At 37.4% G+C, this 67551-nt stretch overlaps 1 protein-coding gene across 3 annotated transcripts; it reads right to left on the reverse strand.

Annotated features, from left to right (window-relative positions):
• Positions 1 to 49656: 49656 nt before the first annotated feature.
• On the reverse strand, positions 49657 to 54556 carry LOC105178808 (putative beta-glucosidase 9). Of its 3 annotated transcripts, XR_002288444.2 has the most exons (8): positions 54522 to 54556; positions 54093 to 54162; positions 53845 to 53903; positions 53563 to 53637; positions 52753 to 52829; positions 52513 to 52600; positions 50090 to 50208; positions 49657 to 49890 (listed from the first exon to the last, which is right to left on the reverse strand). XR_002288444.2 is itself a non-coding variant. In XM_088877237.1 (6 exons), coding segments are annotated over exons 1-6 (285 nt in total). In that variant the 5' UTR covers positions 54525 to 54556; the 3' UTR covers positions 52411 to 52599. The 3 variants fall into 3 exon arrangements, 1 of the variants encoding a protein (XP_088733363.1); XR_016063750.1 differs by lacking the exons at positions 49657 to 49890; positions 50090 to 50208 and adding an exon at positions 50986 to 51127; XM_088877237.1 differs by lacking the exons at positions 49657 to 49890; positions 50090 to 50208 and having other exon boundaries at positions 52411 to 52600.
• Positions 54557 to 67551: the final 12995 nt, after the last annotated feature.

Below are 67551 nucleotides of genomic sequence, written 5' to 3' on the forward strand. Positions count from 1 at the left end.
ACATACATATATGTATATAATTTTGATGCTTCTCACAACAAATTCATATTTCCGGGTGCATCAAGCTTGCAACAATCAATTTTGAGTAGACTGAAAGATGTTTCATCTTCCAAACAAAAAGAACTCTATTTATATGTCATTTTTCATATTTTAACTATACCATTGTTGGAATAGGTGACTGGCAAGTCAATGTTGTTAGAATAAATGACAAGAAAGCCAATTAGACTGGGTTTTTGTAATCTATTTTCGGCAATTTTGATGTAATGTAATATTTATATTTTCAATAGAGTAATATTCAATCGACGGCATGATTCTTTGTTGTGTTTACTTTAATATGTTAATTCTTTCTTAACTTCACAGGAAAGACAAACCAAATGTTAAGTCCAGAAAGTCGGGTTGCGCATTAGTTGGTAGCCATCTTACTAACTTCTATAGATTGGTCTGAAACGTTACAAGTCGAGGACCTCGAGACAAGCATCAAGTGTCTTATAGAGTCTTGCATTAAGTGTTGCACCTGTGTTTCGTCGATAGGAGATGTAGGTCGTCTAAGCAGTACTTAGTGAGTTGGTTGATAAGGTAGTCAACTGATTGAGTTGATTCATGGGAATCGCCATATGAAAGTTTCTTAAGGCTTGGTCAGTATAACTGGAATTTCCGACTAGATAGTTCGAGAGTAGTCCCTGGACTTGAGGAACCATAGCAGTCACATAGACATGATAGTTGTAGCTTAGATCTGGTGACCAATGTCAATGTCAAAAGATACAATCATTAAAAGCATTAACTAATGTAGCTGAAGTGTGTAGTCAGAATAGTGCATTACACGATAGAATTCGTACCCTATTAGTATTATGACAGTACCATCTCCTATATGCTCTGAAATCCATTTTTCGTATAATAGGTGGCCACAGTGACTAAATCAATGGGATAGGTTTCTCTATGATAATTTAGTGGAGTAAACGAGAGCTCTCGAGTTACTAATATACATACCTAGTCCAGGATGGGACCTGCCCCTAAATCCATGCCTTAGACTAAGGTTTGGAGATGATAGATAGAAGGACCATACTCATATGAATTCAGTTGCCTAAATGTTCATCATTATTCACCTCATCTCTAGTGCTATGAAATATTGCTAGATAGGCTATTTCTAATTATGAGATAATAAAAAATAATTAATTTAATTTAATTTAATTAATCGTGTTGGGAACACACTTAAGTCTAGCAGAATGTGAATCTAAAGTGTTGCACCCATATCATTGCACCATGATAGAATTAATTTAGAATTAATTCCGAAAGGTAGAGATTAATTTAATTGGACTAAATTATGTTCTTAAATAGAATAAATGATTGAATAATTTATATAAAATCCATAGGTTGGAATTTCCCAAATTGGATTTAATTTAGATCCATTGAACATGGGGCTTGATTTATTGGAGCCTAGTGTACTTTAGACCAAGCCCATGACCTAGTTTGACCTTATCTAGGTCAAATAACATGTTGGTTGAGTTTAGGAGAGGGGGTGCACGAAATTTAGACTTTGGAACGCTGAAATTTTCGTCTAGGGTTTGTGAGAAGAGAGGTTGGATAGGCTAGGTCTTATCTCTCACCCACACTTTACTCACGAATTTGAACCCTCAATCTCTCTCCATACTTGTTCCTTTGGTTCATCAAAATAAAGAAGAACCGAAGATAAATCGAGGCCATTAACTTAAAACGCGTTCTCAGTTTTTTTTCCTTCCCTTTCCCAATCTTCCTAGCAATTGATAGGAAAGACTCCCTGGTGATTATAGTGCATGAATTAGAGGGTTTTAAGGTTGAAACCTCATGGAGAAAGGTATGGTTGAAAAGGGAACAACACTTGTAGTTGGTTCAAAAAAACAACAAAGGTAAAGTTCTCATTATGGTTTTGTGCCTCTCGTCTTCCTTGCTTTGATTTGGCCTATTTTTTTTGTTTATAGGACACCAAGAACGTCCGGGAATGATCAAGGGTACATCTCTTGATTTGGTATTAATATATTATATTCAATAATTTCCTAGTTCTCGCGATTTTCGGGCCGATTATCTTCCTTCAAGTGGGTTGTCCCTTATCATCAATGGTACATGACAATCTTTTTCAAAATATTGTCTATATAATGAATAAAGTAAAATTCATTTTTCCATTCTTGGCCATGCTTACTTATGGCTTTGTATGCGTGTCACGGACCAAGCCCACAATCTATCAAAAGCAATAAAGTGCATATGACAATAACCATGAAAGCAACTTTCGAGTCTCCATTTGAAATATTCCCAGTTGACAACCCAGTGACTAGGCATTGAGGGTTCTATTTAGATTTATACTAAGTAATTATTTATCTGATGGGTGTATTGGTTCATTAATCACAGATGTCTGACTTCTATACATTACTAGTGGGTGATTGACAAAAGGTTTTCAAGATGACTGAACTAACTTGCAACCAGTTGTTCTATGGAAACCTGTATGATCCGATCGGTATAACTTGAACTCTTCAGCTCTAATAGTACAATATTTACTCCTCGAACTTGAGGATCTACAACAGCATCATGCATTGGCTACTGTGTCTTGATCTTGGAAAATGGTGATTGTGTTTTGATGCGGTCACTATGAGCCACGTATTAGTGCAGTCAAAACACGTATAGAGGCTAGTGAGTCAAAATATAGAATCTATAGTCTACAATGATATAATAGCGATCTTCTATATTTTCTAAGGTGTGTTCAACTTCGGAATGTCCGTGGCCATGGTTGACGATCAAATAGGAAAAAAGTTACCTATGTTTATCAAGGGAGAAGCATAATTGGATTTGATATATAGATGTTTAGTCCATGATGGGATTGGATATTCAAATTTCATGCCTTAGACTAAAATTAAAAAATGGCGAGTGAAGGATCCAACAAGTTAACCCTATATTCACATATTCACTAGTAGCATGAACTGTTGCTAGGCTAATGGACATGAATTAAATTAATGGGATTAATCATATCCAAGCCCAATCCATCCTGAGCTAAGAGCTAGTCCACCAACTGTAACTTGCACATTAGATTGAAGACTAAATATCGAATTTGGATATTGCCTTCAATGCTCAAGTATATGAGGAATATTATTCAAATTACCTATGTGACACATGAATGTGCCATTTAACATTTATTATATCCAACAACAATAGTGTTTTGTGACTATAGTTATCATTACCCACACTACACACTCCCAAAAAAAAGGCATTATTGGGATAGTTTTTTGGATACGGCTAACATTTCTCGCAATTTTCGTTCCAAGTTAGGACGACTCAGGATAAATTCGGACTGGAAAGTCTTGCTCTGGCACCTACTATCAATAATAGATTCATTCCAAATTCCGTCCAAAAATTTGACAAACAAAAGTAATCCTACAGAACCATCCCAAATGTTGTCCCAAAGTTTTGCTGAATAATAGTTTGGAACGAGGTGTATGACAACATGCATACTGTCCCAATTTGGCACGACATTTGGGGCAACTTGAAATTTGCTTTGATAACCAGAAAGAGGTCTATTTTTTTGACAAAATATTTTCCCGAATGTCGTTTCAAATAGACATCCCAAAATTGGTCCTAACCGGGTGCGGATTAAAATTTCAAAAATCAAAAAAACTTGAGACTGTTTCTTGAAGGGTGGTTGGGATGGTTGTTCCTCCGTCATTCCAAATTCCTTTCCAAACATGGCATCCCTTTTAATCTTTTAATAATAGTCCAATTTTTCAAATACGATACATTGATATCCGTAATATGAATTGGCTTGAAACTTCATGTAAAGTAATATAACGTCAATGTGATCATATCTAGCGATCAAACCTAAAATCGGATAATTCCACCGCATGATTTTGTGTAATGATTTTAAGTATGACTATTCATTTATCGTATTCATCCTTCATAAATATATGATATAATATATATATATATATATTACTTTTATTTATTACAATTCAGTTGTAACACTAATGTTAATATTTCATCATACACAATTAGGTGAGCTAGGTGTATTTTTTAAAATATATTTATTTGGAAGAGATATAGTTCTTCTTGTATTGCTAGATAGAACAAAGAACAAGAACAAAAAACAACTCCAAACTAACACTATTGATTAGTGCTGTTCGAGTGTTTTATGTTTTAAATTAAATCCAATTTAATATAGAAGAAAAAGGAGAACAGTTTTGGAGAGAAAAGAGAGCAAAAAATTCGTGGCTTAGGTTGTTGGTTATACATGATATGTTTGTAATTTTGTATGTTACATACAATTGAATTTAAAATTCAATAACTCAAGTTTGCCTCCAAGGCAACCTATGCACACACATGCATATGACCTTCGAACATGATGAAATAACCACTCCATTAACATGATGAAATAACCACTCCATTATCTTCATCATGGTGAGGAGTTTCAACTCCTCACCAGTAAAGTAAGTATTCATTAATGGAAAAAGTGTTTGTTGTATTTACTACTAACGTTGAACAAGGTTTCAACGTCACAATAAATTCCTACAGATAGAATGGATTGGAGTTGGGCTGGGCATAGGTTGAAGGATATGATACTAACTTATGAGGGTTGGTTTAAAATATTTTATGTCGATGACTTCGAGATAAGGCATTGAGAGTCGTATAGAAACTGGTACTAAGTATTGTAGTGTCGTGTTTCATCTGCAGGAGACATAAGTTGTCTATGCAATTTTAGTGGGTTAATTGGCTAGGTAGCGACTAATTTGTGAGAATCTTTATATGAACACCTTGTAGGCTTTGTCAGTAGGACTGCAAGTCTTATTTTCAATTGTACGAGATTACTCATCGGACCATAGGAATAATGACAATCGTGTGCATACAAAGACTATATATTGGATTTGAAAGAAGTGGTTATATCGTCAAATATGGTCATTATAAGTCTTGTCCAGTATAATTGGAGTATCTAGCAAGGATGGTGATTTGAAGAAACAATTTGTTCCTTGTTAGTATGTGACAGCGAGATCTCCAATGCACTATGAGACAGTTTGAACTCTGTAATCTATGGTCATAGCGCTAGATTGAATTGGAAGGAATTTCTTAAGCCGATCAATAGACTAAATACATTTTGAGTATGAAGGATGGATACCAAATCAAAGATGGGAACTGACGGCAATTCCATTCCCTAAACTAAGACTGGAAGATGATTGACAGTAGGACCATACCTTTGTGGAACTTGGAGACTAAACATTTATATCATTATTCACCCAGTCTCTTGTACCATGGATTATTTCTAGATGGCCACCCATGCTAACGGTCATTTCTGGTTATATGATAATAAAAAATAATTAATAAGATTAGATTTAATTAAATGGTGACCAGAAAGCCAATTGGATTGGCAGTTTTGGGGACCATTTAGCGATCCTTATGAACGTGCTATTATCTTGATGAATGTAGTAAGCATTCATTTGTGGCACCATGTATTTGTTGTGCTTACTATTTATGTTGAGCAGTGTTTTATTGTCACAACAAATTCCCACAGACCAATTGAATAACCCATTAAGTTGGGTTGCACATTGGATGACAGCTATGAAACCAAATTTTGAGGGTTGGTTTGAAACGTTCCGAGTCGAGGGCCTCGAGACAGGGCATCAAGAGTCCTATGGAGACATGCACTAAGTATTCCATTCATTGAATGAGTGCCATGTTTCATCGGCGACAGATAGAGATGTCTATGCAATTTTAATGGATGAGTTTACAAGGTTGTTAACTGATTGAACTGACTCCTGGGAATAGTCATATTAAAGCCTTAGAGGCTTGGTAGGTATGACTCGATTTTTCGACTCCGATAGTACAGGATTAGTCCTAAAACTTGAGGAATCATGACAGTCGCATGCGTATGATGGCTATATTTTTGGATCTGGCGAGAGATGACTGTGTCTTCGATGTGGTCATTACAAGTCTTGTCCACTGTAATCGAATTATGTCTTGAGGATGGTGCATTAAAAGATAGAATCCGCCCCTATCAGTATAGGATGGACATATCTCCTATGCGCTTTGAGATGGTTTAGACTCTATAAGTCTATAGGTATAGCGATTTGTCGAATTGGGAATGGTATCCTTTCTCGATCAATAGAGTAAACACATCTCAAGTACTCAACATAGTTGCCTAGTCCACGATGGAAATCAACGCCCAATTTCATGTCTTTGATTAAGGCCAGGAGATGGTCAATGGAAGGACCGTACCTGTACCGAACTCGAGAGCCTAAATATTCACGCCAACATTCACGTAGTCTCTAGTTCCATGGACCATTGCTAGATGGCCACCCGTGAAGACAAGCGTTCCTGATTAATGGTTAATTAAAAATAATTAATTAAATTAGATTTAATTAATTATTTGTGTTGGACATAATGCCCAAGTCTAGATTCGGGTGAACCTAAGAGTCACACACGAATCAACATGGAATTGGTGGAATTAATTTGAGAAGAAAATAAATAATTTAATTTAATTAAATTAATTCAAGGAGAATATATAAATGATAGTATCATTTATTTGATGGATGGCTCTAGAATAACCTAATTGGATCCATTAATTTTAGGCTTAACACCTTTAACTTAATTGAATTAATTTATTTAGTTTGGCTTAATTAATTAATTGGATCAATTAATTAGAGTTTGGGCTTAGATTTATTTGATTGTATTAAATGAATCTTTAGACTTAGTTGGGCTAAAATTAATTTAATTAATTATTGTCGAATACACTTTGGTTGGATTTAATTTAATTTGATTAAATCAAGTCCGGTCCATACTTGAAATCTAAGCCATATTTGAGGGAGGTTGGAGCAAGTTAAGAAGTAGTTGAAACTTCTCACCATGATGAAGATAATGGAGTGGTTACTTCTCTTAGTAATGGTCACCAGAAAGCCAATTGGATTAGCAGTTTTGGGAACCATTTAGCAATCTTTATGAATGTGATATTATGTTTATGAATGTAGTAAGCATTCATCTGTGGCACCATGTGCTTGTTGTGCTTACTATTTACATTAAACAGTGTTTTAGTCTGACAACAAATGCCTACAGACCCATTGAATAACCCATGCAGTTGGGGAGGCGCATTGGAGGATAGCTACGAAACCAACTTCTGAGGGTTGGTCTGAAACATTCTAGTGCGAGGATCTCAAACTGGGCATCGAGAGTCCTATAGAGACTTGAACAGAGTCTTGCATTAATTAGATGAGTGTTTTGTTTTTTTTTGGCAACAGACATGGGATGTCTATGCAATTTTAGTTGATTATTTGACAAGGTTGTTAATTAATTGAACTGAAGGGAATCCTCATATGGAAGCCTTGGATGCTTGGTCGGCATTACTTGAATTCCCGGCTCCGATAGTACAAGATTAGTCCTTGTACTTAAGGAATCATGGAAGTCGCATTCATATGATGGCTATATCTTGGATCTTGCGAGGGATGACTGTGTCTTCAATGTGGTCATTATACGCCGTTTCCAGTGTAGTTGAATTATGTATTGAGGACAGTGGATTTCAAGATAGAATCCATCCCATATCAGTATATAATGGATATATCTCCTATGTGCTTTTACATGGTTTAGACATTCTAAGTCGATGGCCATAGCGATTGGTCGAATAGGAAATGGTTTCTTTTGTCGATCAATAGAGTAAACGCATTTCAAGTATTTAGCATAGTTGTCTGGTCCAGGATAAGAATCGACGCTCAATTTTATGCCCTAGACTAAGACCTAGAGATGGTCAACGGAAGGATCGTTCCTCTCTGGAACTAGAGAGCCTAAACGTTCACGCCAACATTCACCTAGTCTCTAGTGTCATGGACCATTTCTAGATGACCACTCATAGTGACGGGCACTTCTAATTAATGGTTAATCTCGTACTATTGATAATAAGACTTGCAGTCCTACCGACCAAGCATACAAGGTGTTCATATAACGACACTACAATACTTAGTACCAGTCTCTATACGACTCTCGATGCCTTATCTCGAAGTCATCGAGATAAAATGTTTTAAACCAACCCTCATAAGTTAGTCTCATATCCTTCGACCTATGCCCAGCCCAACTCCAATGGTTAAACCATTCTATCTGTAGGAATTTATTGTGACGTTGAAACCTTGTTCAACGTTAGTAGTAAATACAACAAGCACTTTTTCCATTAATGAATACTTACTTTACTGATCATTATATTAGTTTGATGAATATTGAAGAACAATAACAAACCTAATTTGCTTTCTAGTCACTTATTCTGAAATTGGTGTGATATCACCATGTTTTTCCATATCCCTATGCTAGACTTCCACAACTTTTTATATGTGAAATTACTTATGTTGTATTTAGGCACTAATGTGGGTTGACTTTATGGATGTTTCTGTAATTATGTGACTGTCTATCCTGTTACCAGTTACGAATACATTTTTTATTAATTTGATGATAAGTACTTATGAACTTTTGTATATTACTCTAGTTAATGGGCAAGGTTGCTCCTGCCCTTTTCTTTATTTACTGTGAATGTTATTCTCTTTAGTACTTGATGTAACATAATCAAATTATTTGTATGTCATTTAGGATGAGGTCAACTAGGTAAATACTAGTTTTGATTGCTGCATACTAAATTATGCTTGAGATTGTTGTTGCTCTTATCCTTTTTTCTTTATGTAATTCAATATCTCAACTGTAGAAGCACTACTCAAACACGTGTTCATCCTCGGTGATACACACTTGCATCTAGGATTCTTCACCATGTTATGAACTTGCATAGGTTAGTAGCCATTAGTGATCAGTCGTGTCTACGAGACCTAAGTATGGATCGTCATGCTTTGATCTTTGTTTTATCTTTTGGAACATTTCGGTGGGGTGTCGAGGATTAAGCATGTAACCATCTAAAAACAAGTGGTCATATTCGTAACTGTTATTTCCCACCACAAAAATAATTGTGTGGTCAAACACGAGTTCATAAAATCTACCCGAACAATGACCAAGCATTTTCATGATGTGCTCAACAACATTTTAAAAATGCATACCGTTTTTTTGGAAATCCAGCTCCAATCATAGCAGATTTTCCCAACCCCAGCTGGAGATGGTCTAAGGTAACTTTTTGCTTGTTATAATAAATGATTAGTTCTAGCTTGATACATGAAGTTTCCAACCGTTGCATGCTTTTAAAAATGTAATATTATCATTTATGGGAATTGTTGTAGGGTTGTTTAGGTGCTCAGGATGGAACATTCATTGAAGTTAGAGTCCTTGAGGAGGTTATTTACGCACCTGGAACGGTCAAGTAGCCATCAATTTCCTTAAGGTTTGCAATCCAAACACGCAATTTATATATGTTCTCACCAGTTGGGAAAGTAGTGGAAATGATAGCCGTGTTTTACACAATGCGATCCACAAACCCAATGCTCTCTAAGTGCCTTTAGGTATGCTAGATGTACTAGTATAATACAGACACATTACATATTAATCCTGTAGTATAATGAACAATTAACGAAAACTTTTATTTTTTATTATTAATAAGTGACTTCATGCTTATCTAAATGTGTCTTCGTGTTATAACGGGAAACTACTATTTAAGTGATAACGGTTACACAAATGCTGAAGGCATTTTGAAACCATATAGTGGTTTTCACTACAACCTATGAAAATGGGATTCTGGTGCAGGGGGCCTCAAAACCGAGAAGAGCTCTTTAAATTGAAACAGTCATTGCCACCTAATGTCATAGAGAGAGCTTCAGGATTTCTAGAAATGCGATGGGGAATACTACTTAGCCAGTCATTTTAGCCTGGTAAAGTCCAAAAATAGGATAATCCTAGCATGTCGCCTTCTATATAACTTCTTACAAGATGAAATGCTTGATGATCCTTTAGAACTTGAGATGGGATGCAAGTGACGATGGTGAGGAAACTCATCTGAACTGCATGTGGACTATTGAGACCAGTACCGCTGGACTACTTGGTAGATGATCTGGCTAGCACTATGTATAATGAGTGGTTGAACCGGCAGTGGAAAGAAATAAATTAACTGTAAGTGTATTCACAATTACTAAGCTAGAGTTTTCCTGTGATGTCATATGTCTCTACTTTTGTATGTTATGCTATCCATAACGTAGTTTATATGTTTGTTCTTTGTTTTCAATTTTGGTTTTCTTTGTTTGTAACATAACATAAGGGCACACACACTATGACATGTTTTCTACACAATGACATGTTATGTGCATATATAGTGTAATAATATATTTTGGCCATACATGTGTGCTCGTGGTGTTATTCACATAGTAAGTATCCATATTTTGCTATTTAATTAGTTGTGGTAATAAGTGGGGCATATTTGTCAGGTGTGCACAGTAGTATGGATCCCATTTAACACCCACAAATCAACAATATACTATGAATATATGTTTGTTATCATTAATATATCACTGCAAAAAAAGGCATGACTTGGGCGGGTTTTAGAAAGTTATTTTTGTGTTTGGAATGGCTTTTAGGATACAAAACTTATTTGAAACGGATTTTAGAACGATTCAAAATCCATCCTGACAGACAACATTACAAAAATTTAGGAACAATTATGGAAAAATTGTTCTTATTTGGGACGAGAACTGTAACGGTCACTCAAAACCCTTACTAATTTTGAATTTGTCCAGATTATTTTTATTTTTTGAATTGGAATGGTTTGGGGTGGATGTTGCAACGGATGGATTAAATTTGTCAGGGAACTTTTGGAATGGACATTTTAGTACTCGTAGCTAAATTTTGGAACTGTTTTTATTTGTATAGGTGATAAATCTAGGAATGGATTTTGGAACTTCAAACTGTTACGGGTTTAGGAACGATTAGTCTTAATTAGGAACATGTTTGTAGAACTTTTTTAGTAATAGTATTAGGAACAATTTTCTTAGTTTGAAACACATATTAGAAATTGGGAAAGCAATGGTATTTGGAACGGGTTAGCTACTAATTAGGAATGCTTGCTTGAAATGGTTGTAGCAATTGTATTTGAAATGGTCCATCCAGTTTAGAAACACGTTTTAAGAACGATTTTAGAAACAGTATTTGGAATGGTTATGTATTTAAATTTGTAACATTACTGTATATTACTAAACCTATTCCTAATTTTTGAATTTTATAATTTATTAACATATTTAATAAATATATAATTAATTTAATTTAATGAATATTTAAAAAATAATGATAAAGCATCGTATTTACTTACCATCTTACTCTTGTGCATGCTAGCTGAGGAAGACCCCTCCTAGTACACAGTTGAGGACGCCGTGGGGTTCGCTACCCGATTCACCATATTCTTCGATGACTCCTACTGGAAGTCCTCACTGGCCCAATATGTCTGCATACACAGTTGCCCAATGCATGAGGCTATTGTAGACCTTCAAGTTTATGGACTAAATAATGTATTATTGGGGTTGAAGAGTTCAAGTCATACCAATCATGTCATGGGCTTTGATATGACAACTCGTTCCATGTTACCATCCATTAGTAATGTATAGATGCCACACGTCTATCGTTAATGAACCAAAACACCCATCATATGGATGCACTAATTAGTGCAAATCTCAGTAGAACCCTAGATGCCTAGTCACAGGGTTCTCGATTTCGAATGTTCAAGATCATTTCTCGAAAGTTGGTTTTATGGTCACTATCATCTGCGTGACCCAATTTTGTTGGTTTGATGGTTTGTGGGCTTGCTTCGTGATATCCATATAAAGCCATAAGTAAATACGCAGAAGAATGAGCAAATGAATTGCACTATATTCATTATATTATCACTATGCTAAACAAGATTGTCCTCTACCATAGATGACATGGGCTAATTTATTGATTTGTCGATCACATATTCCAAAATTGAGATAGTTTAAAAAAAAAATTCAGAAATAGATAGAGGACTTTTTGTTCTTTGAGAGATGAAACATCTCTCAATCCACTCAATGTCGTTGTTGCAAGCTTGATGCGCTCGAAACCTGTGAACAAGCCAAGTTTACAAAGCAACATTACATACAACATCATAGTAAAACGAAAATAAAATAACTATGCAGCTTGCTTTGAAAATAAATATTGCACAAATGTTCTATTTTCAAAGCTAGGATTTATGCACAGTTTTCGTGCACTGCAAATAGAGGTTGTTTGCGTAGCATAGAGGAAAAGCTATATTTTAATATATCTTAATTTCATTATCTTGGAACAATAATTCCAATCGCTTTATAGTAATTACTTTATTCATTAATTAGTTTTTTAAGCCTTGTTTCCATTAAAGTAATCAACCTTATGTTCATCTTCGTTATAATACTTGTAGATTTATTTAGTTTCAGATATGGATGATATAGAGTAGAACAAGTGTATAATTTCTACACTTTACTAAGTATAATCTGATAGGAAGTAATACTGTGCAAATACAATTATTAGTCACAGAAAATGAACAGTTAAAACAAGTGCGAAGAATCAGAAGAAAATATGCTCTTTATCGGATTATAAGCATATATTACTTTTAGGATAAGACAACTTTACGTGATTAATATTTTGTGCTTTCAGCCTTCAAACAACAAGATGCTCTAGGACCATTTTCTTTTTCGTCAATTAGATCATCCTTTCTTCGATTGTCCCCTATGCTATGAGTTTATATATCATTACATGCAAATTAAAAGAGTTAAAAGTTATTGAAACAAAGCAGTGAACATTAAAAGTGTCCTATATATATGATCCAAAATGAGTATAGTCTTATTTGTTTGACCATGGTAATGAGCTCTAGACCTTGCCTCCATATCTGCGTGAGGATTCCAATTGCTAAAAATTTTCGGATGCTCGATTAAATGATGCTAATACATGTTATCCAAATAACAAGCTAAAGAGACGTGATTAATTGAAGAATATATTGATAGGCGTGCATTGTTAGATAAAAGTGTGGATATTATAAATATTCAATAGACAAAATCATAGTTCTGCACATATTTCCAACTTTTTTACCATATTGTCTAATAACATTTTTACCTGATCAATATTTTACTTTCAAGTAAAAATAGTTTTGACAAATAAAAGAAAACTTACAGTATGAGATAGATAAAATCAGTGACAGATAAATCAACCTCATCCGATACCAACAAAAGAAGGAATCAAAGACATACATGTGACAAGAAACATGGTAATAAAGTCTAAAATATCCCAACTAATACCATTGTTTTATAGCTGATAAAGTTGATTAACAAGATTGGGGCCCACAAACCAAAGAAAAAGTGAACGTGTCCATGCAAACACAAAATCGAGTAATACTTTTTTATGCTTATTATTCAGGTGTTTATTTGTAGAATGAATCAAGTTTATCATGTACAACATGAGTTCTTATTATCGAGGCACACAAATATAGATTGGGGATTTTAAGAAAAACAAACAAAGGTTGAATAAGATATAAAAATTGTAGATTGAAGCTAAACGAAGATGGGAAGTAGAGTAAATTGATGTTGTGACATTGTCTGTTCACTTTCTTTATTAATAAATACAGTTCTTTCATAACAAAATAATATCATTGCAAAAATATAGAATGAAGTCGTTTTTGTAGGAAGTCTTGTTACGAGGTAAAATTCATAGTAAAAAACAGGTTTTGTTATGGATTCTTTTACGCAGCAAAATAGTTGGTAGTAAACAACATATTTTATTTTAGAATGTGTATTATATTATCTCATAATAGCTAGGCGTATGGCCATCATATGATAGTCTCCATGTCAACAACATTACTTTTAAGTACCTAAGACATAAATCAATTGCACTACATCCATTAATTCGGTAACTATGGTCCATAATATGTGAACTATGATGGATTTTTATCCACATATGTGTCTTTTACAAATATCACTATAATTATAAGTTAATATTCAATTATAGGCCACAAGTATGCCACAGTGGTCGGGGACGGTCATGCACGCTATAGACAAGCGCAATATCTGTGACGTTTTGATTGAGCATTGAGTCATTAATATATGATATGGTATTATATGCTACTTAGGACATAATTGCACACGTCAACATGTGTGTGTTCAGACACATGTATATATGACTATGTGATCACTTGTGCCATAGGTCTCCTATGCACTCCTACCATTTTCAACTACATGGACCCACAAGTGCACATGAACATGTCACAATGAACATGCTACATATGCCCGATTATAGAGCAACTATTAACATGTAATGATACATACCCCGGAGTTGTTCAGCACGTAACATGCACAAATATTATACAATGCAATATATGGCGTGTTGCCCCTACACGGTAAATGGGTGCTCTAGCTACAATAACTTGTAGATCATGACTGGTAGCTCTGTCCAGGCTTGTTAGATCCAATGATCTACAAAAGGTTCATAATGGTTGTTGGTCTACCAAAGCAGTGGTTGTATAATGGTGAGCAAGAATGGACATATGACCATGACTATGAAATTCAGGTGGTAGTAAGGATCACCCATCAATGGAGAATCACAACGTTCCAACTTAATTGCAATCATATCACCTGTTTACAATGATTGATTTGTGCCAAATACACCCATCAATAACAATTATGAACATATAGTTTATGTTTTTTACACTCATTTATCGGATCCATAACCCCACAAAGGGCACACATTAAATATATGATGTGGCCATATGGTATGCTTATCACCCTCTTATGTCCATATTAGGGAAATATGGTCCTATTCTCACCTAACAATTTGCATATAAGAAACCTGTGCAATCGTAACTTTCCTTACAATACAAATATGTGTGACACAACTCATCTGCACTTTAGGGATATACATATATTCATAATACTCACAGATTGTCATATATATATATTTGTATAAATCTCCCATAAGGGAACTGTATAATAATGCATTGTAATATTGCATAAATTACTATATAATATATTATAATGGTGACCCTGTAGTAACAGTAAAACTACCATAGTTATTCATTAAAATGTTGGCACTATAGGGTGAATTATATTATATGGATAATCCATAATGCATAGTGGTCACCATCTTGGTGTAATTAGTGCATGTATCTACATTCTTACCAAGTTGATGTGAATTATCCTCACAATTATGGAAGTGAGAATTATATTATAGGTAATAATAACTATATTGGCAAAAAACTAGAGTTCTTAGATATATTAACGTTAAAATGGAATATATTCATGTGTCACATTGATAATTGAAGGCAAGATGGATCGGCCCGGGAACGTGTGACCGAAAGCGCTGGAAAAGATAAAGAGATAAAATGCACATAATTAACCAACCAAGGGTGTAGCCTTGGTGTTCCCGGGTATTCGATGTAGTATTTGGACCAAAGAAAAATAACACAACACATTCAATATACAAGGCTATGAATAAGGAACAAATGAGAGATACGGTATTTAAATGAGGCTTCATCCCTTTCACTTATTGTTTCAACTAGCATTGCATGTACGACCCCTTGCTCACCCTAATCTCCAATGTAGGAGACCTCTAAAGATAATCCATACCATACCATTGCAAGATGACTTTGTTCTCTTTGCTAGAATAAATCGAAGTTGATTGAAAGAAATGAACCAAGAGAACTACACTATTAATTAGTTTGTTCTCTTCTTCAAACAATCTCTACATCTCTACTTGTTGATCCTAGAGCAATGAGAGTTAGATAATTAGAGGGATGAGGAGGAAAGAGAGAGAGAGAGAGAGAGAGAGAGAGAGAGAGAGAAGGCCAAGTGTTATTGCTTGGAGAAGGATGGAGTGCGTGTTCTCTACACTTTTCATTATGTGTTGTCATATGAATAATGATGACGACATACATATATGTGTTTTGTATGGAAGGTGAGAATATGTCTAGATACATTCCACCTACCTACGAGACACCCTCTTCCTACATGGCATGATCAAATCATGCCATATAGAGAAGGGCTACAAATATGGTCAAGTCTGCACTTTCCAAAAATACAATTTAACCAATCCTCATTCCAATAATAGAAGTCAACTCCCTTTGCTAGGAGACCTTAATTTAGTGGATCGGATTTCATTTTAATCAAATTAAAATAAATTCAGAGCCCATTTAATTTAATTAAATCTAATTTAATAAAATTCGAACTAAATTAAGCCCATGTCATTTAATTTAATTTGAGACATAAGCCCAATTCTCTCTAATTAGTAAATTCAATTTATTAATTAAGACAAACTCAATTAAACTAATTCAATTAATTTAAACTTGAACTATTCATCCAATCGATCATCCCACATGTAAACAATCCAATTATTTACATCTTTCAAAATTAATTCCAAATTAATTCATTATCCTTCCACGGTGATTTGTGTGTAACTCTTTAAGTTCACCTTTCAGCTAAATTTGGCTAGTGTCCAACACTACTGATTAATTAAATATACTCTAATTAATCATTCTTGATCAACTATGGATCAATAGAGCCCATTACGATGGTGGTCGTCAAGCAACAGTCCATGACCCTATGGACCAGTTGAATATCCGTGTGAATATTTAGGCTCCCAATTCCATACGGGTACTGTCCTTTCTTTTGTCGTCTCCCAGCCTTTGTCAAGAACATGGGATTTATTATTTGTTCCAATCCTCAACTAGGCATTTATGCTTCAATACTCGAATAGGAAAACAGTCTCCAAGTGCACAGGAGATACCGTTGTTGTTAAGATATATGATCAAAAAGTTAATTAGATTGGCTTGAATGTGTTCTCTTCTGACAAATAACCAATATTATGTAATATTTTTTAAGGGTTTAAAATGAGTATTCTCTTATTTGGCATTTAGTTTTTTATGCTCATTCTGTATGCTTGCATCTGCTTGAATATCACAACAAAGTCAACAGACCAATTGGTAACCGTACAATTAGGCCGCACATTGGATGACAGTCATTGAAGGCAATGTGGACTTATGAATTTAATTAGATTAAATAAACATTGCGCTCAATTGGGTGGACTTTTATTAATATTGAATCTAAATAAAAATTCATTGGGCCTTGTATTTTTAATCATAAAATTCGGCCAACACACCCGAATGGAGCACATTTGAAAATTCTATGGAAGGAAATTATTGGCTAGCAAAATGCAATTTTTGAAAGTTCAATTTTAATCGTCTTCTTGATTTGGAATTAAGAAGACTTACCTTGTACATGAATAAATGTACCTAGAAATATTTATGTACATCTATACAAGGTGTATATATATATAATTGTACATAATATTATTATACAATAACAACACAAAAAAATAATTTCCCACCATAGTCTCTCTCTCTCGGTCGCCCCTCTCTCTCCAATTTCTTGGAGTTCTTTTCACTTACTTTCTTCTACCAAAGGAAACATTGTGTGATGTCTGTAGAATTTTCACGTAATTGGGAGACTAACTGATAATTATTAAAAATTTAAATTTAATTAGTAAACAAATTATAGATTAAATTTGGGATATAATAAAACTTGAACGGGTTAAATTGGAGTTCACTATAATATTTGGGGGCAAATTATATTTGTTTAAGAAAATTAGGAAGGACGTAATAAAAATTATTAAAAAAATTTAAAAAAAAAAAGAAAGAAAAAAAGGGTGGGCAATGGCATGTGCTGCCACCGCCTCACCACTCATTAAATATATATATATATGTGTGTGTGTGCATGTTATATTGAACATATTACACAAACAAAACACACACACTGACGCGCATAATTGCGGAGGAAACAGAGGTACCGATTTTAGATTTTACTCTTTAATAATTTATATAATTATATTATTTAATTAATCCTTTTATTAAATATAGTTTATATTGAGCAATGTACTATTTAATCAGAATATTTTAGGATTTTGGCTATTTAAATTAGTGTCGTATTAAGTATCACATTTGATATAAAAATGATATAGTTGGTTAATTAAATTATTAGATCTGTTATATTTAATTATTACTATTGCTAATTTACACAATTCTATTGGAATGATTAATGAAATATGTAATTCTATGTATTGTTGCTTAATTAAATTGTATAACAACGGTAAATTGACAGAAAATTCATAGAAATACATCGGAAGTTATATTTTGGAAATATTATGTTATTCTTATGAATAAGTGAATTCTTACAAATGAGGGAAAGGAGGTTTCAGTAGTAATATATTTTACGAATGTTATTAAAAATGATAGTTATAAATATATAAGGGGTTTGATTAAGTGAATTCTTATGAATTATTTGATAAATTAAATATATTGATTATATGTATTATAATTTATTATAGGACGTGATGACAAGGTAGAGGGTTGAGCAATCCCTCGTAAAACAGAAGCATTTTGGGATATAAGGTAAGTATAGCTAATTGGTTTTATATATATATATCTATATGTGTAGTATTATATATGTTATACATATTGGTTTCTTGGATGCGATCGTGGACGTGGCTTTATAATATCATACGTGGCTTCCGTATATTGATTAGTTGTGGTTTATTTGTTAGATTACCCTAATATTGGTGGAATTGTTATTATATGTCATATGTGTTTGCAATGGTTGGACGTGAGAGTGGTATGATTACGTGATCGTATAATTGATTGTCGTATGAAATCAAATTGGGAGTTATTATTGAGGAAGTAATTGTTGTAAAGAATAGAAAGATGATTGTGAATTGAAATAAAAGATGATGTTTACCTAGTGGAAGCACAGTCAATGGTTTATGAAAATGTGATTAATAATGATATGATTGATAATATGATATGAGAAATATCTGAATTAAGCTGAGTACCGTAGCGCGTAGGGTTCCGGGGTATTTTGGGGTAGCAGGGAATATCCTGTGCTGTTAGCTACACACTGGGATGGTGTGGGGGTACCATATTTGTTGTGATATCCTGTGCTATATTGCTACATAGCTGGAGTAAAAGAGTGTGGGGATATCACATAACGGGTATCTTATGCTGTATATGATACGATGATGGCCGGGGAAATCATTGACTGATGTACTCCAGCTAGAGTAAGTGGGGCCCTTAACTAATAAAATGATAATGAATGGATATTATGTCATGGATTGATTTACAACTGTGAGTATGTATGTTGCTTATATTTGATGTTGCTGTATGACGAATAACTATTGTCGGTGTGACTGCATGTACGTGAATCTTTGTCTGTGTATATATATATAGACTGATCAGCTATACTTATTGAGTAGGCAGCTCATTCCTTGCCACGTATTTTTTAGGAGATAGGTCACACTAATTAGCCACATTGGACTTTGAGCGGTGCCATCGTCTTTAATAGGTGGGTCAGCCGTGACTTCTGAAGCCAGAGTTTTGATTCTTGAGTTGTTAAATATTTTGGTCTTTTATTGGGATTTGTGTTTTAAGTTGTGGTATGATTTTCCTTGAGGTTATGTACATGAGAACATCTAGTGAAGGTGAATATAAACTTTCAGAGGTATCTATTATCTTTTGTGGTATATATATATTATTAATAAATTAGAATTTATTTTACAAGTTGAAAGAGAATTATTTATAGAATGAGTTCTAATTAAAGAAATGATGAAATAGTAATAATTAGATGTAGCGAGTAAGGTGTGCTACACATTTGGATTCTAGTACTGCCTTTATGTGGAAGTATTAGAGGGTTCCTGCGTTGGAGTATCGCGTGAACGTTTAAAGTAGGTGGATTCCAACAAATGTAAATTTTTTTTCCTTTGATCCCTTTTTTGTTTCTTTATATGATTTTACCTTAATCCCGTTTATGTTATTATTTATTGTTAATTCTGCATCGAATGCTGAGAACTCTGATGGTACACCCCTTGAATTCAACTTTATATTCTTTAATTTTAATTACTGTATGAATTTCAAGCCACCGCTTTAGCTTGCGTGTTCTCGGGCCATACCACAAGATCCTTTAACTAGTACCAGAGCCCGATCGATGTAGAGGCTGATGGTTGTGTGTAATAAGCATGTTGACGTGCTCTTTGTGGCTTTTGAAGCATGTTTTATTACCCTTTTCTTTTTGGTAATTATAAGATGAAAAATGCTCCATTTTTTGTGATTAATTGGATGATTCAAGCAGTTGAAAAATTTAGAATTTTTTTTTGTATAATGCTTGCTTTTTTGTTATAGACAAATAACAAATAAAAGAAAAACTCTAGGAGCACTACCGCTATCGCCGCATAGTGTGGGCGCGGAGGCAGCAAGCTAGCACAAGCATGCGAGCACGACCGGTAGAGTGTGCGCGCTGCAGGCCGAAAGTTGGGCTATTTTCATCGTTTTTCAAGAAATTCGATGTTCTGGACTTTTCTAAATTATTGATTACACTATTTTAAATTTTTTTGGAATAAATTTAGATTCTTTTCTAAAATTATAATTGCATGATTAATTGGGTTTATTATGTGGATTGGGTGCACATGGTTTTTGCTCATCCTTTTAATTGCAAATTTTGAACTTGTATTTTGATCCAATAATTAGTTTTGTGATATTGGATATAATGGTTTATATTGTACATGGTATGTATGGTTATTTGTTTGAATGAATGATAAAGGATTATCACGAAGGCTTAGACCTTTACTTACACTATGTTTGTTGGTGGGCTCATATGCCCTTCTATCTCTCTTTTTTCTTTTGTGCCTTAGAATAATAAGGCTTGTTATCCTCCCCACTATGTACTCCCCCCAATTACTGATTAGGATTTTTTTTAAATTGCAATTAGAGTAGAATAAGTTTTTGGTGAGAATTTTCTTTTTTATTTTATAAGGCAAGCCCATGGAGAAAGGAGGCAAACCTACGAAGGAAGGAGACCTAAGAAGGAGTTACAAGGCCATTAGCATGATAATGCATAAATCAATTCTTTGTAATAGCATAGGGCCACCTTTAGATAGACCTTAGGCTGACTGCATGCTCAGTAGGTCGCATTGGTGGGCTTGTGATCATCCAACATGGATATACTAGATATTATTGCATGCAATATTTTCTTTATTGCTTTAACATTTGATGTTTATACATGAAATATAATTATGTTAAGAGGTCTCGGTCAAACACTCAAACATAACTCTCACTTGATTGGTCCAAGGTACATATTAGGCCCAAAAAGGACTTGGGTCAAGATTGCCTTGTTCTGTCCAAGCCTTCCATCTCTAGCAATGTGATAAGGAAGCTGCCACTACGCAAGTGTGGTCTCACAAGTCATGGCACACTTGGAATAGAGAAAAGTTGCACCATTATTGTGAACAACGGAGCACGTTCAGCATTTCCTATCTGATGAGGACAACCGTAGGATCCGTAGTATCGTATTAGCTTTGATGACCAATGAAAATGGGAAGAAATATAATAGGCTGGAAGATGTTCCCTCGATAATGCTCCGCATGAAAGAGGTTTATGGTGTTCCTGATAGACATAATTGATATGCCACTACAAAAGAATTTTTGAGGACAAAGTGATGGTGTTAAGATGTTATCCCTTGTGGAGAAGCTTGAAGACCTCAAAACTGGGCTTGACAATGATGTATGCATCGATGTAATCCTTTAATCAATTCCTTTACCAGTTTATTATTAACTATAACAGAACGAACTTGAGAAGTCTATTCATGATTTAATTAATATGTTGGTCTAATACGAGGCAAGGACCCAGAAGTCTGTGCCTATAGTATTGATAGGAGAGGCTCCGACTTCCAAGGCGAAGGGCAAGAGGGACGAATGCTGGAAGAGGAAGAAGGGAAAAGGAAAAGTTTTTGTAGTCACTATTAGCGCTCCAACAGCCATTATTGCTCTGATCGATAAGGGCAAAGGGAAAGGGAAGAATGGCGGTTCACAGTAGTCGAGGGCAAATAGTGTCTGCATTCATTACCGTGAAAAGGGGCATTGGAAGAGGGAGTGCCCACATCTCCACTCCAGCGCAGGTATATTTGTGATTAAGGTGAATATGATAACTAATTTTACTTCTTAGGTATTGGATACCAACTGTGGGGCTCACATCTGGAATGATTTGCAGGTGCTGGAAAGAAACAGAAGGCAACGTATGAGATGGTCCTAAGGCTTGGTGATGGCAAGGCCGGTGCTGCGAAAGCCGTAGAATCTCTCAACTTAACTATTAGTGATCATATTTGGATAGAATTAAAGAACTATTATTATGTGCCGAAAATGATCAAAAATATTATTTTCATTCCTGTTTGAGAGAATGATGGTTATGCGTTTAAGATAAATAAAACTAATTTTTATGTGATGATTGATAATTAGTTTCATCTGCTTCGTACATTAATAAATGGTCTTGACATTCTCCAACAGTCAAGTTGGATTATGACTGTGCAACACAAATGAAAATTAGATAATCATGACAACGCATAGATTTGGCATGCGAGGTTAGGTCATATCTCTGTATAGAGGATTAAGAAGTTGGTAGAGTCAAGGAGTCTAGAGGTAGACGACTTGCATAAATTGCCAACTTGCATATCCTATCTTAAAGGGAAAATGACCAGCAAACCTTTTGTTGGACAAAGCATGCTTGCTACTGGTCTATTAGACTTAATCCATACGAAGGCCTGTGGACCACTAAATACTCCGGCCAAAAGATGATACTCGTACTTCATAACTTTTACTAATGATCACTCGCAGTAGGTTATGTTTACCTTATGAGGTATAACTTTGAGGCCTTTGGAAGGTTTAAGAAATTCAAACCTAAAGTAGAGTATCAAACTGGCTGTAAGATCAAAATCCTTCGGTCAAACTGAGATAAGGAGTATTTAAGTGGTGAGTTCATGGATTTCAAAAAAGAAAATGGAATTCTCTCTTAGTAGACTCCTCCTGGAATGCGATAGCTTAACGGTGTGGCCGAAAGGAGAAATTGAACCCTGTTGAACATGGTTTGATCCATTATGAGTTTTATCGAATTACCCATGTCCTTCTGGGGATGCGCTATTGAGACAGTGGCCAAGTTGCTCAGAATGTTGCCGTCCAAAGCAGTGCCCCAGACGTTATATGAGATGGCACGACAATCTTGCATCCTACAAGTACGTGAGAGTGTGGGGGTAGCCTCGCATACATCAAGAGGCTAGTGGGAGACAAACTAGAATCAAGATCTAGTCTATGCAGGTTTGTCGGATATCAAAAAGAAACTGCGGGGTACTATTTCTATGACTCGTTGGAACAAAAGTTCTTTGTCTTTAGGAATATAGTATTCATGGAAAGGGGATTTCCTACAGATAGCCGACGTGATGAGTAACTGCTTGAAGAGTCAAGTGGGATACCTCATTAAGATAATTCGACACTATTTGTATCTATGGTTCCTAGTGATAGTGTTTCAGTTATCCATAGGTCAACCAGAGTATCCCAAGCACCTAATAGGTATGTGCTCTTAGGATTGACTAGCCAATTGTATGATGATCGAAGAACATACGGAGAAGCGATGTTTGACATCGACTCGGATAAGTGGGTTGAGGCCATGATGTTCGAAATGGACTCGATGGGTCAAACCAAGTTTGCAACCTCATGGACCCATTTGAAGGCGTTAAGGTAGATGGTTATAAATGGGTTTACAAATGTAAGCTCATAGCTGACAAGGTTGTTATTGCCCTCAAGGCCAGGCTTGTGGCAAAAGGATACATTTAATGACCCAAGGTCGACTTTAAGGAAACATATTCGCACGTGTCCATGGCCAAGTCTATTCGGATACTTCTTGCCATTGCAGCATGCTATCACTATGGGATATGGCATATGAATGTGAAAACACCTTTCCTAAATGGTTTGGACGAGGAAGAGATCTACCTGGATCAGCAGGAAGGTTTCACCTTTACTGGAGAAGAACAGAAGCTTGTCGTATTCAAAGGTCCATCTATGGCCTCAAACATATTTCCCAAAGCTGGAACACGCGTTTTGATGAAGTCATATGGGGATATGATTTCTTCAATAACGAACCCGATACTTGTGTATACAAGAAGATTAGTGGGAGAGCTTACTTGTGTTCCTTGTGCTTTATCTTGCCACATCTTGCTTATTAGGAATGATGTCAAGATGTTGGAAAACGTAAAAGCATGGTTGTCCACTCAATTTTTCATGAAGGATATAGGTGAGGCTTCTTACATCCTTGGCATCAAGATCTCAAGGGATATATCCAAAATGATGATAGGATTAACTCGATTCTCGTACATTGAGAAAGTCTTGAAGAGATTCAAGATGGAGAACTCAAAATGAGGATTCTTTCCAATGAGGCATGGGATTAAGCTGTCCAAGAAATAGTCTCCTAAGACTGATGAGGAACTTAAGCGGAGGTCCGACATCCCCCGTGTTCTAGCCATGGACAGTATTCAATATGTTGTCCAATGCACTTGGCCCGATGTCGCATACGCTTTGAGTGTAACGAGCATATATCAGGTGTGTGTAGGTGAGACACACTAGATTGCAGTCAAGACCATACTTAAGTAATGGAAAAGGACTAAAGATATATTCTTGATCTACGGTGCTATTGAATTGATATTGGAAGGCTATAACAACCTAGCTTCCAATCGGATGATGATGATGCCAAGTCCAATCAAATTTTGTATTCAAGCTGAATGGTGGTGTGTTCACTTGGAAGAGTTCCAAACAGGCTACTACAACAGATTCCACCACAAAATCTGAATATATAGCTGCTTCAGAAGCAGTTAAGGAAGCGGTTTGGATGAAAAACTACATACAAGAGTTGGGTGTAGTGCCCAGCATTGCTGAACCGATAGTTATCATCTGCAATAACAATGGGGCAATTGCACAAGCAGAGAAACAGAGCTCTCATCACCAATCCAAACACATTTTTAGACACCACCATCTTCTTAGAGAGATGGTGAGCAAAGGTGACGTACGGATGGACTAAGTCAACTCAGCAAAAAACACAACAAATCACTAACTAAACCATAGTCGTAAATTGCTCATACTCAACATTTTGATACAATGGTTCAGAGGTCAATGGGTGATTGACTTTAGGTCAAGTGGGAGATTATTAGGATAGATGACCAAAAAGCCAATTCGATTGACCTGGAGGTTTTCTATTTTCTAGATCTGGTGAATTCTTCACCATTCTTCTTATTTCTCCTTCATAAGAGGTTCTGGGCCAGGTGTTGTTGCCCTCTTGACAATTTCCAAGAGGAAATTCCTTTTTTGTCTTTCCAGGATCTTGAGATATTCTTTCTTGTCCCTTTAATCTTCATTCGGTATCTGGAGATAATCACCTCCCTTCCATAGAATTTCCATAAAGAATCCCATCTGTATTATTTCAGAATCTGAAAGTATTCTCTATTGTAACTCGAACTTTCTTTCGGTTCTATTCTCTTAAAAGTCTCCTCCGTTACTGACAAAAAATTTAAACTAATATTTTTTGAATAAATCTAGAATCTGATACCATTCTACGTGAGCATGGGTAAACATATTCGTTAAAATGCAAAAATAGTGAAAATGGACTAAAATGCTCATTTTAAAATCATCCAAAAGTTGCCCATATCTGGTCAGAGGACTAAAATGCGACTTTCTTGGAAAGTTACTATACTACATTGCTAATGTTTAAAATTAAAGGATTAAAATGAAAAATGACTAAAGTTAGGGAACGGAAATTGCCTTTACCCTTTAATTTAAATGGGGCAAGGATTATTTAATTACTTGGACTAATTAATTAGTAATAGACTTGTCTAATTAATTGATAGGATTCAGTAACTAGTAGAGACATAGAAATAATTAGTTGGACTAATTTTGATTTTGGGCTTGATTGATGAATTAAATTTATTAATTAAATATATTTAGGCTTGTGTATTTAATTAGATTAAATATTCACATGGACCTTATGTTGGGTATTTTATATAATTGAGTTAAATCATACACTGAAACGAGGACAGTACCACATAAACTTAAAATCAACAACGGTAGTTTTTAACTGTGCAGTCATTCAATACCCTTTGGACGCGATCCTAAGCTATGAAGACAGGAGAATGCAATAAATTATCAGGCCAGTTAAGCAGAAAGCAAACACTAAATCGATATGGGGGTCAGACATTATTTTCTATAAGCAGGGAATGAGAGCTCTAACCTATGTTCTTAAGAAAATGACGTAGGCACAGAAGTGGTAGGTGGAAGGCATTTAAGGTGGGAAACAAGGTTGTCAGCCTATTAATGACATGGGACTTTTTACTTGCAATTTAGTAGAAAATGAATGTGGAAAAAAATTAGGGGTACAGGTGAAAAGGCCTAAAGGGTACAGCAACTGTCTTGCGTCCAAGACTAGAGTCCGAGTGGTTGTTGCTGGATTGAAATCTGCTCGTAATCAAGACTAATAACAATGTAATGCTAGATAAGTGCATTATCCAACCAAATGCTCAATCCTCGGGCTTTATTTGTAAAGTCTCTATTCCTTGATAATCAAAGCCCAAAGATCTATGAATTATCCCATGCTTGACTAGCCAAGCAGACAAACGACCCTGCATCTTTTTTATCTCCCGCATTTTTATTTAAAATATTTCACATTCTTGATCAAATTGATGAAGATTGACCCGTTGCATTATCCAACCAAATGCAGCTTAGTAACATGACCTTGTTGTATAATTGTATCCGCCATTGTGAAAGACACAACAGTGGATAAGCGTCTATTATAATTCACATATTGTGGGCTATGGATACGAAATTAGTGGGTATAGTTCGATAGGCTTATGTACCAGGTACCATAAAGTTATGGGTGGTGACATGGGGACTAATCATATGATAGCCATCATGTGATAACATAATACACACTGCAAGAAAACATATTTTTTACTATGAACTATTTTGTTACCCCAAAGAATTTGGCTCCAAAACGAAACTTTCGTCCCTCGATTTTTTGAATTATTATATATATATATATATTTAAAAAAATTCTTAATTACATCCAACATATCCCTAAATCATACCCAAACAGCCAAAATCCCTAAATTGCATGACTCATTTCTTCACTTCAAGCTTGGTCTTCCACCCCTATATTTTTTTTTAATAAGGCCCAATCCTCCTCAGTTCCACGTTGCAACAAAAATGAGTATTGACAATCTTTTCCTAATGTCGCTAATCACTTTCGCCTTCTCAGATATTAATATATTTTGCTTCCCATTTTCATTTGTTTTTTTTTTTTTTCTCATCTACTTCAACTTCTCTTTGTTTTTACAAAAAGTGTGCCTCATTAGTAAGAACTCATGTTGTATTGGATAAAGTTGACACATTTTAGACATAAACACCTCAATTATAAGAACTCATGCATTTGTCAATCTTGTGTCCTTGTGCACAAATACTTTTACCTTTTGTTTTGTCTTTGCACACTAACACTTTCTGTTTTTACTGTGTTTGTATACCCTAATCTTGTCAATTAAGTTTATTTGATTCAAGAAAAACGTAATAGTTAGAATGTCTTAAACCTTATTAGAATTTTGGTGTCTCATGTATATTTTTAATTCTGTCTTTTGTTTGTATCAGATAAAGTTGATTGATTCATAAATTAGTTTCTTGATCTCATACTGTAACTTTTCTTTGATTTGTCGATTCTAAAATATTTTTGCTTGATTGTAAAATATTAATAAAGTAAAAATGAAAAGTTTTCATAAAAGAAGAAGGTAAAAGTATTGGAAATACTATGCAAAACTGTCGTTCTGACTACTGATTATTTATAATATCCGCACTTTTCTCTGGCAATGCACACCTATCAATATATTCTCCAATTAATCGCATATCTTTGGCTTGTTCATTTGATAACTTGTATCGGCATCATCTAATCGAGCATTAAAATAGTTTATAGCGATTTGGAATCCTCATACAAATCTACTGGCATTGCAAGTGCTCATCGCCTTGGTGAAACCAATAAGGTTATAGTCGTTGTAGATCATATATACGAGACACTTTTCATCTTCAGTGCTTGGCTTCAATAAGTTTTAACTCTTTCAATATGCATGTAATAATATATAGAGTTATAGCACGAGAGACCATTGAAGATAGGATGACGCAACTGCGAAAAAGAAAATGGTCTGGCGCATCTTGTTGTTGGAAGGCTCAAATCACAAAATATTAATCAGGTAAAGTTGTTTAGCCTGAGAAGTAATGTATGCTTTTAAACCGGTAAAAAGCATATTTTCTTTTGATTGTTTTGCACATAGTTTATTTATTCATTTTGTTTTACTAAGGATTATATTTACAAAATATTGCTTCCTACAAGAATAAACTTAACAAATTAAAAAATTTGACACCTCGTTCCTATCCATGTCTTCCATATCTGGAATTAAATAAATCCTTCAAGTAATATCATGGATACGAATATAAGAGTTGGGTAATTAGATGGAAACAAGGTCTCAGGAACTAAGTAATGATTAAAATAATAATCTTTAGACAAATGGGTTTAATGTTAAAAGAAAATGAAGTTAAGATATCTTAAAACTTTTCCTCTATGCTATGCAAACAACTTCTATTCCTAGTGTATAGAAAGTGTGCATTAACTCTAGTTTTTAAAATAGGTGATCTATGCAATTAATTATTTATAAAGCAAGTTGCATATTTTTTTTTCTATTTTCGTCTAACTATAATACTGTGGGTAATATTGCTTTGTAAACTTGGCTTCAAGGAAGTAAATAAATGTCATTTTAGTTATATATATATATTTATATATATAATTTTGATGCTTCTCACAATTAATTCATAGGTTTCGGAGCATCAAGCTTGAAACAACCGACTTTGACTGGATTGAAAGATGTTTCATCTTGCAAAAAATATGAAATACTCTATTTATTTGCCAGTTTTCTTTTTTGAACTATCTCATTGTTGAAATAGGTGAGTGGCAAGTCAATGAGTTTGCCTTTGTTATATATGGTAGAGGACAATCTTACTCACAATAGTTTTAGGATAATGAATAAAGTGAAATGCATTTCACCATTCTTTTTTTTTTGGGGGGGGCGGGGGGAGGTAAGCTTCATAAAAGTAAAGGTGAAGACACAAAAAATGGTCCAAGCATTAGGACCAACCTGCATATCAAGCATACAACTTTAAGCACCTAAGAACAAGAGAAATGAAGATCGAAGAATTTTTCAAAGTTAATAATTGCAAAGTATATTGTAATTTTTCACAGGAATCTGGAAGGGAATTTGTTCCTCAACAAGTCTTGCTATTTCCGTTGGGGTGGAACTACAATTGTTGAAACGTCTACTGATACGTCCTCTCCAAATATGATAGATCAAAGAGGCTAAGGTGGCTCAATAGGTGGCATTTACTATGTGGCGGCCTCTCCATCGCTTTTGGACCCAAGGCAAGCTCGGATCCCAACTAAAGCAAGGCCATTGAAATGGGCCTAAAAGTTGAAGTATGGCAATGCAATGTCAGAAAAAGGGCATTCAAAGAAGAGGTAAGATAGTGTTTCCAGGCGGAGTCTTTCCCTCAGTAGGAAGTCAATCAGTAGGCAAGCCGAAGGATTGGCTTTTTCTTCGATTTTTCAATAAAGACGAATTTTGACTTCCTGGGCGCATGCTCGCCCATTGATTGGGAATTCCCTTGTACCACGGAAGGTCTCTGGCTTTCTTGTAGCTTTGGGGAACAAAGGAATGGTCTCACTCAGGGGGAAGCGATATGTATGGCCGTCCGAGCGCCTCTTTCCACCCTTGCCTCAAACCTTTCTCCTTAGTTAGGAGGGGCCTCGCGATACTGATTATCCCATTTCAACGTGAAAGTCTATGAAAGAGGAGCTATTCTTCTTCTATATAATAAAAAGAATATTATCTCTTTATTCTTCAATTCCTACCTCGGGGATTTCCCCTCTTCTTGTGAGCATGAAAGTTAGACTCGCGGATTTATCGACATCAGGTTCGTAAAAAGAACAAAATTCTTGTTGTCAATTTCACAGAGACTACAATTTAGGCATGAAATCTGTAGCTATGGCTTTTCACAAGTTGAAAGGTTCTCAAGGATTGCCAGGCACAGAGAAAACTGATTATGAGGTATCTTGAAGGAGCCATGAAATAATGAAAATCATGACACCTTGGGGGTCGAAAGTGTGAAAAGGGTGTATGCAGACGTTGAGGCAAACTGGCGGGTGTGAAAATGCCATACAATTGCACAAGTACCTTCAAATAAAGAAGGCAATTGCTCTATGATAGAAAAAACATCAAACGATTTTTGGGAGGTCCGATTCTAGCTGCCTTGGGAATGAGGTGTATGGCATTATGTACCCTATGTAACCCCTATAAGGACCCATCAATATATCATATGCGCACTTCATCCTATTGTACTATATGTATCTATATGGTTAATACCTCAAAATAGAGATGGGTGAGCATAGTTTCTCATAGCACTCCTCCTTGTCAGATACCCAACAACACACGTCAAGGTGGCCTCCGTCTCCAATGTTGGTACTGGAAGTTAGCACCACCTTTCTTGGTAGTATTTAAAATTATTCACTACATTCAGATCTCATATTTGAATTGTTGTCTTGTCATAAAGCACCGCCGTTTCATCTGTAGTGTCGTACGTTCCGGGCCAAACCCAGCATATGGACCATCGACCTGTATATCCATATATGTTATACCCTTGGTAGTATCATTGGGGTGACAGTATATTAATTGTTTGATGAGATGTTGTAACTTCTAAGTTTTTGTTGGTTGATACACCTTATTCTGGGGTTACTCATGACATTATCTTGTCAACATTTGTTGTGATCAAACTCACCTATATGGACTAGATAGTGATCTTTACTTGTAGAAATATGTAAATATCAAAAAATATTTCTTTCTTTTCTTCTCTGTATAGTTGTGCTTCTTTTAATTAAAAGTTAGTGAGATTACCTGGCACCGACTTAGTCTTTGGTATATATTTACTCTACTGTGTTGTACCTCTTTTCATCGAATGGAAAATTTTTTCCTTTCCTTTGTTGATATCGAAGAATTTCTATGTTTTGTTCACTTTGCTCATTTATGATGCTCGCAATGTACTGCAAATGATGTTGTGAGATAAAGATAATTGGATACTCAAACTCGAGACTTAGGTACCTGAACCCATAGGTACTCTACAATAGGTACCCACTATACTCGGGTTCGAGATCGGGTATGGTTTTGCACTACTCAACTATTCGGGTACTAAACCTAATTAACCCAAACTAGAGGAACCCAACCCGACTCCTACCCCTAACAACGGTTACTTATCTATGCATACCAATATGGCAACTATATAAATTTACAGTATTACATCATTGTGTATGGCATGCTATATTATGATAATGATATAGTGTATATAGAGGTATATTATGTGAGTTATATTATAGCCATATGATAATGGGGTATTACATGACCCTATGCCCAACATGGCCCTATATTATGTGGGCATATGCACTACGTGGCCGATAATATTATACTATATGGACGGTATACTGTGTATTATTGATACTTTTTGTGTAATATTTCACATATGACATATGCCCATAGCACTATATAATCGTATATTAATGTGAGTCACTATCTGCCACATATGACATAATATATGGTACATATAGGTACCTGACAGTGCAGTATCCATAACCATATGTGTGGAATATGTGGGTACACCGATAATGTAACCCATAACTTATTGAATATGTTGTATCACTAATGTACACACCATAAATCATAAGTATACTCCATATTGTCATGGGTGTAGTCCTACATAATATACACTACCAGATGGTCATATGGGGCAATATCGTAATGTGTAGGCCATATGTATGCACTACATTATCTAAGTGTAAATAATCCTTTAGATTCTAAATTAAATATCCAATTTGGATAATTGCCCGGATTGCTCAACTGCATGGGGGACATTATTGAAATTACCTATGTGACACATGAATATATGGCATTTAATATTTTAACTACAGTAAGATGATGACCACCATGAATTATGGATTGTCCATGAAGATATTATTGACCTTATAGCATCAACACTCTAATGAACAACTATAGTAGTTGCTACACTATAGGATCACCATTATAATATATTATATAGTACTTTTGTGGCAATATCATTTATGTATATTACAATGCATTATTACATGATCTCCACATGGGAGATTTATATAAACACGTTACACATATTAACCATGTGTAATAAGTGCGCTTAAAATGCACATGGATTGTTTCGCGCATATTTGCATTTGAGGGAATGCTACTATTGTTTAAGTATTTTATATGCAAAGTATTGACTGAGATTATGCACGTATTTCCCTAATTTTCAAGACGTAAGAGGATCATAAGTGTGCCATGTGGCAACATCATAAATTTATGTTGTGCCCTTGTGGTATTATACGCCCAATTAATAAGTTAAAAAAATAAGGTAAATTAAACTTTGCCATCTGAACTATGCTAGTTTTTACACTTCACCATCAAAAATATTTTTTTTTGTCAACTTACAATCCCAACTTTGTCAAATATGCACTTGTCCATGTACGATCATTTTTTATTGATTTGTTTGCCAGAAAAACATCACATGTTGTGTATAAGTAAAAGTATCACATCACGTATCCCTTAAATATCACATTTGTGCTACATGTGATTCATTTCGACAAAAAACTTGATCGAAAATCAGTTATAAATGGCAAAGTCCAAAATTTCGTAAAGTTGAGATAGTTTGTTGACACAAAAAAAGTATAGATGCCAAAATACAAAAATAAATCATACAACAACAAATCATAGTTTTTGATGGCAAAATATAATTAACTTTAAAAAATATAAACTATATGTATACACATAATGGTTATTGATGGGTGTATTTGGCACCTATCAATCATTCTAAATAGCTGACATGATTGTAATTAAGTTGGACATTATTACACTCCACTGCCGGGTGATCCGTACAACTACCTCAATTTTATGTTCATAGTCATATATCATTCTTGCTCACCATGGTACAACTACTGCTTGGGTAGACCGACAAGCATTATGATAATTTTATAGATCATTGGATCTAATTACAGGCCTCGATGGAACAACTAATCCGTCAAAAAATTACACCAGTCATGATTCACAAGAGGTAATTGTAGCTACACCTCCCATTGATGATGTGGGCGCAACACCACATATATCACATTGTACACTGTCTGTGTATGTCTTGTGCTGAACAACTATGGGGCATAGTGTGTGCTATGTATTGGAACACATACGTATAACAGTCATGAGTGATATTCGCATATCTAATGTGAATATATTAATGGATAAGAAACATGTACATATAGTATGTCGTTGATTTATGGGCGTTAATGGGATCCAATACTATTGTGCACACCCTAATAAAAATGCCCCACTAGTTGCCATAACTGTGGTCCTGACAAACTATGGATGCTTACAGTATGAATAGCACCGCAAGCACACATGTATGGCCAGAATATATTCTTACACCATATATGCACATAATATGGCATTGTGTAACAAGGATTTCATAGTATGTACTTGTTTTACAATTTCCTGTAATGGTTGTTGAAGACCATTAATGACCAAAATATGACTGGTCAAATTTTGGTTATAGTGGTGCACAATGTGTTCAATACGGGTAATAGGTAATACGTGTCTTCCCAATACGCACTTGGGCATAATAATTCCAACCAACAACTATATATCATTTAATGTTGGTAGTTGTTCAACATAATTAAGTATATGTAGCATACCACCAAAATTGCAACATGTTCATGTGCACATTTCGGCCTATGTAGTTGAAAATAGTTGACGTGCATAAGATATGTAATATGCATAGGGGACATATAGCACAAGTGATCACAAAGTCATATGTGCATGTGTTGGAACACACACATATCAACATGTGAAATAATGTCTTAAGTAGGATTGGATACTCAACTAGAACTTGAACACATACCACACATACTACACTTGTCTGCAGCGTGCATGGTCGTTCCTAACCACTATAGAATTGTTGGCGCCTATACTCGAATATTGACGTATAATTGTATTCACAGTTGTAAACATAAATATTGGATAAGAATTCATTATAGTTCGCATATTGTGGGACATGAGTCACAAATTACTAGGTATAGTGCAATTGCCTTATGTACTAGGTACTATAAAATTATAGTTATTCACATGAGGACTATCATATGCCACACACCTAGCCATTATGTGATAATATGATACACACTATAAGAAAGCGTGCTTTTTATTACAAACTATTTTTCTATGCCAAAGAACCCGTGGCAAAAACTGTTTTTCACTACGAATTTTATCGCGTAGCAAGACTTCCAACGAGACAACATCATTTTAAGTTTTTGCTACGTTATTATTTTGTTACAATAGAACCATACTTATTAATAAAAGAAAATCCCTGAAAAAACGACACACAATGATATACTCTACTTCCCATCTTTGTTTGATATCTCTCTACAATTTTTTTCATCTTATTCAATCCCTCTTTGTTGAGATATTAGTCAGTATTGTGTCTATGCACATAGGCACTCTCACCTTTTGTTGTGTATGTGCACACAAGCCATTTCGCCTTTTGTGTTGTGCTTGTGCGCTCCAATCTTGTTAATTAACTTTATCTAATAAAATCTGAAGTTAATTGTTTAGGGTATTTTGAACTTTATTAGCATGTTATATAGACTAATTGCACGAGGGACCACCGAGGAAAGGATGATGCAAATGACAAAAAAGAAAAAATGATCCTACAACATCTTGTTGTTGGAAAGCTGAAAGCACAAAACATTAACTAGGTAAGTTGTTTTAGACTATAAATAGTACATGCTTTTAATCCGATAACAAGTATATTTTCTTCTGATTGTTTTTGCACATGGTTTATTTATTTATTTTTTGTGACTAATGATTGTATTTGCAAAATATTGCTTCCTATCAAAATAAACTTAGCAAAGTTAGGAATTATACACTTATTCTTATCCATATCATCAATGTCTGAAACTAAATAAATCCTATAATTAGTATAATAATGAAGATAAATATAAGGGTTGGCTACTTAGATGGAGACAAGGCCTAAACAACTAATTAATTAATAAAGTGATTAACTTTATGCAAATGGGAGTAATATTTTAAGAAAATGAAGGTAAGATATATTATAATAAAGTGTTTCCTTTGTGCTATGCATACAACCTCTATTGTGTACATAGCACAGAAAGTGTGCATAAATCCTAGTTCTAAAAATACGAGATTTTTTTACAATATTTATTTTGCAAACTAGTTGCATAATTATTTTATTTTCATTTAACTTTGATATCTACGTTAATGTTGCTTTCTAAACTTGGCTTGTCAAGTAAGTAACTAAATTTTATTTTATTAATGTATACATATATATGTATATAATTTTGATGCTTCTCATAACTAATTCATATGTTCTGGGTGCATCAAGCTTGCAACAATCGATTTTGAGTGGAATGAAAGATGTTTCATCTTCCAAAGAAAAATAACTCTATTTATTTGTCAGTTTTCTTATTTAACTATACCTTTGTTGGAATAGGTTAGCAGCAAGTAAATGTTGATAGAATAGATGACTAGAAAGCCGATTAGATTGGGTTTTCATAATCTATTTTTGACAATTTTGATGTAATGTAATATTTATATTTTCAATAGCATAATATTCAATCAATGGCATGATTCTTTGTTGTGTTTACTTTATTATGTTAATTCTTTCTTAACTTCACAAGAAAGACAAACTAAATGGTTAATCCAGAAAGTTAGGTTGCGCATTAGTTGGTAGCCATCGAACTAACTTCTACCGATTGGTCTGAAACGTTTCAGGTCGAGGACCTCGAGACAAGCATCAAGTTTCTTACAGAGACTTGCATTAAGTGTTGCATTTGTGTTTCGTCGACAGGAGATGTAGGTCGTCTATGCAGTATATAGTGAGTTGGTTGGCAAGGTAGTCGACTAATTGAGCTTACTCGTGGGGATCGCCATATGAAGGCTTCTTAAGGTTGGTCAGTATGATTGAAATTTCCGACTATGATAGTTTGAGATTAGTCCCTGGACTTGAGGAACCATAGCAGTCACATAGACATGATAGTTGTAGCTTAGATCTTGTGACCAATGTCAATGTCAAAAGATACGATCATTATAAGCCTTAACTAGTGTAGTCAAAGTGTGTAGTGAGAATAGTGCATTACAAGATAGAATTTGTACCCTAGTAGTATTATGATAGTAGCATTTCCTTTATGCTCTGAAATCCATTTTTCGTATAATATGTGGCCACAATGACTGAATCAATGGGATAGGTTTCTCTATGACAATTCAGTAGAGTAAACGAGAGGTTTTGAGTTACTAAGTATATATGCTTAGTCCAGGATGGGACCCGCTCCTAATTCCATGCCCTAAACTAAGGTTTGAAGGACCATACTCATATGAATTCAGTTGACTAAATGTTCATATTATTCACCTCATCTCTAGTGCCACGAAATGTTGCTAGACAGGCTATTCTAATTATGAGATAGTAAAAAATAATTAATTTAATTTAATTTAATTAATTATTTTAGGAACACACTTATGTCTAGCTTAATGTGAATCTAAAGAGTGCCACCCTTATCATCGCACCGTGATGGAATTAATTTAGAATTAATTCCGGAAGATAGAGATTAATTTGATTTGATTAAATTAATTTATTAAGTAGAATAAATGGATGAATATTTTATATAAAATCCATAGGTTGGAGTTTCCCACATTCAATTTAATTTAGATCCATTGAACATGGGACTTGATTTATTGGAGCCTAGTGTACTTTAGACCAATCCCATGACCCAATTTGACCTTATCTAGGTCAAATAATATGTTGGTTGATTTTAGGAGAGAGGGTGCACAAAATTTAGACTTTGGAAGGCTGAAATTATCGGCTATGGGTTGTGAGAAGAGAGGTTGGAAAGGCTAGGTCTTATCTCTCACCCACACTTTACTCACGAATTTGAACCCTCAATCTCTCTCCATACTTGTTCCTTTGGTTATTGAAAATAAAAAAGAAATGAAGAGAAATCGAGGTCGTTAACCTAAAACATTTTCTCAATTTTTTTTTCTTCCCTTTCCCAGTCTTCCTAGCAATTGATAGGGAAGACTCCCTGGTGATTATAGTGAACTAATTAGAGGGTTTTAAGGTTGAAACCTCGTGGGGAAAGATATGGTTGAAAAGGGAACAACACTTGTAGCTGCTTCAAGAAAACAACAAGGCTAAAGTTCTCATTATGGTATTGTGCCTCTAGTTTTTTGTTTATAGTACACTGAGAACGTCCGGGAATGATCAAGGGTACATCTCTTGATTGGGTATTAATATATTTAATTTGATAATTTTCGAGTTCTCGCACTTTCCGGGCCGATACTCTTCCTTCAAGTGGGTTGTCCCCTATCATCTATGGTACATGACAATCTTTTTCAAAATATTGTCTACATAATCAATAAAGTAAAATTCATTTTGCCATTCTTGGCCATGCTTACTTATGGCTTTGTATGCATGTCACGAACAAAGCCCACAAACTATCAAAAACAATAAAGTGCATATGATAACAACCATGAAAGCAACTTTCGAGTCTGGATTTAGAATATTCCAAGTTGAGAGCCCCGTGACTGGGCATTGAGGGTTCTATTTAGATTTACACTAAGTAATTTATTCATATGATGGGTGTATTGGTTCATTAATTACAAATGTCTGACTTCAATACATTACTAGTGGGTGATTGACAAAAAGTTTTCAAGACGACTGAACTAACTTGCAAGCAGTTGTCCTATGGAGGCCTATTTGAGTTGATCGATAAAACTTGAATTCTTTAGCTTTGATAGTACAGTATTTACACCACGAACTTGAGGATCTACATTAGCATCATGCATTGGGCTACTGTGTCTTGATATTGGAAAATGGTGATTGTGTTTTGAAGCGGTCACTATAAGACACGTATTAATGCAGTCAAAACACGTATAGAGGCTAGTGAGTTAAAATATAGAATTCATAGTCTACAATGATATAATAGCGATCTCCTATATTTTTGAAGGCCTGTTCAACTTTGGAAAATCTGTGGCCATGGTTGACGATCAAATAGAAATAAAGTTTTTTATGTTTATCAAGGGAGAAGCATAATTGGAGTTGATATATAGATGTTTAATCTGTGATGGGAATCGATATCCAAATTTCATGCCCTAGACTAAGATCGAAGAATGGCGAGTGAAGGATCCTACAAGTTCACCCCATATTCACATATTCTCTAGTAGCTTGAATTGTTCCTAGACAATTGGACATGAATTAAATTAATGGGATTAATCATATCCAAGCCCAATCCATCATGAGCTAAGACCTAGTGCACCAAGTGTAACTTACGCATTGGATTGACGAATGAATATCAAATTTGGATAGTTGCCCAAAATGCTCGACTACATGAGGAATATTATTCAAATTACCCATGTGACACATGAATATGTGCCATTTAATATTTATTATATCCACCAACAATAGTGTTTTGTGACTATAGTTATTATTACCCACACTACAAACTCCAAAAAAAAAAAGGTATTATTGGGACAGTTTTTGGATACGGCAAATATTTGTCGCAATTTTTGTTGCAAGTTGGGACGAGTCAAGATAAATTTGGAATGGAAAGTCTTGCTCTGGCACCTACTGTCAATAAAAAATTCGACTCAAATTCCGTCCAAAAATTGGACAAACGAAAGTAATCATACGGAACCATCCCAAATGTTGTCCCAAACTTTTGGTGAATAATAGTTCGAAACCAGGTGTGTGACATCATGCATACTGTCCAAAATTTGGCACGACATTCGGGATGACTTCAAATTTTCTTTGGATGACCAGAAAGAGGTCTATTTTTTTGACAAAATATTTTTCCGAATGTCGTTTCAAATAAACATCCCCAAATTGGTCCTAACCGGGTGCGGATTAAAATTTCAAAAATCACAAAAACTTGAGACTGTTTCTTGAAGGGTGGTTGGGATGGTTGTTCCTCCGTCATCCCAAATTCCTTTCCAAACATGGCATCCCTTTTCATCTTTTAATAATAGTCTAATTTTTCAAATACGATATATTGATATCCGTAATATGAATTGGCTTGAAATTTCATGTAAAGTAATACAACGTCAATGTGATCATATCTAATGATCAGACCAAAAATCGGTTAATTCCATCCCATGATTTAGTGTAATGATGGTTGACAACAACAACAGTCTCATAAGTATCAACATTCAATTATCGTATTCCTTCTTAGCAAACATATGATAATTTTTTCTTTTAGTTTTTAGGAAATACAATTGGATTTTTAATTACACCCTTACACAATTAGGTGTTATAGACGTATTTTTCCTAACTTTTCAAATTGATAAACAACTTTAGTAATAGTCTAATTTTGTGACTGTGATATCTCAATATTTGTATCTGGATTTCGTTAAAATGTCATGTAAAGTAATATGACTTGAATGTGATTATATCTAACAATCCAATTTAAAATAAGATAGTTTCTTCAAAGATTCAGTATAACGATTGTTGATTACAAGAACGATCTTTTAAGTATGAACATTCACTTATCGTATTCATCCTTCACAAACATATGATATATAATATATATATATATATATATTACTTATATTTATTACAATTCAGTTGTAACACTAATGTTAATATTTCATTATAGACATTTAGGTGAGCTAGGCATATTTTTTAAAATTTATTTATTTGGAAATTATTTTTCAATAAGTATAGGGAAATTTACTTTTGAAAAAATTCAATTTAACCCAAATAAAATTTAGCCAAAATAAAATATTTCAGAAAATAAACACAAATATAGAAAATCTAATTTTTCAAAGAAAGAACTTGCACAAGATAGCCCGTGGAAGCGCTGGGCGTGCGCCTGTGTGTTGTCGCCTTGCTTGCAAGAACGCCAGCGGGCGCTGTCGGTAGGGCAGGAACGGCCGTACAACTCCATTTTATAAATTTGTTTTTAAAAATTTCTGGAATTAAAAATTGAAATAAAACTATGCATTTATAGAAAATTCAATTTTCAAAAAATGCATAGATATCTATACACATTTTCTAAACACACAACCATGCTTCAAAGCCATTAACATGCTTTCCAAAAGCATATTAAACACGTTGTTAATACTCAGCACATAATACCATGTAAATCCTAAAGCCACAACACCGAACTAGGCTCTGAGACCACTGAAAGAATCGGTATGGCCCGGGAACGCGCTGGAAGCGTGCAATAAAAAATTATTTAGAACAAATCAAGGGGTGTTCCCTTCGAAATTCCTGGGGGTTTGGTGTTTTTTAAAATGATCATAATCAAAATATAAACATGCTAGACAAGTGGTTAGAGGATGAAACAAAAAGCTTAGAAACAAAAAATGAAACTTTACCTTTTGGTTCTATAGTTGAACAACAACGTGTGTTGTTCCCTTTACGATCTCCCGTTCACCTTAGGATCCAAATTAGAACGCCTCTAATTTGTCCACACCATACTAAGGAAAAGTTATAGTTCATTTTCTATTTCTAGATAGAACAAAGAGCAAGAAGAAAAACAACTCCAAACTAATAGTATTGATTAGTACTTTCCGAATGTTTTATGTTCTAAATTGAATCCCAATTTAATATAGAACAAAAAGGAGAACATTTTTGGAGAGAAAAGAGAGCAAAAGATTCGTGGTTTAGGTTGTTAGTTATACATGATATGTGTGTAATTTTGTATGTTACATACAATTGAATTCAAAATTCAATAACTACCAAGTTTGCCTCCAAGGCAACCTGTACACACACATGCATATAACCTTCGAACATGATGAAATAATCACTCCATTATATTCATCATGGTGAGGGGTTTCAACTCCTTCTCAACTTGCTCCAACTTCTATCAAATGGGCTTGGACTTCAAGAATGGACCGGACTTGATTTAATCAAACTAAATTAAGCCCAACCAAAGTACATTGGACAGTAATGAACTAAATTAATTTTAGCCCAAGTAAGTTTAAAGATTTATTTAATCTAATTAAATAAATCTAAGTCCAAACTCTAATTAATTGATCCAATCAATTAATTAAGTCAACCAAATAAATTAATCCAATTAGTTTAAAAGTGTTATGCCCAAAATTAATTAATCTAATTAATTATTTCTTGAGCCATCCATCAAATAAATGATCCAATCATTTATAAATATTATCCTTGAATTAATTTAATCGAATTAAATTAGTTCGTTTCTTCTCGAATTAATTCTAAATTAATTCCACCAATTCCATAGTGATTTGTATGTGACTCTTTAGTTTCACCCTCAGCTAGACTTGGGCATTGTGTCGATCACAAATAATTAATTAAATCTAATTTAATTAATTATTTCCAATTAAATATTAATTAGAAGTGTTCGTCACCATAGATGGTAGTCTAGCAATAGTCCATGGCACTAGAGACTAGGTGAATGTTTGCGTGAACGTTTAGCTCTCTAGTTCCAAACAGGTACGATCCTTCTGTTGATCATCTCAAGGCCTTAGTTTAGGGCATGGAACTGGGAGTCAATTCCCATCCTGGACTAGGCAACTATGTTGAATACTTGAAATGTGTTTACTCTATTGATCGACAAAGGAAACCATTTTCTATTCGACCAATCGCTATGGCCATAGACTTAAAAATTCTAAACCATCTCAAAACGCATAGAAAATATTTTCATTATATACTGATAGGGGACGGATTCTATCTTGAAATCCACAATCTTCAATACATAATCTAACTACACTAAAAAAAGCTTATAATGACCAAATCGAAGACAGTCATTTCTCGCCAGATCAAAGATATAGCCATCATATGCATGCGACTGCCATGATTCCTCAACTCCAAGGACTAATCTTGTACTATCGGAGCCGTGAATTCAAGTCATGCCGACCAAGCCTCCAAGGCTTCCATATGAGGATTTCCTTGAGTCAGTTCAATTAACTAACAACTTTGTAAACTAATCCACTAAAATTGCATAGACATCCCATGTCTGTCGCCGATAAAACACAACACTCATCCAATGAATACAAGACTTTGTGCAAGTCTCTATAGGACTCTCGATGTCCAGTTTCACGGTCCTCACTCTAGAATGTTTCAGACCAACCATCAGAAGTTAGTTTCGTAGCTGTCATCCAGTGCGCACCCCAACTACATGGGTTATTCAATTGGTCTGTGGGCATTTGTTGTAATGTTAAAACATTGTTCAATATAAATAGTAAGCACAAAAAACACATGGTGCCACAGATGAATGCTTACTACATTATCATCAAGATAATATCACATTATAAAGATTGCTAAATGGTTCCCAACGCTGTCAAACCAATTGATTTTCTGGTGACCATTACTAAGAGAAGTAACCACTCCATTATCTTCATCATGGTGAGAAGTTTCAACTACTTCTTAACTTGCTCCAACCTCCCTCAAATGGGCTTGGACTTCAAGTATGGACCGGACTTGATTTAATCAAAGTAAATTAAGCATAACCAAAGTCTATTGGACAATAATTAATTAAATTAATTTTGGCCCAAGTAAGTCTAAAGATTCATTTAATACAACCAAATAAATCTAAGCCCAAACTCTAATTAATTGATCCAATCAATTAATTAAGCAAAACCAAATAAATTCAATTAATTTAAAGGTGTTAAGCCCAAAATTAAATGATCCAATTAGTTATTCTCGATCCATCCATCAAATAAATGATCCTATCATTTAGATATTCTCCTTGAATTAATTTAATTCAATTAAATTAATTCATTTCTCTCGAATAAATTCCACCAATTTCATAGTGATTTGTGTGTGACCTTAGGTTCACCCTTGCAAGAATTGGACATTGTGTCCAACACAAATAATTAATTAAATCTAATTTAATTAATCATTTTCAATTAACCATTAATCGAAAATGCCTGTCACCACGGGTAGCCATCTTGCAACGGTCCATAGCACTAGAGACTAAGTGAATGTTGGCGTGAATATTTAGGCTCTCGAGTTCGATACAAGTACGGTCCTACCATTGACCATCTCCTGACCTTATTCCAGTACATGAAATTGCACGTCGATTCCCATCATGGAACCAGGCAACTTTGTTGCGTACATGAGATGCGTTTACTCTATTGATCGACGAAGGATACCATTCCCAATTCGACCAATCGCTATGGCCATAGACTTAGAGAGTCTAAAGCATCTCAAAGCGCATAGAAGATATGCCCATCCTATACTGATAAGGGACGAATTCTATCTTGAAATCTACCATCCTCAATACATAATTTGATTATACTAGATAAGACTTATAATGACCACATCGAAGACATAGTCATCTCTCGCCAGATCCAAAAAATATAGCCATCATATGCATGTGACTGCCATGATTCCTCAAGTCCATGGACTAATCCTGTACTATCAGAGCCAAAAAATCAAGTCATACCGACCAAGCCTCCAAGGCTTCAATATGACTATTCCTACTAGTCAGTTCAATCAGTTAACAACCTTGTCAACTAATCCACTAAAATTGCATAGACATCTTTATTTATTGTCAATGAAAAATGGCACTCTTCCAATGAATGGAATACTTAGTGACAGTCTCTATAGGACTCTCGATACCCAGTATCGAGGCCCTTGACTCGAAACGTTTCAAACCAACCCTTAGAAGTTGGTTTCATAGCTGTCAGCCAATGCGCAGCTCAACTTCATGGTTTATTCAATTGATCTGTGGGCATTTGTTGTGATATTAAAACACTGCTAAACATAAATAGTAAGTACAACAAGCACATGGTTCCACAGATGAATGCTTACTACATTCATCAAGATAATATCACGTTTATAAGGATCGCTAAATGGTTTCCAAAACTGCCAATCCAATTGGCTTTCTAGTCACATTATGAATTATTTTTTATTATCACATAACTAGGAATAACTGTTAGCATGGGCGGCCATCTAAAAATAGTCCATGGTACAAGAGACTGGGTGAATAATGGTATGAATATTTAGTCTCCAAGTTTCATACAAGTATGGTCCTACTGTCAACCGACTTCCGGTCTTAGTCTAGGGAATGGAATTGACCATCAGTTCCCATCTTTGACTTGGTATCCATGCTACATACTCAAAATGTATTTAGTCTATTGATCGGCTTCATAAATTCCTTCCCACTCAGTCCAGTGCTATAACCATAGATTATAGAGTTTAAATTGTCTCAGAGCGTATAGGAGATCTCGCTGTCACATACTGACAAGGAACAAATTGTTTCTTGAAATCACAATCCTTGCTACATACTCCAATTATACTGGACAAGACTTATAATGAGCATATTTGACGATATAATCACTTCTTTCCAATCCAAGATATAGTCTTTGTATGCACACGACTGTCATTATTCCTTAGGTTCCATGATCAATATTTTACTATCGAAATAAGACTTGCAGTCCTACCGACCAAGCCTACAAGGTTTTTATATAAAGATTCTCACAAATTAGTCAATTACCTAGTCAACTAACCCACTAAAATTGCAAAGACGACTTATGTCTCCTGCAGATGAAACACGACATTAAAATACTTAGTACCAGTCTCTATAGGACTCTCGATGTCTTATCTCGAAGTCATCGACTTAACATATTTTAAACTAACCCTCATAAGTTAGTCTCATATCCTTCGGCCTATGCCCAGCCTAACTCCAATGGTTAAACCATTCTATCTGTAGGCATTTATTGTGAAGTTGAAACCTCGTTCAATGTTAGTAGTAAACACAACAAACACTTTTTCCATTAATGAATACTTATTTTATTGATGATTATATTATTTTGATAAATATTGAAGAACAGTACCCAACCTAATTTGCTTTCTAGTCACTTATTCTGAAATTGGTGTGATATCACCATGTTTTTGCACATCCCTATGCTAGACTTCCACAACTTTTTATATATGAAATTACTTCTGTTGTATTTAGGCACTAATGTGGGTTGTTTTTATGGATGTTTCTTTAATTATGTGACCGTCTATCCTGTTACCAGTTACGAACACATTGTTTATTATGTTGATAAACAGTACTTATGAACTTTTGCATATTACTCTAGTTAATGGGCAAGATTGCTCCTGCCCTTTTCTTTATTTACTATGAATGTTATTTTCTTTAGTGCTTGAGGTAACATAGTCAAATTATTTATATGTCATTTAGGATGAGGTGAACTAGGTAAATACTAACTTTGATTGCTGCATACTAAATTATGCTTGAGATTGTTGTTGCTCTTACCCTTTTTTCTTTATGTAATTCAATATCTCAACTGTAGAAGCACTACTCAAACACGTGTTCATCCTCGGTGATACACACTTAAATCTAGGATTCTTCACCATGTTAGGAACCTGCGTTGGTTAGTAGCCATTAGTGATGAGTCGTGTCTACAAGACCTATGTATAGATCGTCATGCTTCGATCTTTGTGTTATCTTTTGGAACATTTCAGTGGAGTTTCTAGGATTAAGCATGTAACCTTCTCAAAACAAGTGGTCATATTCGTAACTATTATTTCCCACCACAAAAATAATTGTGTGGTCAAACACGAGTTCATAAAATCTGCCCGGACAGTGACCAAGCATTTTCATGATATGCTCAACAGCATTTTAAAAATGCATACCATTTTCTTGGAAATCCGGTTCCAATCATAGCGGATTTTCCCAACCCCAGTTGGAGATGGTCTAAGGTAACTTTTTGCTTGTTATAATAAATGATTAGTTCTAGCTTGATACATGAAGGTTCCAACCGTTGCATGCTTCTAGAAATGTAATGTTGCCATTTATGGAAATTGTTGTAGGGTTGTTTAGGTGCTCAGGATGGAACATTCATTGAAGTTAGAGTCCCTGAAGAGGTCATTTACGCACTTGGAACGGTCAAGTAGCCATCAATGTCCTTAGGGTTTGCAATCCAAGCACCCAATTTATATATGTCCTCACCAGTTGGGAAAGTAGTGGAGATGATAGCCGTGTTTTACACTATGCGATCCACAGACCCAATGGTCTCTAAGTGCCTTTAGGTATACCACATGTACTAGTATAATATAGCAACATTACATATTAATCATGCAGTATAATGAACAATTAACAAAAACTTTTATTTTGTAATATTAATAAGTGACTTCATACACCAATATAATCGCCTTGATGAGTAGATCACTCTCTCTTAAACAATTGGAAGTTTTATCAATCGGAGAAGATGGGCTAACTCCTTAACGGCCGCCACCCTTTTCCGTCGATTCGTCGCCGTCACGCCACCATACGATCGCGGACCACCTCCATTCAATTCCTCTTGTCACTGTGAGTTGTTTGAGACCAAGCCCATTGAATTTCTTTAACTGTGCAAGGAGTTCTCGCCATTTTCGCTCTCGCGGCGTCGCTCCACGTCGGACCTCCGATTCGCAGCCGTCCGACGGTTGTTTTCTGCCAGAGATACACCACTGGAACCGCCTCTTCATGGCGGAGCTTCCTCTCTGGTCAGTTTCCGCCATCGGAGACTCTGAAAAGACGGCCAAAGCAACAACAACAACGGGCTCCTCCACCGTCAACCGAATTTACTCTGGTTTGACCGAGTTAACTCGGTCAACTCACCCTGTCAACCCTGTGCAGCAGGCAGCAACTCGGCACTCGATGGTTCATCTTCCGAGAAGAACGTTCACTGAAGATGTCGTCCTTCACAAGCCTCGAAAACCGCACCAACAGCGTCCCATAAATTTTTTCTTGTAGACTCGACACTGCCCTCTGTCGGTGCAGTCTTCACTAATGAGAAGGGTCCTACATTGGTATTCACAGAAGCGGAGACAAAAGCCCTTGTAGCTCCCTTTCGATTGGCACTAGTTGGAAAATTCTCCCATGGAAAACCTCTATATCGGCACCTGCATCGCCTTATTGCCGGACTGGGAGTCAAAGGTGCATTTACTGTCAATATGATCAATGCCAAGCATGTGCTTATTTTACTCTCCAACGAATCCGACTTCTCCTATTTATCGCTAAGAAGAATTTGGCACATTCAAGGATTTCCGATGTGCATTTTCAAATGGACACCGACATTCACACCGACTCAAGAATCCTCTACTATTCCGGTTTGGGTATGTTTTCCTGAACTCCCAGCTCATTTGTTTCATAAGGATGCCCTATTTGCTATAGCAAACATGATAGGAACACCACTTCAAATCGATGACTGCACTCTCAATCAATCCAAGCTCTCTAAAGCTAGACTTGGCATTGACATTGATCTTACCAAGCCACTTGTGAAGGGTTTTGACCTACAAATCAATGGAGTCACAATTCATCAGAAAGTGGAATATGAACAGCTTCCAAAATACTGCAACCTTTGTAAACATGTCGGCAACGACAACTTGGAGTGCTACACAATGGGCAATGCCCCCCGCCCCCCGCCCCCCTCTACGAGCCAAGCAGTCGAAAGGTAAGGAGACAATGGGAACGGAGGAATAGGTGGTGATTGAGACAGCTAAGGCATTTGGGAGAGTTGAATGCTCCCAAAAGCAGGTACTCTACTAACCTCTCTAATGACAATGTGGACAGTGGTAAACATGGCAATGACTTTGGTGAAATCGAGACGTCGGGTGTTAATTGTGACTCGAAAGTGGAGAATGATGTGCATATTGATAACGCTAACTGCATTGCACACGATGATAATATGCCAACTATGGTTAGGAAGCATCGCATTTCGAATAACATTGCGGATGAAAATGTTGTCTCTGTTGATGTTGCTGACACTACCAGTGATAATGATAAAACGGAGGAGGATAATTTGGAGTATAAAGTAGCTGATGGAAATTGGACACATGTGAAAAATACTATCATGCTACTCGAATAGAACGCAGAGGAGGATTAGAATTCAGAGAATTCAGAAGAGGATCTAAATTCAGAGAATTCAGAAGAGGATCAGAGTTCAGAAGAGGGAGAGATTATGGACAGCAATGCCAGGTATTTGAAGATTCGCGACCTGATCCGCTTGACCAATTGCAACCCACTTGATATAGAATCCTTAGAGCAGCTGTTACAGGAGCTGGTCACTCTGACCAGACTGCCCAGAAATCAATTCCCTATGAACGAGCAACCGGATTACCTGCTCAAGAATTCAGAGGAGAAAAACTGAATGATGAAACAAAGGAGCAACTCTTGTGGCCCAAGAATTCGGACAAGGCAAATCAAAAGAAGATGGCTGCGGAAACTCAAAATATAATGTCGTTAGAAGAAATTGTTACAATGTAAAGGAGTAGTACTCCTCCGTTTATGATTTTATTGCAGTAATGATGAAGTGATAGATGTTAGTTAAATTTCAATGAAGAAGGGACGGGGACCCCGAAAAGCTACCCCACCTTCGAGTGTTTAAAAAAAAAAAAGTGACTTCATGGTTATCTAAATGTGTCTTCGTGTTATAACGGGCAACTACTATTTATGTGACAATGGTTATGCAAATGATGAAGGCTTCTTGAAACAATATAGTGGTATTCACTACCACCTATGAAAATGGGATTCTGGTGCAGGGGGGCCTCAAAACCAAGAAGAGCTCTTTAACTTGAAACAGTCATCGACACATAATGTCATAGAGAGAGCTTCAGGATTTCTAGAAATCCGATGGGGAATACTACTTAGCCAGTCATTTTAGCCTGTTAGAGTCCAAAAATAGGATAATCCTAGCATGTCGCCTTCTATATAACTTCTTACAAGATGAAATGTTGGTGATCCTTTAGAACTTGAGATGGGATGCAAGTGACGGCGGTCTGGAAACTTATGTGAACTGCGTGTGGACTATTGAGACCAGTACCGCTATACTTCTTGGCAGATGATTTGGCTAGCTCTATGTATAATGAGTGGTTGAACCGGCAGTGGGAAGAAATAGATTAACTATTATTGTATTCGCAATTACTAAGCTAGAGTTTTCCCGTGATGTCATATGTCTCTACTTTTGTATGCTATGCTATCCATGACGTAGTTTATATGTTTGTCCTTTGTTTTCAATTGTTGTTTTCTTTGTTTGTAACATAACATAAGGGCACACACACTATGACACGTTTTCTACACAATGACATGTTATGTGCATATATAGTGTAATAATATATTTTGGCCATACATGTGTGCTCATGGTGTTATTCACACGGTAAGTATCCATATTTTGCTATGGAATTAGTTGTGGCAATAAGTGGGGCATATTTATTAGGTGCGCACAGTAGTATGGATCCCATTTAACACCCACAAATCAACAATATACTATGAATATATGTTTCTTATCATTATTATATCACTGCAAGAAAAGGCAGGACTTGGGACGGGTTTTGGAACGGTTTTTTTTTTGTGTTTGGAATGGCTTCAGGATACAAAACGTATTTGAAGCGGATTTTAGAACGGTTCAAATTCAAAATCCGTCCTGACAGACAACATTACAAAAATTTAGGAACAGTTTTGGCAAAATTGTTCTTATTTGGGACGAGAACTGTAACAGTCATTCAAAACTCTTATTCATTTTGAATTTGTAAAAGTTATTTTTATTTTTTGAATTGGAATGGTTTGGGGTGGGTCTTGGAACGGCTGGAATTAATTTTTTCAGAGAACTTTTGGAATGGATATTGTAATACTCGTGCCTAAATTTTAGAACTATTTTTATTTGTATATGTGATAAATCTAGGATCGATTAAGTCCCCTAAAAGTTAAAATTATCGGAAAGTAGAATTATTTAGTATTTAAACTAAAAGAAAACACAACAAGACGAGTAGATACGTAAGGTTGTCAAGAGCTTACAATAAATTGCAAGTTTCTGATCCCTGTTGTAGCCGTTTGCGATGTTAGGATCGAGATCATGCGACGCATAGAAAGATGTGTAATAGTTTAAACACAAAAAGTCAATGGATCCTTTAAGCAAGTCAACTTCATCAGGTTCGAATTGTAGAAGATTATCGGCAGAAACATTATCTATCATATTTTGGGAATATCTACCATTTAATACATGCTCCAAGAACCTGAAATTAAACCAAATCATTAGGACGAAACCTAATTAAAATTCAAAAAAAGCTAAAAACAGAATATATAAATACATATATTAATGACAAATTATGTCAACCAAAAATCGAAAATATGAGTAGAATATGGTATATTAACGACCGTTGCTTCTACATAATTATAACTAGACCAAAATTGCAATTTTTAGATGTATCTTACCACCCCAACATAAAATCACGTGCTCTTACACCAGCCTTTCTGTCATCTTCATCATCTTTATTTAGCGACTCAAACTAGCAGGAAACAAGTGCTATTCCTATCTGGCCATTATGCTGTGCCTGAAGTTTTACATCCCATTTTAGCAAACTCCAATAAGACAAAAAAAAGAATAATGATTGAGATATGTTGTCAACATTTATAGTACGAAAAAATTATAATTTTGATCCTTCAATTAAAAATTATGGTATTTTTAATTCTGTACGAAATTATTTTTACAATTTATTCTTGTTACTTTATAATTTTGATATTTTTTATCATTTTCTGGCCAACTTGGCGGGAAATCTAGTCCCTCAAATAACATGCAAGACAAAAATGTCAATTTCCCTAATTTATAGGGCTAAAATGGCAAAGTCCCCTAAGTTACAAGATTAAAATTGCAGTTTAATTGGGTCATGTGTAAATCACATGCAATTTTTCGATTTAAAATGATGAAAATTTTCAAATTTTTAAAATTACCGGACAATATTATGAAAATCAATTTCTGCAGTACAAAAAATAATACGCCCATAAATTACTGGTCTGAAATGACAACTTATTCCTTATAGTACACATACCTTAAATTTGGTCTGGTATGATTGAACTATTGTTGCATGAGAAAGGAGCAAGTTTTTTCCTACAGTATATACGTCTTTGGTTGGAGTTGACAATGTCGGAAAGCCGTTAATGTTTTATTTTTTATTTTTATTTTTATTTTTATTTTTATTTTTTTGCGAAAGCCGCCTGTGCCTAGGCGGGGGGTTTGGCCGTTAATGTTGCTTCTGCCTGATTCCTCGTTTAGGGTTTTCTTGAGAACGCAACTTTCTAGTCTAGATGAGAGTCCGTATGTGGTCTCGATATAATCATGATGAAAGGCGTCGTTACGAGTCCATATAAGGTTGCTCCGTTGCATTGTTGTAGGCCCTCTATAAGGAACAAAATCGTACTTTATGGGTTCATCGTCGACAGCTATATAAGAAGCAATCCGGTTGTCTGATAGACCTGAACTCAAGAATGTTTCAACATAAGTTGTATTCATGTATGAACCAGAAGCTGGAGGAGGAGGAGGAGGAGGAGGAGGCGAACTGGCAGCGTCGGGTGGGAATATGCATGATACATATCCATTAACACAGTACATCCAGGGCTCGTTCAGTGTTATCCAGTATTTCACTCGATCACCGAATTCTCAAAAGCATAGTTCCCAAAAATCACGAAAGTCGTTTTTAAAACAAGATATCATATATTAAGAAAAAAATAAAATAAAAGAAATTCAAGAATATTATTGACATAATAAAAGAAATTGGTGCAGTAGTATCAGAAACTGTCGTTTGTGAGCAAAAAGCGCACTCCTTTTTATATCAATAGTGTCAAAATTATCATTTTGTATCTATAACACCTCTTTTGGTTATAATGGGTATCAATAGATGGAAGTTAAGCCAATTTTTTTAAGAAATGTGGGAGTTTTAGTTGGCAGTTGAATTAATATAAAATTTGAAAAGTTGAATAAGTTAGTTATCTTATGAGTTTAAAGGTATTTTTGGCATCACAAAAATGGGTGCAGCGGCATCGACAAAGCCACCATTTTCTGTTTTATAGCACCCATTTTCTTTATTATAATAGTAGCCGTTGTAGCATGCCATTCCTCCATATATATAATAATAATATTTCACGTTTTAAATTGTATTATAAATAAGAGTAAAATGTATAAACCAATACATTAGGTTTGAAAAAAAGAAAGAAAGAAAGAAAGAAAATTTAGTGGGGTAGTGTCATATATTAACCATTGTTTGTGAGTGTAGAGATCTTTTATTTCTTATATTAACTAATCGTTAATGTTCCTCTGTGTATATAGTAAATAATCTTTCACGCTTTAAAAAATATTATATAAATAAAAGCAAAATATATAAACCAATACATTACATTCAAAAGAAAATAAAAAAAAAACTATTTTATTAGTTAATGTAAAATTTAAAAAGTTAATAAATTTGTTATCCTAACAGTTGGATGGCATTGTTGGCTTGATGTTGTGGTGTCATTGATGTTGTTTATGAGTATTGAGAATCTTACTCTTTATATTTGTTTAGATATAGATAGATGACGAAATTTTAAACAAGCACCCTCTCGTGAAATATACTTGTAATTTCACAAAAAAAACTTTTAGATATATTACATTAACACCCTTAATGACGTGTATTTCTAATTTTATAAAAAATAAAAATATTTATAATTTAGATCAAATTTTAAAAGACGTGAGACAAATTGAGTAGATGAAGTTATACAAGAAGTTGAGTAGACAAATTGAGACAAATTGAGTAGACAAATTATATTTACAATTATACAAGAAGTTGAGTAGATGAAGTGAGACAAATTGAAACTGAAGTGCTTACACAATGTCTTGACTTAAGAAGCCACCATACTCTTGTTCCAAAGCATAAGGAGTATCCCAGTGAAAGAGAGTCACATAGGGCTCCATTTCTGCATCAAAGGGTCATATATATAAATAAAACAAATAAACTTACAACAGCTCAAAATATTATTTAATTATTTTTTTTGAAAAATTTAGAAGTTAAATATTTAGAACTGATATATATATATATATGTATATAATTATAAAGTTCAAACTCAACCAAAATCTTTGCGAGTGTTGATATATCATTGTAGAAGTCGATTCCTTCTCTATTGATAGCAAGGCAAAGTTTTCCACCTGAAAGCACATACGCAAGAATAAGAAATTATTCTCTTTAGGTCAATACGTCAAATCATGAAAACTTATATTTTTTGTCTTATAACTTAAATAGGTACTTTTTTAGTTATATTGCTTAATTATGAGACTACAAAAAAATAGTCTCGTGATTTTAAAAAATCTCACTTTCAGCCATGCTACCAACTTCTGGGCTTGAAGTCTTTTTTAGAAGCATATTATATTGACATATATTTTGATCTTGTAACTTCTTAGGGTAGCAATTTTCGCCCAACTTTGAAAATATTTTTGCGAATTTTGTCCTGAAACCGCAAAAGTTAAAAATATATATATGATTAAATGGCTACCCTAGTAAGTCACATGATCCAAATGCCAAATACTATAATGACAGGACAAAATGCAATGAAACTAATTTATGTTAGGAAATTAACGAAATTTTGAAAGATAATGGCCATGTGATGGACTTGCACATGATATATTTTTTTGTCAATTTTTTTGATTGAAATTGACAGGAGGATTGAAAATGAGACCTTTGCAAGTTATGAAACTATTTTCAAAAATTTTTGAGCAATGAGACTGAAAATATATTTTACATTATGACACCAAAAATGCAATATCCCTTACCAAATTATCTAATAAAATTGTCACACATATATACATACATATATAAATATGTGTGGTATTAATTACTTTGTTTTCAAAACCAAATATTGTAATATTTGCAAATTAATGTTACCCGGCAATATTCTTGGCCAAGATATCGAAAATCTGTAAGCATCAACCCCATTCTCTTCATCATCTTAATATCTTCCTGCACAGCATAAGTATGCCAACATTTTACTTACCCACTCATCTTGCAATATAATTGATTTTGTATTTTGTATTTATGTAAATAAATAAAAATACACTGAAGTTTGTGTTCTACAAATATATATGTATACATATATATATATGTAAATACTAATTGATCATTTTATTATTACTTTTGGAACACACCTAAATAAAAACCTTAATTTACCTTATATTTCGTGTACATATCGACGGCTACATTCCCATTGGATCCATCCAAAATATTGCCTACCATCCAGAATATAAAGTTTCTTAATAAGCAATAAGATAGTTACAATGACTTTTGTGCCCTTATAATTCTACGTCATCAACCAATGACGTCTAATTAGTTTATGGTTAAAATTGGTATTCAATAAATAAATTCAAACTCATGAATTTAAGTGAGAGAGAGAGAGAGAGAGAGAAAAAGTGACAGACCTGGAGTCCTCAAAGTGAAAACGTCCCAGACACTAAGGCCTCTACCACCTTCTGCAGCACCTCCTTCAATCTGAACATAGAACGCATGTGATATTTAATGATAATATAATTCCCGGGATCATTTCAATCTTCATTCATGAGGTGTAATAAATGTTAAGCCCATATAGCAATATATATATATATATATGATTGAAATTAAACACATCTTAGTTATGCTTCTGAATAATGATGGATGTATATATATAAGAAAAGTTACATATTTGATCCTGTAACTTTAGATTGTTAATATTTTTTATTCTGTAATTTAGTTTATTTACAAATTTAGTTTTTTTTTTTATGAACTTAGTCTTGAATATCACATACGTGGTCTTATTTTTTGACAAATTTAGTCATGTTTTGACAATTTTGGTCATAACAATCTACAGTTACCATGACTAGAAATGAGATCTAATAGAGTATGAATGAGACCAAAATTGTTAATACAAGACAAAATTTGTTAAGAGGCTAAAGAATTCCCTCAAAGAGGATTATTCCCTAGGCCACGTTAAGAATCATTCTATGCGTGTTACCCTCCATCACTTAACTTACACCTTCCGTAAGAAACATAGGTGACTTTCAAGGGAAGTCCACTTACTAGGGACTAAGATTAAATATGAGATGTTTAAAACTTAAATTTGTCAAGAAAAAGAATTAGATGTGTAAATATAATTTATTTGTGTGTGTGTTTGACGGACCTGATAAGCAGAGGTACCAGTTCCAAAAATGAAATCACTAGGAAAATCTATTTTTAAAAAAGGTTAAAAACCACTTGTATTTTGTAAAACTCAACAACAAGCACCCATTCCATTAATAATTAGCAGAATGTGCATTATACCCGCTTTTTGTGCATGTGGGGTATTTTTTAACTGTTCTCGACCTTTTTCTTAGGTATTTTTTACTAAAATGCCATATTTTGCTTTTATTTTATTTTTATATTTTTTTAAAATTTCAATTGAAATATTAAATTATATTTAATTTTTTAATATTAAAAATATTAAATTTAAATTATATTTGAATTCAAATAATTTTATAATTTTATAATTGTTAAATCTAAAATTATTTTTAATCAATTAAAATATATATTTAATTACAATAATTATTATTATAGTTATTCTTAATTAACTAAAATATTTAATATTATAATTTAAATACTCCTAATTAACTAAAATATATTTTTATTAGTATAATTAAAACTAATTAAAAAATTAAAAAAAAACTAAACGATTTTTCGTCCCTTTTTTGCTAGAAACTTGTTTCTAAGTTTTTGGAGCCGTCCGGATGAATTTTCAACGGCCAGTAGTACCATTCGAATCCTCTCTTCAAGACGATCATTTTCACACCTTCAATTTGAGTTTTCGTCAATCGGAGAGACTGGGCTCAAGCCACGACCGCCAAATATTTTTAACGTCGATTCGTCCTCGTCCAATAGAATCTCAGTCTCAAACCACCACCATCAGGCTAGTCTCTGCAAGACGATTTGAAGGAGACAGGCCTGCAGAGATACAATGATTTTAAAAATCAACGCCTCCCACGATTGAGATGGTGGGGGAGGGAGGAGCGCCAGTAGGGCTAAGGGCGTGGTGTTGGGATAGTTAATTTTTTTTAATATATAATAATAATAATATATTTTTAATTTTAAATTATTTATATATAATATAATTTAAATAATTTATTAAATCAGGACCTTTTTATTTTTTTAAAATTTAGTGGTTGAGATTAATTGATTCGATCCAACAATCAATATTTGATCAAAAAAGAACAAACAGTGACTAAAATAAAAAATAATTTATGATAACTAATGATATAATGGTCATTTTATAAAAAAAAATTAACACCGTTAGTGAGATTTAATGGAGAGAGGGCGATTGAGTTGAGTTTCACAAAACACAAGGAGCTTTAGCCTATTTTTAAAATCGAAAGGAGTTTTTAGGCAACTTTTTAAAGCACATGGAGGTTTTTATACATTTTATCCTTATTTTTTGGGAATATTTAATTTTGATTCTTCTAAATTAGTCCGTATATCATTGTTGGTATCTCATATTTTGATCTTATCAATTTTGTTCGCCAAATGTTTTTAAAATAATTAATACTAATCCTGACTGTTGGTTGACCGTCAATACTAACATAGAGACGTTTAATTAGGGGAAAAACATATTGTAAATCGATAATAAAAGCTGAGCTGAATGACAAATAATCTTAAATTTGGAATTATTAAATAGTGAAAATGATGCTTTTAGGGATTTATATCTGAAAAAAAATTGCATAAAGACAAAAATAAGCCAAAAAACTCAGCTATGCGATGCTCATATTTTTATTGAAAAATGGTTAGATTGACCAATTTGAGATAAAAATTATATTTTAATTAGAGGTACTAAAGTCAAGAATAAATTTGAGGGACAAAATTGCTTGAAACTCAAACTTAAAGACCAATTAACTCTTAAGAAATATATTTAACATTTACCATTTTTATTATATATTATAGGGTATAATAAACTTTGTCCCTAAACTATTCGTCATGTATTATTATCCCTTAAACTAACAAATGCAACACTTATCCCTTTTATTGGACAAAAATACCCCTCATGCCTTGAACAATTACATTATTTCAATATATTTACGTATTTTTCCTGTTAACTCATTACTAAATTATTTTTGAAGTAATGTTTTTAATAAGTGAAAAATTTATATTAACACTGAAGTATAAATTAATGTATGCGCACGCGCCCGTCGGCAGCGTCCGCACAGGCGCGCGCGTAGGCCGGCAGTATCCGCACAGGGCCGCGCGCGCACGTCGGCAGTGTCCGCACAGGCGCGCGCGCACGTTGGTAGGGGCTTCCTACACGGGCGCCCGTCTGCTGCCGTCTGCCTGCGCGCGCGCACGTCGGCAGGGGCTGCCTGCACCGTCTGCTGCCGTCGGCCTGTGAGCGCTGGGGCGTCTGCTGCCGTCCGGCACTGCTCCCGTGGTCGTCGCCTTCCATCACACCGTTTTTTCGGAAACCTTTGCAACACTCATCCCAATGATAACTTTAGAATGCAAAGACATCTTGCCCACGGCTTATTTGTCGGGTCTCGAAACATCCCGAAGCTTTTTTGTCGAATTTTGATGATTGTGGGAAGACAACTGACAGAGCGTTCCCAAAAAACATCGATATTACTCCATCTGATAACTCGTACGAAAGTGCTCATTAAGACGCAATGCTCATGTATACATAATGTTTTTGCTGGAGAACAAGTGATTTGAACGTGAACCCTCCATTTTTTACCGATGCTTTTTCAAATTTTGGGACGCATAATATAACTGAATATAATAAAATAAATATATCGCGATACAAATACGATGCGTAAAAAATTAAAATTTTATTCCACATATTTCTCTCACTTGTTCAATGTGTCTTCATATTATTCCCATTTTTTTCTTTTATTTATTATTTTTTAATAATTAAAATAATTAAATAAATATTTTCATAACTCAAAAATAAATTATTTCAACAAAAATGAATTACTCATGTGATTTTGAGGTGACGTGCAAATTTTCATGCAAAAATACGCAAAAATGCTTCAAAAATGGCAAAAAAGTGTATTCCTCAGCCTTTTCTGTGTAGTCCTGTCACAAGGCTTTTTTTTTTAAGCCTATTATAGGGGGAGGAGGGTGCTTGAGGGGGGTCTGGGCGCTGGGGCCGGGCAGGGGCAAGCCAGCCCCCCCGCAGCCCCCAAGCCTCGGCCGCCCTAATGGCTTGGGCGTGGCTTTGTGTTGGCCTTGTTTTGGCGGCGAGAGTCCGGCGAGCTTTTCTGGCGGGGCGCTTGAGTGGGGGTCTACGGTGTTGCGAGCGGCCGATGCCCATTCACATCGTGTGCGCCGAGCGTCGTCCCGTCCGCAAGGGCAAACCGTCGGGGGCGAGCTTCGATTGTGATTTGCTAAAACATGGCCAACACGAGCTCCTTCCAAGCAAGGTTGGTAGGTGCACTTATGCTTGTCGGTCTCCCCTCGAATAAACGGACCGTTGTGGGTGCCGTCGGGATCCGACGGTCGGGTGAGCTTGTCGCCGCTTGTGGCTTGCGACGCTGAAATTAGTAGCTTGTGGTGGGAAAACGTCGGCAATCCCGGCATGCAAGGCTCCCGCTCGGGAGCTGGGGTATGCTTTTGGGTGAGCTTGCTAGTAGCCCGTTGCCTGCGAAAGTGGAGGCGTCAAGGGCGGCCGGCGACGGCTTGCACCCCCGCTCGTCGGCTCCCGGTGGCACCCACACAGCGTCGGCAGTGCTTGTCATCGGCAGTTGCCCGCGACCTCGAAATCAGTAGCATGTTGCTGGCCAACGTCGGCAATCCCGGCATGCAATGCTCCCGCTCGGGGGCTGGGGTATGCTTTTGGGTGCGCTTGCTAGTAGCTCGTCGCCTGCGAAAGTGGAGGCGTCGTGGGGCAGCCGATGACGGCCTGCACAAGCAAGCCGCTCCGGTCCCTAGGTTTGTGCTCCTCGGTTCCCAACTCGTGCTTCGTCCTGAATCTTCGTGCCTATCGAGGCATGCTTGGGCGTGCTTGCTGCCGTTCGACTGCCGCGACGCTTGAATGCATCGTGGGACGGTGGGCGTTGGCTTGTGTGCTCGGGCATTGCGTACGTAATGGGCGCGTGAGTGGTGATTGGCGTGTGTGCGCATGTTAGATCCCTGCTCGGGCAGCGACAACATCCCCCGCAAGCCGCTTCAATCGTCGGCCCAAGCGCTCTCCTGCCTTGGCCGCGGTCGGTTTCCTGTGCTGCATAACTATCGCGAAGGCATTGTATTGTCCCAAACGTCCCGTTTTCGCCCTGCGCTACACCCCTCGGGGCTGCGGTGCAGAGTGGACCTCGAGGCGCACGCTGTGTCCCACGTCCCACGCACGGCCGCACGTGCACGGGTCGTTGGGCCATTGCATCGTCGCCCGATCTCTCGGCTGCGGAACACACGGTGGGTACGAGGACCTCGGCCTCTGTTTACCCCGAAACCAAGCGTTATGCGCTTCGTGCGAACGATGCCCGCCACCGTTTTGGGCTCATCCCATGCGGGCGGCCGAGTCGGTGAGAAATGCTACCTGGTTGATCCTGCCAGTAGTCATATGCTTGTCTCAAAGATTAAGCCATGCATGTGTAAGTATGAACTAATTCAGACTGTGAAACTGTGAATGGCTCATTAAATCAATTATAGTTTGTTTGATGGTACCTGCAACAAACCCCGACTTCTGGAAGGGATGCATTTATTAGATAAAAGGTCGACACGGGCTTTGCCCGTTGCTGCGATGATTCATGATAACTCGACGAATCGCATGGCCCTCGTGCCGGCGACGCATCATTCAAATTTCTGCCCTATCAACTTTCGATGGTAGGATAGTAGCCTACTATGGTGGTGACGGGTGACGGAGAATTAGGGTTCCATTCCGGAGAGTGAGCCTGAGAAACGGCTACCACATCCAAGGAAGGCAGCAGGTGCGCAAATTACCCAATCCTGACACGGGGTCACAGGCCTGCTAGCCTTCAATGCAACGGAATGTCATTCTCATATATATTTGGCCTGTGCGGCCACAAAGATGCGAACCCACCTTTGTCTGGCCTTCGCACACATCAGAGTATCGCGACAGTCCGTGTGCTTGCTGAGGCTCTCGGCATCCGTGCCTTTGCGTCTTGCACACAATCTCGGAACCTGTCGATACATTGCCCATTCGCACGAGAGGCGTTGTCCCGGATAACTCGCAGCCCGCGGGGCAACCTAGCACACCACACGGAGCCTCTCGGCACAATCAGCGCCCAACGTAGGCCATCCTGGCCCTACGCTGCCCGTCAGGTCTCCAAACCCTTCGGGGACTCTAGCGCTCCGCTCACGAGCTGCCTAGAGCCGGCTCTTGAAGGCCCCCATCATGCCCCCAAGAGATGCTCACTTTGCGCAGACGTCGTCTCATGCTACTACCGTCGTGCATGGGGAGGACTGGCTGATGCTCACCGTATCATTTGCCCCTTATAATAGGCTTAAGAAAATAATCTCTTGTTCTAAGAGTAGAACACTGAAAAGGCCGAGGAGTACACTTTTTCAGCATCTCCAAGGATAGAGAACTCTGTTACCGCATCAAAGCACTCTGTTCCGCACATTAGCTTCTACTCGCGCCCAAGGTTGCGCTCTATTGTCGCTCCATGCTGGCCTACATCCACCCAAGATGCCCGCATGTCGTCCCGTGCTGGCTTACATCAACCCAAGATGCCCGCATGTCGTCCCGTGCTGGCCTACATCAACCCAGTTGCCCGCACGTTGTCCACAGGTAATAGCTGACCTGTGAGACCCTCACCCACTCGATTTGTTGACGTCCTCGTCAACACATACACAAAGGATTGAAGTGTATGCAGTGCACAATACTCCCCATGTATCTCGCGACACCAGACCGCTCCTGCTCTTTCGAGCGCTCTAGTCATGAAGTGCCTCTTCTGCACAAAACAAGTCATCATCCACTGCGTGCTGGCCGACATACCCTAGTCGCCTGCACGTGGTCCACAAGTCACTCACCCACTCGATCTATTGACATCCAACTCAACACATACACAAGGATTGAGGTATATGCGCGGTGTCCAATACTCTCCTAGTATCTTGCGACACCAAACCGACCTCCTACTCTTTTGAGCACTCCAATCGTGAAGTTTCTCTTCTACACAACACGAGATCTCCTTAAGGCGATGCTAAGCTGCTCCTCCACAAAACATAGTGTCTCTGATGCACTCAATCAACACTAAACATGAACGGAAGTCTGCGCCTATCACTGCACTCTCTTCCTATGGTGTCGGGTAGCTCGCAAACAAACAGTGCCTTTATACACTCGCTTGATCGACTCAAGATGGAAGTCTATGTATTTATCTACACTCGCTCCCTAATATAGTCGGAAGTCTGTGCCTGGCTCTACACTCTCTTCGAAAGTCTGTGTCTCTCTACACTCTCTTCAAAAGTCTGTGCCTGGCTCTACACTCTCTTCCAGACTCTCTCAACTGTGCTCCAAGTCTTGTCAAGTGCGCCTCTCAAATCTCCAATGCTCCTCAAGACAGTGTCTCAATACACCCGAATTGATCTGGAACGAAGGAAGTGTGCAGTCTGTGATACGGAAGTGTGGAATCTCGGCAGCATCACACTTCACACTTTCTCCCCCACTCGATGTGTTGCCGCCCTAGGCAAACATACGTATCCGCCTCTGCGGCAGACTACAGCCAAACACTTGCAAACACAGCATGGGCCACCTGCCCAACTATCGGAACCACACCACTCGTGGACCGAAAAGGGTTATCACTGAAACCCGTACCGAAAGGAGTCACTGTCCTCAATCTGGTAGACGACCAAGTTTTCCTAACTTGACCGCAAAACACGGGCCACCTGCCCGACTGTCGGAAGAACGCCACTCGCGACCCGAACAGCTTTCGAAAAGGGTTGCCGCTCAACCCGCCACGGAAATGGAACCGCCTGTCCCAAATCTCGCTGACGATCAGCTTTCCTAGCTTGACCGCAAAATACGAGCCACCTGCCCGACTGTCGGAACAACTCTACTCGTGAACCGATCAGCTTTCAAAAGGGTTGCCGCTCAACCCACGACGGAAATGAGACCGCCTGTCCCAAATCTGGCTGACGACCAAGCTTTCCTAGTTTGACCGCAAAACACAATCTCGTTGCCTCATCCCGAGCGCTTGACCGCAACTACAAGGATAGGATCTCTGAATCCCCGTCCGGCAGCACCTCCAAACGCTAGTCTCGCATCAGTCCGATCACAAACAAGAAAGGGGAGTGTCCAACTCCCATCTCGACCACATTAACAAGGTTGGGATCTCCCGCTCCCAATCCCTGCTCGGCCGACCACACCATGCCGCTCATGGTGCCAATGGAGCCTGCTGCTCCTGGTATCGATGAAGCCTGCTACTCCCATCGAATATCCACACGATAGTCCCTCTCGGAATTCTTAGACCAAAGAGCCCATATTATGGTGTCAGAATCTCTTTGAGGAATGTTTTCCATCATGCTCAAACTCGTGCTCCTGATGAGCACTCAACACACAGCTTAGTGGGCAGCTCCCACTCAAGCTCCGGACAAGTTGTCTTTCTCACATAACAGATGCCTATGCTCCTTGGTTCTTGAAGCGTGTCGTCTCCAGTAACGCACCCTCATCTACCACAATAGCATTTCATCCCATAACTCTGCTTTGCCACACACGGCTTGCACTGACAACTGCCCATAAAAGGGTCTCGACATCCACTCCTCGCAACCCCAAGGGTGGCTTGTTCCACGCACCTTATGTGCAATTGTGCTTCGGCTCTTGAATATTCAGCACATCCTCCTCTGCTGGAAGGTCTTCAGACTAATGAGAATGTGGCCCTTCATCCACCAATCTCAACTCAAGGTGGTATCTTGCCCACCAAGACGGCCTTGTCGCTCAGACCGCCTCTTGACTTGCGGCATTTCGCACACATGGTTGCTCCTCTACTTCACAAACATGGCTCTCGCAGTCCATCCGACTCATCGGCATGTCCCCCTCTCACTTAGGGAAGCCAAGTGAATTCTGAAGCCCGAATATCAATCTGCCGAAAAGGAAATTCTGCACTACGGTTGACAGCTCGCCCACACATCTGCGGCGCTCACTCACCTGCCAACCAACAGCAATGAAGTGGGACCGTAGCCGTTTGCTCCCTGAAGCAGCACCAAAGCTCGCTTGGGACCTCTAACCAACACCCTCTTTCGAGGTAAACGTCACCCAAAATCATCCCGTCACACTCCGGTCTGATCTAGTCTCAACTGATGGTCTTAACGGATTCCAACTCGTCTCTACCTCAAACGTAGAGCTTTTATTCCATTCGTCGACTGGAAGGTCTCGTCTTCCAGGCTCGCAATGCACCTCGCCCCGTGAAGCCAACGAGGCTCTGATACCATCTGTCACAGTATCAGAGCTCATATTCCATTCGTCGACTGGAGGCTCTCGTCCTCCAAGTTCGGAGCACACCTCGTCCCGTGAAGGCAACGAGGCTCTGATACCACTTGTCACTTGGCACAATCGGCGCCCAACGTAGGCCATCCTGCCCCTACGCTGCCCGTCAGGTCTCCAAGCTCTTCGGAGACTCTAGCGCTCCACTCACGAGCTGCCTAGAGCCGGCTCTTGAAGGCCCCCATCATGTCCCCAAGAGATGCTCACTTTGTGGAGACGTCGTCTCATGCCACTGTCGTCGTGCAAGGGGAGGACGGGCTGATGCTCACCGTATCATGTCCCCCTTATAATAAGCTTAAGAAAATAATCTTTTGTTCCAAGAGTAGAACACTGAAAAGGCCGAGAAGTGCACTTTTTCAGCATCTCCAAGGATAGAGCACTCTGTTCCCGAATCAAAGCACTCTGTTCCGCACATTAGCTTCTACTCGCGCCTAAGGTTGCGCTCCAGCGTCGCTCCATGCTGGCCGACATCAACCTAAGATGCCCGCATGTCGTCCCGTGCTGGCCTACATCAACCCGATTGCCCGCACGTTGTCCACAGGTAATAGCCGACCTGTGAGGCACGGTGTAAAGGGCCGCCCGTGCACTCGGCACCCTTGACGCATATTCGGCTACTCAACTGCTCTACTCGGCCGACCAACAACCTTCGCTAACAGACGCTAGGCTTCCGCAGTCTAAGAGTTTTAGGCGTTGGTCTTTTGTCTTGTACTTGATGTACCGTTGTAAATACTTTTGTTTGCTCAGGGGGACGTTAGGTCTCCTGACGTGCGATGTTCAGCTTTTTCAATGTCTACTGCTGTCAATAGAAAAAACTTTTTTAAGACTATTATAGGGGGAATGAGTTCTCGAAGCATGGTGTAGTGTGCGTGCTAGTGTCCCCCTCAAGGCGATCCCCTTGCGCTAGCATCGTTCTACAATGTATATGCAATCTTCAATGTAATGAAATCTACTTTCTGAATCGCGTGCCCAATTTACTGCTTTTGTACTAAACCTTACTTACTATTGTTGCTGTTGTTGCTATTATTGTTGCTATTCCTGTCGGTGTGTTGTGCTAGTGCCCGTTGGGTTTTCGGTGGTGTGTTGCTATTGGCGGAAGTACTCGGCAGACTGCTAGCCATACGGTGCCCCTTTCCCCGCATTGCGGAAGGCGCCTCGTGAGAAGTGGTATCAGAGCCTCGGTACCTTCATGGGGCCGAGGCTGGTTGCTGTGACCCAAGCTAATTCTGCTGCGAGAATGTCGGGGCAAGATGCTGAGAGCCCCCGACGAGCAGCGTCGCCTAGCGAGCGAGCTGTGAAGCTGGAGGATGAAAACTCCCGATTGACTGAAATTGTGATGAATTTAGAAGAGAAGGTCTCTTCCCTCGAAACTGAAGTCTTGGTGCTGAGTGCTGAACTCGACGAATGTCGACAGGTGGTCCAAGAGACGGGCAATGCTCTTGGAAGTGGTGGTATCGCCGATATGCAGCGCGACATGGAGCAGATGTCGATTCAGATTGGTCTGCTCCAACGTGCAGTGAGTAACGCCCCTGCTGTTGCTCATGATCATGGTGCTAGGCTTCGGATTCCTGAATCGAAGGCCTATGGTGACGCTCGGGATGCGAAGGAGGTCGAGAACTTCCTTTTTGACATGGAACAATACTTCCTCGCGGCAAATGTGGAAGATGAGGCAAGGAAGGTGTCGACGGCGACCATGTATCTGACGGGTGATACCAAGCTGTGGTGGCGCACCAAATACACGAAGATCTAGGCCAATCAGGTGCGGCTTGATACCTGGGCTCTTCTTCGAGAAGCGATTTGAGAGCAGTTCTTCCCGGAGAACGTCGAGTACAATGCCAGGCGGGCATTGCAGAAGTTGGAGCACACAGGCTCCGTGCGAGATTATGTGAAATCTTGCTCGGCGCTGATGTTGGATATCCAAGATATGTCGGAGAAGGACAAGCTCTTCACATTCATGGAGGGCCTAACATAGTGGGCGCGTCTTGAACTGCAGCGCCAATGAGTGACTGATTTGGGGTCGGCTATGGCAGCGGCCGAACGCTTGACAGATTTCAACCTAGAGGGCCGAAGGGACAGGCAGACGACGCCTGGTCCCGTACAGAATAAGTCGGGCGGGGCGAGATCATTCAAGAGTAACTCCAACAGCGATGGGGGAGACCGGAAGCCCCACGCTCAGAGTAGTTCGATGGGCAGTTCAGGCCGGAACAAGGCCCCAGAGAACATACAAGGGCACAACAGAAGAGGGGCGGGTGTTTCTTTTGCGATGGCCCGCACATGTTACGGGATTGCCCGAAGAAACAACTATTGAATGCGCTGGCAACCCTTACTGACAAGGCGTCGCCCGCGAAGACTATGGACCCACAAGCATCTGCGAGTGGTGGGCAAGATCCGGAGGAAGATGAGGACAACTTGGGCGCCATCTCCCAATGGTGCAACACGCTGTCCCGGGTGGCGGCAAAGAAATTAGTGCCACCGCATGCAAGAAAGACTGCCCCGGCTCTTACTGCGAGCCAGCCTGAAGAAGAAGCACAGCCCCGGAATACTCGGAAGAAAGGGCTGATGTTTGTGGATTTGAAGATTCATGGCAAGCCCATCCGTGCCATGATTGATACTGGAGCTACGCACGACTACCTTGCGAGCGCCGAAGTAGAGAGACTTGGGCTCGTGCTGGAGAAGGGAGTTGGGCGAGTAAAGGCGATAAACTCGGCCGCACAACCCATTGCTAGTGTGGCCAAATCTGTGCTAATTAAGGTTGGTCCTTTTGAGGGCAAGACCAACCATTCCGTCGTGGTGATGGACGACTTCAAGCTCATCCTCGGGCTTGAGTTTTTGCAGGACACACGTACAGCGGTTTTGCCGCATGTTGATTCATTGATGATGCTGGGGCCCAAACCTTGTATCATCCGCACATTGGCCGGGCGCACGGGAGAGAAAAATCTATCGGCCATGTAGTTTAAGAAGGGGCGCAAGTGGAAGGAACCATCCTACTTGTGCACCCTTCGTTTTGACGAAATTTAGGAGACTTCAGGGCCCATCCCTGGTGAAATAAAGAAATTGCTGAAGGAGTTCGAGGACGTGATGCTGGACGAGCTGCCTCGGAAGCTGCCGCCGAAGAGGGCAGTGGATCACGAAATCGAGTTGGTGCCTGGCATGAAGCCGCCCGCTAGGGCACCATACAGGATTTCGCAGCCTGAGCTAGTGGAGCGTAGGAAAAAACTGAAGGACATGTTGGAGAGCGGAATAATCAACCCCGTTAAGTCGCCGTATGGGGAGCTGGTCCTATTTCAGAAGAAGGCCGACGGCTCCCTACGTATGTGTTGTTACTATCGGGCGTTGAACAAGATTACAGTGAAGAATAAGTACCCGATACCGTTGGTGGCGGATTGCTTTGACCGTCTAAGCCGGGCGAAATATTTCACAAAGATAGATTTGAGGTCAGGCTACTGGCAGGTCCGAATCAAGGAGGGCGACGAGGCGAAGACGACAGTGGTCACACGGTACGGAGCTTTTGAATTCCTTGTCATACCTTTCGGCCTGACGAACGCTCCCGCAACCTTCAGTACGTTGATGAACCAGGTACTTCATGGGTTTCTGGATGAATTTGTGGTGGTGTACCTGGACGACATCGTGATTTACAGCAGAACCTTGGCCGAGCACGTAGACCATCTGCGGTAGGTTCTGACGAGACTCCACGAGCACGAGCTATATGCGAAGGTGTCGAAATGCTCGTTTGCTCAGGAGACAATTAGTTTCTTGCGGCACATTGTGGAGAGAGGGCGAATTCGAATGGACCCCAAGAAAGTTCAGGCTATTAAGGAGTGGCAGCCGCCGAAGGACGTTCATGACTTGCGCTCATTTCTTGGGTTGGCAAACTATTACCAGCGTTTTGTGAAGGGCTACTCCGAGATAGCTCGGCCCTTGACGGATTTATTGAAGAAGACGGAGACTTGGAATTGGACACCCCAATTCCATGTTACCTTCGACAATTTGAAGGAAGCTATTGTGACAGATCCTGTGATGGCCTTACCAGACATGTCGAAGCCGTTCGCGGTGGAGACAGACGCTTCAGACTTTGCGTTAGGAGGGGTCCTAATACAAGATGACGATCCAGTTGCCTCTGAGAGCAGGAAGCTTAAGGATGTCGAGCGGCGCTATTCGGTGCATGAGAAAGAACTACTAGTCGTCGTTCATTGCCTAAGACTATGGCGGCATTATTTGCTGGGCTCTCACTTCGTGGTCAGGACGGACAACACTGCGGTAAGTCACTTTATGTCGCAGCCAAAGCTGACCAGTAGAAAGGCACGCTGGCAGGAGTTGCTGTCGGAATTTCACTTCGTGCTGGAGTGTCGGGCCGGCTCTAGCAATCATGCGACAGATGCCCTAAGTCGTAGGGCGGGTTTGGCGAGTTTGGGGTCAGTAGCAGTGCTCTCCTCTAGCGCAGTTGCCACCTCTATTAG

This window comes from Sesamum indicum, linkage group LG13, assembly GCF_026168435.1.
Source record: "Sesamum indicum cultivar Baizhima isolate 11 linkage group LG13, ASM2616843v1, whole genome shotgun sequence".
In the NCBI taxonomy this organism is placed as follows: domain Eukaryota; kingdom Viridiplantae; phylum Streptophyta; class Magnoliopsida; order Lamiales; family Pedaliaceae; genus Sesamum; species Sesamum indicum.

Coding starts and splice junctions, on each gene's coding strand:
- LOC105178808 (XM_088877237.1), bottom strand. Junction 53,904..54,092: donor TTTCACTTTGAGGACTCCAG/GTCTGTCACTTT, acceptor TCTGGATGGTAG/GCAATATTTTGGATGGATCC. Junction 52,830..53,562: donor TTGGCCAAGAATATTGCCGG/GTAACATTAATT, acceptor ATGTGCTTTCAG/GTGGAAAACTTTGCCTTGCT.